The 62,126-nt window shown below is 48.9% G+C and overlaps 6 protein-coding genes across 16 annotated transcripts in view; 3 read left to right on the forward strand and 3 right to left on the reverse strand.

The window, feature by feature from the left end:
- The window catches only part of CELF1 (CUGBP Elav-like family member 1), a 67,879-nt gene extending 61,212 nt beyond the window's left edge, over nt 1-6,667 (reverse strand). For 3 of the 7 annotated variants that reach the window (XM_040259265.1, XM_040259260.1, XM_040259262.1), the window contains exon 1: nt 6,514-6,667. The gene's annotated coding sequence lies outside the window, so the exon portion shown is untranslated. The remainder of the gene's footprint in view (nt 1-6,513) is intronic. The other 4 variants (XM_040259261.1, XM_040259263.1, XM_040259264.1 and 1 more) reach the window with 3 other exon arrangements.
- Nucleotides 6,668-23,551: 16,884 nt separating this feature from the next.
- Nucleotides 23,552-29,781, forward strand: PTPMT1 (protein tyrosine phosphatase mitochondrial 1). The gene is made up of 4 exons (XM_040259272.1): nt 23,552-24,024; nt 24,124-24,204; nt 26,666-26,857; nt 28,932-29,781. Exons 1-4 carry the CDS (start codon nt 23,653-23,655, stop codon nt 29,088-29,090), a joined length of 804 nt encoding a protein of 267 aa, XP_040115206.1. The 5' UTR covers nt 23,552-23,652; the 3' UTR covers nt 29,091-29,781.
- On the reverse strand, nt 29,595-34,782 carry KBTBD4 (kelch repeat and BTB domain containing 4). Of its 3 annotated transcripts, none has more exons than XM_040259267.1 (4): nt 34,198-34,782; nt 32,665-33,285; nt 31,617-31,723; nt 29,595-31,194 (listed from the first exon to the last, which is right to left on the reverse strand). In XM_040259267.1, exons 1-4 carry the CDS (start codon nt 34,364-34,366, stop codon nt 30,334-30,336), a joined length of 1,758 nt encoding a protein of 585 aa, XP_040115201.1. In that variant the 5' UTR covers nt 34,367-34,782; the 3' UTR covers nt 29,595-30,333. The 3 variants fall into 3 exon arrangements, with proteins under 3 accessions (XP_040115201.1, XP_040115202.1, XP_040115204.1); XM_040259268.1 differs by having other exon boundaries at nt 34,232-34,291; XM_040259270.1 differs by having other exon boundaries at nt 34,068-34,233.
- NDUFS3 (NADH:ubiquinone oxidoreductase core subunit S3) lies at nt 34,284-39,070 on the forward strand. Its single transcript, XM_040259271.1, has 7 exons — nt 34,284-34,428; nt 34,539-34,604; nt 35,730-35,827; nt 36,033-36,182; nt 37,266-37,391; nt 37,509-37,628; nt 38,821-39,070. The coding sequence occupies exons 1-7, from the start codon at nt 34,365-34,367 to the stop codon at nt 38,986-38,988; spliced, it is 792 nt and encodes a 263-aa protein (XP_040115205.1). The 5' UTR covers nt 34,284-34,364; the 3' UTR covers nt 38,989-39,070.
- Nucleotides 39,071-39,171: 101 nt separating this feature from the next.
- FAM180B (family with sequence similarity 180 member B) lies at nt 39,172-42,874 on the forward strand. 3 transcript variants are annotated; one of them, XR_005724255.1, is made up of 4 exons: nt 39,172-40,311; nt 41,103-41,173; nt 41,382-42,110; nt 42,404-42,874. XR_005724255.1 is itself a non-coding variant. In XM_040259273.1 (3 exons), the coding sequence occupies exons 1-3, from the start codon at nt 40,227-40,229 to the stop codon at nt 41,775-41,777; spliced, it is 552 nt and encodes a 183-aa protein (XP_040115207.1). In that variant the 5' UTR covers nt 39,172-40,226; the 3' UTR covers nt 41,778-42,413. The 3 variants fall into 3 exon arrangements, 2 of the variants coding, with proteins under 2 accessions (XP_040115207.1, XP_040115208.1); XM_040259273.1 differs by having other exon boundaries at nt 41,382-42,413; XM_040259274.1 differs by lacking the exon at nt 41,103-41,173 and having other exon boundaries at nt 40,225-40,311; nt 41,382-42,413.
- A 155-nt stretch (nt 42,875-43,029) lies between these two features.
- C1QTNF4 (C1q and TNF related 4) lies at nt 43,030-47,426 on the reverse strand. The gene is made up of 3 exons (XM_040259275.1): nt 47,366-47,426; nt 47,066-47,128; nt 43,030-44,040 (listed from the first exon to the last, which is right to left on the reverse strand). Exon 3 carries the CDS (start codon nt 44,033-44,035, stop codon nt 43,043-43,045), a length of 993 nt encoding a protein of 330 aa, XP_040115209.1. The 5' UTR covers nt 44,036-44,040; nt 47,066-47,128; nt 47,366-47,426; the 3' UTR covers nt 43,030-43,042.
- Between the last annotated feature and the right edge of the window lie 14,700 nt (nt 47,427-62,126).

A 62,126-nucleotide genomic window follows, 5' to 3' on the forward strand; every position in this document is an offset into this window, starting at 1 on the left:
CAGATGAAGAAAGGAAACAGCATTATCAGCACTGAACCAGGCACGACAGCGCCCGGCTCAAGTTATCTCAACCAATCCTCACATCACCACTCCAGGTGATCTCCATTTTAAAGATAGGGGTGGCGGAGGGAGCCCAGAAACGTTACGGTCACACAGTGATATTACCAATTTAAGGCTCAGAGCTGGAGGTGTCAAACCTACCCCTGCCAGGCTCTGCTCATAAACCCTATTCAAGTCACATCATTCTTTCAAACCACAGATTTCAAACCAATTTTAAAAACTCAAAAATCCTAGAATCAACTTTCAATTAGGAGATTAATTCTCCACGTTTTGTTAAAAAGTTTCTTGTTTTGGAATACAGTCAATATTTGCTAACTATAAATGGGGTAAAACCTTTAGAAATTGTGAATCACTATGTCGTACGTCTGAAACATATAATTCTGTAAATCAACCATACCTCAATTAAAAAATTAGTATAAAAATTTTGTTTGTATTTTACTTGCTCTTTGAACATTTCAGCAGGCCATGGCACCTCTAGGAAGAGGTGTGCAGGTAAATACAAGATTATATTAATAGCAATCAATTAGCAGAATTTGTAAGTTCTGCTAAGAAGGCCTACATATAAAGTTAATTGTTATTTCAAACATATAGTGAAATACTTGAACTTCCATGATACAGTCTACTTTTAACTATTACCAAAAATAATCAAGAATCAAGGAATAGTTCTGAACAAAAAAATGGTTCATATTGTTTGAAAGAGAGGAATGTAAGGGGCTTTCCTGGTGGTTAAGTCATTAAGAATTCGCTTTGCAATGAATGGGACACCCGTTTGATCCCTAGACCAGGAAGATCCCACAGGCTTCAGAGCCAACTAAGCCCATGCACCACAATTACTGGGTGCCCTGGAGTTCGAGAGCCAAAACTATCAAAACCTGTGTGCCCAAGAGACCGTGCTCTGCCACTGGGAAAGCCACCGCAACAAGACGCCCACACACCAGAATTAAAGAGTAGCCCTTGCTCTCTCCAACTAGACAGCCTGAGCGCAGCAACTATGACCCTAAATAAATCATTAAAAAAAAAAAAGAGGTATATAAATTCCTCGGTAACACTACAGTAAAATCCCGTGCATCAAGTACTGGGAAGCCTGTAACACCTCTTTAGGACAAGAGAGTTAACCAAATAAAACTTCCAGTTCATCTCACGTCCCAAGAATTAATATTAATCACGCTCCTTTTGTTAGTGGAGAGGAAGAAAAAAGGAGTTGAAGGCTACGTCCAAAAAGCAGAGAGGAAAAGTAGACAGTCAAGCAGTTCAAAATCAGTTATGAGCCTCCAAATAAACAAGGAAAAGCTCACCGCAAGAAGCAAGCCTTTCACCATGAGAATACTCTGAATATACAGAAACAGACTCGGAGGCTTATGATAACCTTCAGAAGGCTGTTACCCTTAAAGTATTCATTATTAATTCTAAGTAGGCCATTAAATGCCAGGTTTATAGACTTTACCTCTATACAATATGGACTACCTGGATATCAGTCCACTCCTGAAACAAAAAGCACTCATGTAACGGTTACACAGTAATAGCAGAAATTTGCCTTTTCTTTCTCTTCATGCAGTACTTTTTCTGTACATATAAACCACAAATTAGAAATGATACTGATAACTGTGACCTGGGTTACTGTTACATACTTTTAAGCACACTGATATGCTTCAATTTTTTCAAAGATCTGAGGGAATCTGTGGACATCCCCCGGTAATTGGCAATTCCCATGAAGAGCAAGCATTCTAACCAATTCAAGAGCCTTTAGGGAGCACCAAGAGAGGGCAAGATACCAAGATGAAGATGTCCCTGACTTCAATCAGCAGAGGACTTCAACCACAGAAAGTCCTAATACCTGCTACACATGGACAAGTGATTTGAAAACTGTGCTACGTGAAATAAGCCAGACACAAAAGGATAAATACTGCACGATTCCAATTACATGAAATATCCAGAACAGGTAAATTCACAGGGACAGACAGTAGACCTGAGGTTACCAGGGGCTAGGAGGAGGGAGCAATGGATGGTTATTACTTAATGGTTACAGATTTTCTGCTTGGGTTGAAGAAAGCACTTTGGAAACAGGCAAAGAGGACGACTGCGCAACAAATGTGCTTCGTGTCGTTGCACTGCACTCCTGAGACGGGGAGAGCTCCCTAGCGGCCGAGTGCTGAGGATTTCGGGCCTGCACTGTGTGGCCCCTGTTCAACTCTCTTTAGGAAACTGAGATCCTGCAAGCCAAGTGGCATGGAGTAGCCAAAAAAAAAGGTGAAAATGACCTAAACCTACACCTATGAAACTTGTAGAAGAAAACAGGGGATAAGCTTCAGGGCACTGGACTGGGCAGTGGTTTCTTGGATGAGACACCAAAAGCACAGGCTACAAAAGCAAAAACAAAGGACACAACAGAGTGAAAAGGCGTGGGAGAAAGTACGTGTGAATCTCATGCATCTGTTAAGGGGCTAATACTCAGAGTAAATGAAGAACTTCACCTCAACACCACCAAAATGTTTTAATTTTTTTAAATGGGCGAAGGACTTCAACAGGCATTTCTGCAAAGCTGATATAGAAATGGTCAACAAGCATATGAAAAGATGTTGATCGTTAGTCAGAAATGCAAATCAAAACCACAGGGAGTCCTCACACCCGTTAGGATGACTCCAGTCAAAGAAGAACCCTGGCATCCAGTGGTGAGGACTCTGCGCTTCAGCCACGGGGCAGGGTTCACTCTCCGGGGAGGACTACGATCCTGCATGCCCCATGGTGTGGCCAAAAAAAGAAAACAAACGCTGGGGAGCCTGGGGAGATGCATGGACTCTTGTGCACTGCTTGTGGGATGGTGAGACAGTGCAATCATTGCAAAACAGTATGGAGGCTCCTCAAAGACTTCAGCAGAGAACCAGCGCATGCCCCAGCCAACCCACTCCTGGGCACCAGCCGGAAGAGGCTGCACAGCCTACTCACAGCAGCGCCGATCACAAGGGCCCAGAGGCCACTGTCCATCGACAAATATACGGGCAAAGTGTGGCATATTCACATAACAGGTTATCCAGCCTTTAAAAGCAAAGAAATCCTGCCACGTGCTACAACACAGATGAGCCTTAAAGATACTCTAGTAAGTGAAAGAACCCAGTCACAAATAGCCACTTATAAATAGAAAAGTCGTCAAATTCATAGAAGTAGTAAGCAGAATGGCAGTTATGAATGGCTTAGGTGAGGAGAAGAGGAAGAAAATGGGAGTTGCTTGATGGATATATAGTTTCAGATTTAGAACATGAAAAAGTTCTGGAGATCTATTTTCCATTAATATGAATGTACTTAATGCTAGGGGCTTCCCTGATGGCTCAGTGGTAAACAACTCTCCTCTCTGCAGAAGACATGGGTTCGATCCCTGGGTTGGGAAGATCCCCTAGAGGAGGAATCGGCAACAACCCACTCCAGTTTTCGTGCCTGGGAAATTTCATGGACAGAGGAGCCTAGCGGGCTATAGTCCATCTGGTTGCAAAAGAGTCAGACACCACTTGGCAATAACAAGTTAATGCTACAAAACTGTACGTTCAAAAATAATTAGGACGGTAATTTTCAGGTTAGGTGCTTTATGCCACATTAAAAAAATGATTAAAATGGCAAAACTGGGTTAGATTTTATCACAATTTTTAAAATAATGTAAAACTAGTTTTCTAAAACTAGAAAACTGTACAGTATGTGAATTACATCTCAATAAAGCTGTTAAAGAAAAAGCAGAGGAAACAGAGTTTAACCAAATTCTATCATTTGCTGGTTTAAGAAAAGAGAGCAATTTGTTGGAACTACCCCGATCTTGGAGCTCAGAAAGGATCCTATGCTTCTGCTTCCTCCAACTTCTTCACCCCAGCCTCCATATGACAGCCCTTTTCTTTCCCTCTCCAAGGCACATCACCACCACCTTTAACCTCCCAGTTCCTTATTATGTATTATGTCTGGCCTCATAGGAAAGTTAAGTTAAAGAAGCTACAATAGCAGTCACAGGAAAGGGCACAGAATTCAAGACCCAGATTCTACATTCAGCAGCAGAGCCAAAATATTTTTTAAAAGGAAAAAAAAAAAAAAATCACACAGTAGACATACAATAAATGTCAGCTCTCTGCCCCTCCTCTCCTCTCCTTCCAGCCCAGCATGTTCAGAAGAGCAAATTCTCAGCTCCCAGGCTGGGACAGCCTCTGGCCTAACTCACATGTGCTGGAGCTATGAACACAGCATCATTTAATGCGTGGTTGTTAATGCCTATCACCTATTATTAAATCCTAAAAACACATCACAAGACTATTAACTAGGATAAGCCTATTTTGATAAAATAATAAACTTTCCTACTACATATAAAAAAAGATAGTGACATAAAGACTAAACATTACCAATCACCTCTGAGCGGTGGAACTAAGGGTGAAGCTCTCCCTTTCTGGCATATCTGCATTTTTAATAATGCTTTTGTAACTTCTGTAATAAGAAATATAACTGTCAAAAGAATAAATCATTCTGGCTTAAAATTTCACTGTCTGCCTCTGATACCACACTACTGCACTGAAGCTGAACTGGTACCATGTGAAACAGTCATGATTCCCTCCATTTCACAGACGAGAATGAACTGAGGCACAAAGCAAGACACTTGGTCCAGGCTGTATGGCTAGTAACAGAGCAGGGATGACAATTAAGGCCTTCCAACTTCAAGTCCTTTCCGTTCCACCACATCTTAAAGAGCAATCTGCATTACTGCTCATTATATATATACTATATATATATTTTTAAAATCTATGTTGAAACTCTCCTAAGAGCAGGTGCTACAGAATCTTGGGCAAGTAACCTGGAAGCTGAGCCTCCGTTTCCTCATCTGAAAAGTGAAGTGATTGGAAAAGCTATTCTATCTCACCAGCTCATCTAGCCTGAGCAGCGAATGGATTTTAAGTCTAGATACGAACTGAGGAGGAAAAAAAACCCGTGGGCAAAAATGAATGAATAGTTGGAAAGAAGCTGAGGCCTGTGCTCTGGGTCAAGGGCCATTTTCAATGGAAAGAGGCTGTGGACAGTCGAGAGCAAAGAGCCCGCTGGGGAAACTCAACTTCCTGGTTGTAGCAATAACTGAAAGGTCCGGCTTTGCTTCCCTACCAGCGGTGCTTCAATCTTTGCTAACTTACGAGGAGAAACCGCAAACATGTAAGTAAAGTTAGAAGAATGCAGCAACACAGCCGTAGGGGAGGGAGCTGCAGCAATAGTTTATGCGCGCTATGGCAACTGGATTATTTTCCAAGTGGACTCGTGAATATTAAAGTGGAAAGAACCCTTGGTGGTTCTCAGAGACGACCCTTCCTCAGCGAGAATTTCAGGAGAAACTGAAACTTGGCAATACCCCTCCGAGAGATGTCACACTTGTGGAAAAGGCCAGAGAATCCAACTAAAGCCTCTTCAACCTACAGAGCATCAAAGAAAGCGAACAGACCTTTATTAAGGGTGAAGTTCTTGCAAAGGATTCATCGGGTGTCTGTAACCTCTTACACTGCAAGCATTATAAAGCACTCCACGCTGTCTGACACTACTAGGCAGCCTTCTCACTTGAAGGTAATAAAAGTACAGCATTAACTTTGCTGGCGAGAAAAAGAAAAAAAAAAAGGATTCCATTTTGCTAAAGCAGCCTCCTCCGACCAAAATCCTACCACCTGCCCCTCCACTACGGGGATGAGCCTAAACCAAAGAGAAGCTGCTTCGAGCCTAGACAACCGTCCTCGAGAATTAAAACAACATCCTGCCCGAGAACCGCAACAGAAGACGCCAGAAGCTTCAATTCCAAAAGCAGGTCCTTTAGCGAAGGAAGAAAGGTCCCGGCCGTGCTCTCGGCGCTCCCGGGTGCGAGAATCCAGCCCAGCTACTAGGCCATGACTGGGTGAGCACCTGACGTGGGGGGAGGGTGAGCCAAGGCCCTAGCGGATCTGGGGCGAGGAACTGGGGGGCTCCCGAAGCTCCAGAGAAGCAGCGCGGCCCTCCAGAGAAGACGGTCCTGGGGACACCCCACCCCTACCCCAAGGATAACGACCGAGAAGAACACGTGGGGCGACAGGCGCAGGGAAGGGGTGTCCCGGGCAGGCAGCCTCGGTCTGGCACGGCGGCCGGAAAAAAGGAGGACGGAGCTACCCCCGGGGCAGGGAACCGAGCCCTCGGAGCCCCGAGGGGGAAGGCAAAGGGCGCGGGCAAGGGGCAAGGCCACGAGGAGGGCGGGTCTCCCTGGGCGCCGGGGCACGCGCCGGGACCCGGGCAGCGGAGGACCCCGACACCCGGGGAGAGACCGCGGACCTGCCTCCGGGGGCCGCGGGGAAGCCGGCGCGGCCGCGCCCGGAGGGCCCTGGTGACCCCGCGGGGCCGCCCGGACCGGACCCGCCCCGCGGCGCCTCCCTCCTGCCCCTTCCCTCCCACCCGCGCGGCCCGTTATCCCGCGGCCGCCGCACTCACCAGCGGCTGCACCTCAGCCTGCCGCCGCCTCAGCTGCTGCCTGCGCCTCCGCAGCCGCCGCCGCCGCCGCCTCGCTGCTGAGGCCGAGTCCCGGGGGAGCCGCCGCGTCCCGCCGCCGCCGCTGCCGCCGCCGCCAGAGCAGAACACCCCAAAATGGCGGCACTTCCGGCGCCTACCACCGGCGGGGAGGGCCGACGCGGAGGGGGAGGGCGGCTCGGGGGAACGTACCACCGCGGCGCCGCCCGCAGCGCCGGCCCGAGCGCCCGGCGCTGCAGCGCCCCCTCGGGCGGGGGAGTGGAGAAGCAGCCGCGCGGGAGCCCTGGGGGCCGAGGGTTCCGGCGAGGGCAAGTCTCTTTGTCTCGTTACTCCGCTGGAGGGAAGACGGGGGGAAGACCCCCGGCGTGAAAACTTGGAAGTTCTCGGCTCTGCGCCCCTCACCCGCAAGAGTTCCGGATGAACTGGCGGGCGCCGACCTCTGCTTGGCGCTGAATATGCGCATAATAAAATACTTGCTGAATGAATGGGTGAGTGAATGGGATGGTGCTTGGCCAGCGCTGGGCACCGGACACACCCTCCTTTCTAACCCAGCCGATAAGCAGCGGCATCAGGGCCTTCCTTGTCTGCTGAGACGTGGACTGTAAGTGTATTGCAAGCTTTCAGAGTTAGACGAAAGCCCTCTGGCAGGATGATCAGCTGGGTGAACTCACAACCTTGCAAAAATCCTTGGAGCGCCAGGAAGCTCATAAGGGTTCTACTAAAAGACCTATTTTTCCAGCCCTAAGCTGCTTTTCCCAGTGGAAAAAAAAAAAATTTTTTTTTTTCTGTAACCAAGGCTAGGTTCCTGAAGACCTCCTTCAGAGTGACCCAGAAATCCCAGGATCTAGGTAGAATGCAAATAGTTCAATAGTTTGTTCCTTCTTTCGTTTGTTTGTTTAAAAGGTCAACGTCATTTATTCCCACAAGTTCTACATCTTGTGGGATAGTAAAATGCAGAGAAAGAAAGAAAACTTAGTTCTGAAACCTTCTGACCCCAACAACATGCAAATAACTCATGGGTTTGCAAATGATTTCTCCGAAACATTTGGCTTCTCACAGCAATAACTATTCTACCCACAAATACTGATTATACCTACCTTAACACACACACACAAAAATAAGTGGACTCCCAAGCACAGGCCTCAAGGGTTTTCCCATGTGTTGGAAGCACCTCTTTCCTCTCTTAGGAGGAAAAAAAAAATAGTCACAGTGTTTCTAGTACCATGTAGATCTAAACAATTAACCCTTAAATTGTACACTATCAGGTTTCCTAGTTATATTGTGTAGTTTATCATTTTATATACATTATAATTCAACCCCATGGACTGTAGCCTACCAGGCTCCTCCCTCCATGGGATTCTCCAGGCAAGAGTACTAGAGTGGGTTGCCATTTCCTTCTCCAGGGGAATCTTCCCAACCCAGGGATCAAACCCAGGTCTCCCACATTCCAGGCAGACGCTTTAACCTCTGAGCCACCAGGGAAGCCTGATACCCAGTCGATCATAAAGGACATCAACCCTGAATAGTCATTGGAAGGCCTGATGCTGAAGCAGAAGCTCCGGTACTTTGGCCACCTGATGCAAAGAGCTGACTCATTGGAAAAGACATGCTGGGAAGGACTGAAGGTGGGAGGAGAAGGCATAACAGAGGACGAGATGGTTGGATGGCATCACCGAGTCGACAGACGTGAGTTTGAGCAAACTCGGGGAGATAGTGAGATAGTGAGGGACGGGGCAGCCTGGCGTGCTGCAGTCCATGCGGTTGCAAAGAGTCGGACGGGACTTAGTGAAAAACAACAAATAATGCTGATATATGATCTTGTTCTTGTTAATAGTCTTATGTGTAATTTACTGAAAACCTCTTCCATTTATAGACCATTACAGCTTATAGAAGGTTGTCATACGTTGTTGTTCTTCAGTCGCTCAGCCATGTACACTACCACAATTATTTTTATATTTGTCTGCCAGCTGCTGTAGATTGTAGAAACCTTTTAAGCAGAGAATCTTTTCCATTCTTTTGTATACCATTGAATCATCCAGATATCCACGTGTTTCACCTCCTCACCTCCTTCGGGTCTTGATTTAAATGTCACCTTCTCAGTTGGGCCTTCCCTGACTACCCTATTTCGGAATATACACACATACACCCATGTTTCCAATCCCCCTGTCCTGCTTTGCTTCTATCTTCTATCCGAAGCAGTTATCACATCCAACATAGTATATTTTGTACTTCATATTTTACTTATTTGTACTCTTCCCACACCTATCTATGGGGATAGGAATTTTGTCTGTTTCACATCCTCAGGGCCTAAAATAATGCCATGTAGGTGATCAATAAATATTGTTTCTTTTTTTTAATTTCCATATATTGTGAAATGATTACCATAATAAGTTTAATTAACTTTATTATCTCATACAGATGAAGAAAAAGAAAAAATGTTTTTTTCTTGTGATAAGAACTCTCAAGATCTCTCTTAACTACTTTCAGATTTCAACTAACAATCGTCATGACCTTGTACATTATATTGCTAGTATTTATAACGACAAGTTTGTACCTTTGACCACCTTCATCCAGCTCCCCGATTCATCAATAAACATTGCTGAATTAACAAGAAGACATATCAAGGTACTGAGTATGAAGAAAAAAAGAATGAATTGTTTAGTCTTCAGAAACTTCCTGCAACCTCAGTTCAGTTCAGTTGCTCAGTCATGTCCAACTCTTTTCAACCCCATGAACTGCAGCGCACCAGGCCTCCGTGTCCATCACCAACTCCCAGAGTTCGCCCAAACTTAATGCTGGGAAAGAAGGAGGGCAGGAGTAGAAGGGGATGACAGAGGATAAGATGGTTGGATGGCATCACTGACTCAATGGACATGAGTCTGGGTAAACTACCTGAGTTGGTGATGGACAGGGAGGCCTGGTGTGCTGAGGTTCATGGGGTCACAAAAAGTGGGACACAACTAAGCAACTGAACTGAACTGAACTGAATGTCTATTGACTCGGTGATCCCATCCAACCATCTCATCCTCTGTCATCCCCTTCTCCTCCCGCCTTCAATCTTTCCCAGCATCAGGGTCTATTCAAATGAGTCAGCTCTTCGCATCAGGTGGCCAAAGTATTGGAGTTTCAGCTTCAACATCAGTCCTTCCAATAAACACTCAGGACTGATCTCCTTTTGGATGGACTGGTTGGATCTCCTTGCAGTCCAAGGGACTCTCAAGAGTCTTCTCCCAACACCACAGTTCAAAAGCATCAATTCTTCAGTGCTCAGCTTTCTTTATATTCCCACATCCATACATGATTACTGGAAAAACCATAACCTTAACTAGACAGATCTCTGTTGGCAAAGCAATGTCTCTGCTTTTTAATATGCTGTCTAGGTTGGTCATAACTTTTCTTCCAAGGAGTAAGCGCCTTTTAATTTCATGGTTGCAATCACCATCTGCAGTGATTTGGGAGCCCAAAAAAATAAAGTCTGCCACTGTTTCCACTGTTTCTCCATATATTTCCCATGAAGTGATGGGACCGGATGCCATGATCTTCGTTTTCTGAATGTTGAGCTTTAAGCCAACTTTTTCACTCTCCTCTTTCACTTTCATCAAGACGCTTTTTAGTTCTTCACTTTCTGCCATAAGGGTGGTGTCATCTGCATATCTAAGGTTATTGATATTTCTCCTGGCAATCTTGATTCCAGCTTGTGATTCATCCAGTCCAGCGTTTCTCATGATGTACTCTGCATATAAGTTAAATAAGCAGGGTGGCAATATACAGCCTTGATGTACTCCTTTTCCTATTTGGAACCAGTCTGTTGTTCCATGTCCATTTCTAACTGTTGCTTCCTGACCTGCATACAGATTTCTCAAGAGGCAGGTTAGGTGGTCTGGTATTCCCATCTCTTTCAGAATTTTCCATAGTTTATTGTGATCCATACAGTCAAAGGCTTTGGCATAGTCAATAAAGCAGAAATAGATGTTTTTCTGGAATTCTCTTGCTTTTTCGATGATCCAATGGATGTTGGCAATTTGATCTCTGGTTCCTCCTTCTTTTCTAAAACCAGCTTGAACATCTGAAAGTTCATGGTTCATGTATTATTGAAGCCTGGCTTGGAGAATTTTAAGTATCACTTTACTAGCGTGTGAGATGAGTGCAACTGTGTGGTAGTTTGAGCATTCTTTAGCATTGCCTTTCTTTGGGATTAGAATGAAAACTGACCTTTTCCAGTCCTGTGGCCACTGCTGAGTTTTCCAAATTTGCTGGCATATTGAGTGCAGCACTTTCATAGCCTCATCTTTTAGGACTTGAAATAGTTCAAATGGAATTCCATCACCTCCACTAGCTTTGTTTGTAGTGATGCTTCCCAAAGCCCGCTTGATCACATTCCAGGATGTCTGGCTCTAGTGAGTGATCACACCATCATGATTATCTGGGTCATGAAGATCATTTTTGTACAGTTCTTCTGTGTATTCTTGCCACCTTTTCTTAATATCTTCTACTTCTGTTAGGTCCATACCATTTCTGCCCTTTATTGAACCCATCATTGCATGAAATATTCCCATGATATCTCTAATTTTCTTGAAGAGATCTCTAGTCTTTCCCATTCTGTTGTTTTCCTCTATTTCTTTGCACTGATTACTGAGGAAGGCTTTCTTATCTCTCCTTGCTATTCTTTGGAACTCTGCATTCACATGGGTATATCTTTCCTTTTCTCCTTTGCCTTTCGCTTCTCTTCTTTTCACAGCTATTTGTAAGGCCTCTTCAGACAGCCATTTTGCTTTTTTGCATTTCTTTTTCTTGGGGATGGTCTTGATCCCTGTCTCCTGTACAGTGTCACGAACCTCAGTCCATAGTTCATCAGGCACTCTATCTATCAGATCTAGTCCCTTAAATCTATTTCTCACTTTCACTGTATAATTGTTAGGGATTTGATTTAGGTCATACCTGAGTGGTCTAGGGGTTTTCCCTACTTTCTTCAATTTAAGTCTGAATTTGGCAATAAGGAGTTCATGGTCTGAGCCACAGTCAGCTCCTGGTCTTGTTTTGCTGACTGTATAGACCTTCTCCATCTTTGGCTGCAAAGAATATAATCAATCTGATTTCGGTGTTGACCATCTGGTGATGTCCATGTGTAGAGTCTTCTCTTGTGTTGTTGGCAGAGGGTGTTTGCTATGACCAGTGTGTTCTCTTGGCAAAACTCTATTAGCCTTTGCCCTGCTTCATTCGGTACTCCAAGGCCAAATTTGCCTGTTGCTCCAGGTGTTTCTTGACTTCCTACTTTTGCATTCCAGTCCCTATAATGAAAAGGACATCTTTTTTGGGCTGTTCTAGAAGGTCTTGTAGGTCTTCAACTTCAGCTTCTTCAGCGTTACTGGTTGGGGCATAGACTTGGATTACCATGATATTGAATGGTTTGCCTTGGAAACAGAGATCATTCTGTCATTTTTTAGATCGCATCCAAGTACTGCGTTTTTAACTCTTTTGTTGACTATGATGGCTACTCCATTTCTTCTAAGGGATTCTTGCCCACAGTAGTAGATATAATGGTCATCTGAGTTAAATTCACCCATTCCAGTCCATTTTAGTTCACTGATTCCTAGAATATTGATGTTCACTCATGCCATCTCCTGTTTGACCACTTTCAATTTGCCTTGATTCATGGACCTGACATTCCAGGTTCCTATGCAATATTGCTCTTTACCGCATCGGACCTTGCTTCCATCAACAGTCACATCCACAATTGGGTGTTGTTTTTGCTTTGGCTCCATCCCTTCATTCTTTCTGGAGTTATTTCTCCACTGATCTCCAGCAGCATATTGGGCACCTGCTGACCTGGGGAGTTCATCTTTCAGTATTATCCTATCTTTTTGCCTTTTCATACTGTTCATGGGGTTCTCAAGGCAACAATACTGGAGTGGTTTGCTGTTCCCTTCCCCAGTGGACCACGTTTTGTCAGACCTCTCCACCATGATCCACCCGTGCTGGGTGGCCCCACAGGGCATGGCTCATAGTTTCACTGAGTTAGACAAAGCTGTGGTCCATGTGATTAGATTGGTTCCTTTTCTGTGATTGTGGTTTTCATTCTGTCTTCCCTATGATGGAGAAGGATAAGAGGCTTATGGAAGCTTCCTGAAGGGAGAGACTGACTGAGGGGGAAACTGGGTCTTGTTCTGATGGGTGGGGCCATGCTCAGTAAATCTTTAATCAATTTTCTGTTGGTGGGTGTAGCTGTGTTCCCTCCCTGCTATTTGTCTGGGCAAACTATGGTGGAGGTAATGAAGATAATGGGACCTCCTTGAGAAGGTCCCATGATGCACTGCTACACTCAGTGCCCCCAGCCCTGCAGCAGGCCCCGGCGGGAGCCTCGCGGACACCCACAGGCAAGTCCGGGGCAGTCTCCTGTGGGGTCACTCTCCTTTCTCCTGGGTCCTGGTGCACAAGCTTCTGTTTGTGCCCTCCAAGAGCCTATTTCCCAGTCCTGTGTACGTTCTGGCAGCTCTACCGTGGGGTTAATGGCAACCTCCTCTAAGAGGGCTTTTTCCATACCCAAGTCTGCTGCACCCAGAGCCCCAGTCCCTGCGGCAGACCGCGCTGGCCCGTACCTCCGCAGGAGATGCTCAGACACAGTTCTGTCTCAGCCTCTGTGCGCATGAGGTTTGTTTGAGCTCTCTGAGCATCTCAGGTGACGTCTGAGGTGGCGCTGCTCCACCATAGTTTGGCCCCAGGCAAATAGCAAGGAGGGAACACAGCTCCACCCATCAACAGAAAATTGGATTAAGGATTTACTGAGCATGGCCCTGCCCATCAGAACAAGACCTAGTTTCCCCCTCAGTCAGCCCTGCACCCTGCCATGAGCTAAACGGGAGAGGCGGCCACACTTGTCCTGCTAACCTCTTCTCTCTCTGGTTCTCACAGTGTCCAGCTCGATAGATAGTTCTGGACGGGCAACCAGGATCTTTCCCCATCTATCTGCCGCCGGATGTAGAGCCAGTCCTTTTAATTACCACTAAGCCCAGAGCTGGGCGGCAGAACAATTACGTGAAGACTACAGATTCTTTTAACTTCAAAGGGCTTCCCAATATAGACAAAAACACTCAACAGTCCAAATGCAAAAAAAGCCTGATGTGAGGTAAACAAGGATGAAAAGTTCCCATTTAATTTTTTGCCTTCCAAATTGAGGAAGATTTGTTTTAAAAAATGTTAATGAGGGTTCAGGGAAGCAAGCCTTTTTCCACGTGCTGGTGGGAGTAAAATTCAGATAGTTTGTCTGGAGGAATCTGAAAGTTTACATATCTTTCTAGGAGCATTTCTTGAGAAAATAATCAGGATAAGACTAGAGATGGATCATAACATTGTTGGAATTGCATAAAATTTGACACAAAAAGTGATAAAGTATGATATATCCATAGCCTAGAATATTATATATATATATACACACACACACACACATATATATGCTTTTTCGAATAATAATACAGAAAAAACGTTTAATTGTGGGCAAATGTTCATGACATATACTTAGTGAATGAAACAGGTGATAGGACTTCCCTGGTAGTCCAGTGGTTAAGAATCTGCCTTGCAATGCAGGGGACTTGGGTTCAATCCCTAGTCAGGGAACTAGGAATCCCACCTGCTGCTGAGCAACTAAGCCTGAGTGTGTATCACAACTAGGCCACTACTAGGGAGTCCATTCACGGCAATGAAAATTCTGGCATGATGCAATGAAGATCTTGGGTGCCACAGTGAAGATCCAATACAATCAAATAAATAAAACAGGTGACAAATAGGTACACTAAGATCCTATTTTTGTTGGAGAGTGGGCTTGTTGAGAGAAAGAGATAAAACCCAGAAAGAGGGCTTCTCTGGGGGTCTAATTATTAAGAAAGTGAAAGTGAAGTCGCTCAGTCGTGTCCGACTCTTTGTGACCCCATGGACTGTAGCCTACCAGGCTCCTCCATCCATGGGATTTTCCAGGCAAGAGTACTGGAGTGGGGTGCCATTTCCTTCTCCAGGGGGTCTTCCTGACCCAGGGATCGAACCCTGGTCTCCCGCATTGTAGATAGGCACTTTATCATCTGAGCTACCAGGGAAGTTATTAAGAACCATCTGCTAATGCAGGGAGCATAGGTTCGATCCCTGGTCCAGGAAGATCCCACATGCCTTGGAGCAGCTAAGCCTGTGAGCCGAAACTACTGAGCCTGAGTGTTCCAACTACTAACTTGAAGCCAAAAATAAATTTGTTTAAAAAAAGGATGATCATACCAAGTGAGGAGTAGGAGGCTCTATTAATATTTTAATAAATATTTTTTCTGTGTTTTCTAATTAAGATTTTTTTTTTTTTTTAATTATGCTGGGTCTCTGTTGTTGGCGAATGGGCTTTCTCTAGTTTCCTCGAGCGAGGGCTACTCATTGCAGTGGCTTCTCTTCTTGTGCAGCTCGGGCTCACCAGCACTCCGGCTCAGTTGCCCTGAGGCATGTGGAATCTTCCCAGACCAGGGATCAGACCAGCGTCCTCTCCATTGGCACGTGGATTTTTCAACCACTCTGCTACCAGGGAAGCCCCTTTCAAGTCCTTTAATTTTAGTCATTCTGGTGCAAGTGGAGTGATATTTTACTGTGGTTTAATTTTTTTTCCTCCTAATGCCTACTTTACATACATAATTCTTATTCACCATTTGGATATTTTTGTGTGTATGTGAATCGCCTGTTCAATCTTTTTTCTCTCTTTTCTCTCTCTGTCTTTTTGTTTGTTTGTTTTGGTTTGGAGGCGTTCTTTACATATTTTGAATACAAGTTTCTTATCAAATATATGGGCTTCCCAGGTGGCTCAGTGGTAAGGAATCGGCCTGTGATGTAGACGCAGGAGACCTGGGTTCGATCCCTGGGTTGGGAAGATCCCCTGGAGAAGGGAAAGGCTACCCACTCCAGTATTCTGGCCTGGAGAATTCCATGGACTGTATGGTCCATGGGGTCGCGAAGGACAGGACTGAGCGACTTTCACTTTCACTAAACTCAACGAGCTAAATGACCTTGTACCCCGTGACAAGGGCAGTTCTACTCCCAGTACAAGTGAATACTTATTCCCACCTCCCCCCCAAAAAATGGTTTGTAATGCCTTTATTAATAATAGCCCAAACTGGAAATGATAGATAAATAAATTATGGAATATACTTAAAACAGGCTACTTATATAGCAATGAAAAGGAACAAACTACAACTGTATATAACAATATGGATGAACTGCACAGACATAACATGGAGCAAAGCAAGTCACAAGCAAAGAGCACATGCTGTATAAATTCATTCAACTGAAATTTGAATATGGGCAGGAAAAAAGAGGACAAGTCAGAATAGAGGTTATCTTTGCTAGGGAGATCTAGATCTTCCTGGTGGCTCAGAAGGTAAAGCGTCTGCCTGCAATGCGGGAGACCTGGGTTCAATTCCTGGGTCGGGAAGATCTCCTGGAGAAGGAAACGGCAACCCACTCCAGCACTCTTGCCTGGAAAATCCCATGGACGGAGGAGCCTGATAGGCTACAGTCCATGGGGTCCCAAAGATTCGGACACGACTGAGGGACTTCACTTCCACTTTGCTAGGGAGATGGCATTGACTATTGATTGGAGGGAGCTCCAGGGAGTTTTCTGGAGTACTGGAATGTTTTATATCTTATTCTGGGTGGAGTTCACATGGGTGTGTAGATATGTAAAATTTATCAAGCCATACACTTAGAGTTTGTGCAGGTTCTATGGCCAGGGAGGGTAACAACAAGCAACCCATTAGCCAGACGGGCAAAAGAAATAAACACAGGAAGAAAAGGAATAGTGGCAAAGGTAAGATGGTCAAACCTACCTCATGAATATTAAGGTATTCTAATTAAAACAATGTGTACTGTTTTTTTACTGTCAGCATGGGAAACAAACTAAGTAATTTTTTTTTTTAGAAAACTTGTTGGCCACACCACAGGGCATGTAGGAATCTTAGTTTCCAAACAAGGACCAAAACCAAATCCCCTGCCATAGAAACTCAGAGTCTTAACTGCTGGCCTGCCAGGGAAGTCCTCTAAATTAAATAATTAAATTTAGAAGGTTGCTAGAATTGTGAAAAAACATACAACAAGCACTTAATGTATACAGATATAGAGATGTTAGAAGGAAATTTAACAGTAGTTACTAAAATTAAAAAGTCTCTCAGGCTTCCCTGGTGGCTCAGTGGTAAAGAATTCCCCTGCAGGGAAAACGGATTCAGTCCTTGATCCAGGAAGACCCCACAGAGTTCTAGAGCCTGTGAGTGGCAAGAAGAGAAAGCACTGCAATGAGAAGCCTGAGCACCGCGAAAAGGGAGTAGCCCCACTTGCTGCAACTGGGGACGGCCTGTGCACTGCAGTGAGGACCCATCAGTTCAGTTCAGTCGCTCAGTCGTGTCCGACTCTTTGCCAACTCCCGGAGCTTACTCAAACTCATGTCCACTGAGTCACTGATGCCATCCACCCATCTCATCCTCTCTCGTCCCCTTCTCCTCCTGCCTTCAATCTTTCCCAGCATCAGGGTCTTTTCCAATGAGTCAGTTCTGCGCATCAGGTGGCCAAAGTATTGGTGTTTCAGCTTCAGAATCAGTCCTTCCAATGAATATTCAGGACTCATTTCCTTTGGGATGGAATGGTTGGATCTCCTTGCAGTCCAAGGGACTCTCAAGAGTCTTCTCCAACACCACAGCCATAAATATTGAAAAAAAAAAAAGAAGAAGAAGAAGAAAATTCAATATAGCTTTTTGCCCAAGCTAATTAAGGGCTGGGATTCACAACCGAAGGGATGAATGGATAAACAAATGTGACCAGGCTCCTCTGTCCATGGGATTCTCCAGGCAAGAATACTGGAGTGGGTTGCTGTGCCCTCTTCCAGGGGATCTTCCCAACCCAGGGATCAAACCCAAACCTGTATTTAAGTCTCCTGCATTGGCAGGCAGGCTCTTTACCACCAGTGCCACCTGGGAAGCGTATATATATATATATATGTACTATTCAGCATTGAAAAGGAAGGAAATTTTGACACCTGCTGCAGCATAGGTGAAACTTGAGGGCATTATACTAAGTGAAATAAGCCTGTCACAAAAGGACAAATGCTATATGACTCTACTTATATGAGGTACCTAGAGTACTCAGGGTCATACATAGAGACAGAAGCTACAGTGATGGTTACCAAGAGCTGACGGGAGGGAGACATGGGGAGTTTGTTCAATGGGTGTGGAGTTTCAGTTTGGGAAGATGAGAAAAGTTCTGGAAATGGATGGTGGTGATGGCTTAACAACAATGTGAATATATTTAATGAACTGTACACTTAAAAATGGTTTAAATGGTGTATTTTATAGTACGTATATTTGGTGTAGTAAAAAGAAAAAAAAAAGTTGGACTTCACATTGCAACTGAGTAATGCACATACGTTAGGATAAGTTAAGCTGTTGCAACAGTTAGGCCTACAATAAATAGCTGAAACAAATTAGAAATTTATTTTTCTCTCCCTTAACAGATGAGAGCAGATATTCCCGGTTAGTGGGAGGATGAGATGGGTGGCTTCTACTCTAAGTAGTTCTTGGTGACCCAAATTAATGGGGACTCTGCCACCTGTAACTGGTTCCTGGCATGATGATTCTAGCCATCATCATTGCTATACATCTCACAAGAAGAGAAAAAGGGTATGGGAGAGATTTGTGGAGGATTTATGGGCCAGATCCGCTGGTCTGCGTCTTTGCAGACATTACTTGTGCTCACCTTCCATTGGAGATAGAACTGAGACCTGTATCACTGGAGGTTCAGTGGTTAAGACTCTGGGTTCCCAATGTAGTGGGCATGGGTTAATCCCTAGTTAGGTGAGATCTCAAATGCTACACCGATCAGCCAAAAAAAAAAAAAAGAATTTTGGTGGACAGTTCCTAAAAAGGAAAAAAAAAAAAAAATCCCTGGGGGAATATGCATATAAGAGTGGTTTTCTCTGGAGCTGAGATTGCAGCAGACATTTACTTTTTATATTTTGTAATTTTGAAGTGCTTGCATTTTTTATAATAAGCATGTGTTACTATTATAATCAGAAACTAAAAAGCAAATCCAGGGTGGAGAGAATAACAACAACAAAAAAAATTTGACTACGTAAAAGGTGAAACTACTTACTGATACATTCTTCATTAATAAAAATGGAAACCAATCTAAATTTCTTTCTTTCTTTTTTTTTTTTTTTTAGTTCTACTTGTTTATTGCTACCAACCCATCACCCTCCACCCTCATGCACACACGCTCAGTCATGGAACCCCATGGACTGCAGCCCTCCAGGCTCCTCTGTCCATGGACTTTTCCAGGCAAGAATACTGGAGTGGGTGGCCGTTACCTTCTCCACCAATCTAAATTTCCATCACAGGAGAATGGGGAGGTAAATGATGGTATAATCATATAATGGATTAGAGAGCAGGAAAATTTAATGAATAGTACCTACACACAACAATGTGGTGGAATCTTTAATGGAAAAAGTCACACAAGATTATCTGCTGTATCTATCATTTTCATTAAGCCACACTGATGTGCTAAAACCCCTATTTAAAATTTGTAGTTTGAAAATACTTTTTAAAAAAATAGGCAGGAGGGCATCATGAACCCCCAAAGAACATCATTCTGGGGCTTCCCTGGTGGCTCAGTGGTAAAGAATCCGCCTGCTGATGCAGGAGACGTGTGTTTGATCCCTGGTCAGGAAGAATCCCAGGTGCCTAGAAGCAAGTGGGCCCGTGTGTCCCAACTACTGAGGCTGTGCTCTAGGGCTAGGCAGCTGCGACTGCTGAAGCCTCTGGAGCGCAGGCTCTGCAGCAGGAGAAGCCCGTACACCCCAGCTAGAGAGCAACCCCACTCGGCACAGCCGGAGAGAAGCCCGGCAGCAGAGAAGACCCAGGACAGCCCCGACAAACAGAAACTAATAAAGTTCACAAGAACATTACTCTGACTCCACAATGATTCGTAGTTTGCCATATTTGTCTAATCCGTCTTTTTTCCTTGGTGCAGTATTTTGAGGCAAGTCCCACATATGTCATCTATTTCTACTTACTTTAGTAAGCATGTAGTCAATATATTCAGAGACATTTTCTTACATTGTAACAATGCCATGATGACATCAACAAGTTAGCAGTCATTCTTTGGTATTATTTCAGTCCGTGATCAATTGTCTCGTCATTTCCAAAAATGACTTTTAATAGCTGATTAATTTGAATTAGGATCTAAAAGGTTCAAGTGTTTACTTCTGGTTGTCTTGCCTCTAGGACTCCTAATCTGAGGTAGCTGCTCTCTCATTCTTTTTTTTTTTTTTAATTTTCATTGGAATATAGTTGATTTACAAACTTTTATCAGTTTCAGGTATACAGCAAAGTGAGTCAGTTATACTCCCCCCTGCCCCCCCTTTATTTCATGTTTTTGACTTGTTGCAGAAACTGAGTCAGCTGTTCCTGTCAGGTGTCCCAAATTCTGGATTTGTCTGTTGCTCCACTATGGTGACATTTCACTTACCCTTCTGTCACCTAAAGCTTCCCTGATAGCTCAGTTGGTCAAGAATCTGCCTTCAATACAGGAGACCCTGGTTCGATTCCGGCTGGGGAAGATCTGCTGGAGAAGGGATAGGCTACCTACTCCAGTACTCTTGGGCTTCACTTGTGGCTTAGCTGGTAAAGAATCTGCCTGCAATTCGGGAGACCTGGGTTAGATCCCTGAGCTGGGAAGATTCCCCTGGAGAAGGGAAAGGCTACTTAGTCCAGTATTCTGGCCTGGAGACTTCCATGGACTGTAGAGACCATGGGGTCAGAGTCAGACAGGACTGAGCAACTTTCACTTTCACTTTTCTATCACCTCTGTGCGTGTGTGTGTGTGTGCGTGTGTGTGTGCGTGTGCGTGTGAGTGTGTGTGTGTGTGTGTGTGCACTCAGTCATGTCTGACTCTTTGTGATCCCATGGACTATAGCCCACCAGGCTCCTCTGTCCATGGAATCTTCCAGGCAAGAACACTGGAGTCGAGGGGATCTTTCCGATCCTGGGATCAAAGGAGCATCTTTTGTGTCTTCACCACTGTGCAATCTGGGAAGGCCTTATCACCTATATCTCCTATAAATGAACTTTAGCCCTAGAGGCTTGGTAAAAGTCAGGCTTGACTTTTTTGAGGTTGGTGCTGTGAGCACCATGCTGCATTATATCTGGAAATGTGATGTTCAGGTAGGTTGTCCTGATTTCAGCAATGCAGAGATTTATCTGTGGTTTGGGTAAATCAGCCTGATCTGTCCATGGTAAAGTTTCCTATCATCACCTTATCTAATGCTTTTATACATTGATGACCATTGACAGTATCAATTATTTCACTAGAAATTGCAAAATGCTGTCTTTCTAATCCTATCTTTCCTTCCACATTTATTGGCTGAAATGCACAATCCTGAGTTTCTAATTTCATTATTCCTTCCATATGTATTTACAGGAAGTCTGCTGTAAATAACTTTCCCTCACCAACTGGAGGTATTTGGTTACCCCAAAATATAGTTCATACAGGAAAGGCAAGAGAGGACAAAAATCTTCATTGATATTGTCCACTGACATATCCTAAGTATTGGAATATTGTTTGGAATATATAGGACAGTCATATTTTTTAATTGAATGGGAATCCATATATTGGAATACGATGTGCATCTGAAAAGAATGAAGAAAATGTACATCTATCTGTATTGACATAATACTTACAAATAATGTTGAATGTAAAAAGCCAGAGATAGAACAATAGGTATAGGATGAGTCAATTTTTATAATATATATATATTTTCAATGTAGCAAAAATAGGATTAGTGGATGAATGTGATAAAACAAACAATAAAATGCTAATTGTCGAGTTTGGATAGTGATTATATGAATTTTCCCTGTTGAATCTATTTTTCATTATGAAAAGGTTCATCACAAAATGTTAGAAAAACATATGCATGTAAAAATCTGTATTTCTGAAGAGTGGGTTTGGGGGTAAGGATGAAACTTTTCAGGTTTATATACTTTATATAGAGCAAAACTTGTAAACTATCTTTTGACACAGTAATTCCACTTTTAGGAACATATCCTAATATAGTAATTCTAAATATTAAAAAAAGTAGAAAAAAATTTGATGTTGAAAATATTTTATAATACAAATGTGGAAATATCCTGCATGTCTAAGAATAGAATGATCACATTGTGGTATAGTAATTAGGTTCGTTATAAATGATAAAAATAATGCGGTAATATTGAAAGTGCTTATGGGGACTTCCCTGGCGGCCCAGGGCTTGACTCCGGGCTTCCACTGCAGTGAGGCGTGGGCTCCATCTCTGGTCAAGGAAATAAGACCCCACACACCCCACGGCAGCAGCCAAAACAAACGAACAAGCGAACAAACATGGTGGCACAAAATTTTACCAAAATGACCCCAGTGATTTTTTAAATGGTGTACATAAATCACACGGCACTATTATACGACTCCAAACTCCCATGCCTGGATAGGCATCCAAAAAATTGAGAACATAAGTCCGCAGAAAAACTTGTATACAGAAACAGAAAGTAAACTCAGGAGTACCAAGACCTGGCCGGTTGAGGGAAAGCAGGGCGTGATTATGCTAATGGGCGTAGGGTTTCTTTGGGGGATGATGAAAGTATTCTACATTTGATGGTGGTGATGGTTGTACAACTCTGCAAATATACTAAAAGCCATTGAACTGTACACTTTAAATGAATAAGTTGTATGGTATGTGAATTATATCTCAATAAAACTATTATAAAAAATTTTAATGATAACACATGAAAGTTGGAAGGAAAAAATGTGCTTGGGGTGGTAGGATTATGAGTGATTAAATTCTGCTTTCCTGTATGTTCCAGTTGTTATTCATATGTGTCATTTGTACAAGGAGATAAGCTGTTTTAAAAAGCACAAGATGTGGAGAAGGAAATGGCAACCCACTCCAGTATTCTCGCCTGGAGAATGCCATGGACGGAGGAGGGCTACAGTCCACGGGTCACAAAGAGTGGGACATGATTGAGCAAGAAAAAAAAAGCACAAGATGTACTTTTTCAGAGTGCTATTTAACTATAAATAATCAGTGTGACAACTATTCCTCTTGCTTATTTGCAGGTTGTAGGTTTTATGCTTATCATAATATATATATTTAAACCTTTATTTAATTTTTGGTCTAGCCTGTGCAAGGCTGTGGGATCTTATTTCCCTGACAGGGATGGAACTGGTGCTCCTTGCACTGGGAGTACAGAGTCTTAACCACTAGATCGCCAGAAAAGTACCTATGATAATATTTTTAATATTAATATATTTTCATAAATAGAACAGGTATCACATACCTATTTTTCATTTGAAAAGACCCTGATGCTGGGAATGATTGAAGGCAGGAGGACGACAGAGGATGAGATGGTTGGATGGCATCACCGACCCAATGGACAGGAGTTTGAGTAAACTCCGGGTAGTTGGGGATGGACAGGGAGGCCTGGCGGGCTGGAGTCCATGGGGTCGCAAAGAGGCGAACACGACTGAGCGACTGAACTCAACTGATACCTATTTTTCACTATGTACACACACACACACACACACACACACATACTTACTGCAGTTTAGTTAGGAGGCGGGAGCCAGGACTCCAGGCAGATGTGGGGATAGGGTGGGAAGGGCCGGACGAACCCAGGTCCCCTGTTTGTCCAGGATCAGGCCCCTCTCCTTACTATCCCTTCGGCTCTGAGCTCTGGACTCCCGGGCAGAGAGCCTCTTCCCGGTCCTGTCCCGCCCGCGCTTCGGTGGGGTCACCGTCCCCTCGCTCTGGCCGGTGGTTGGCGAAGGTGCCCCAGGCTCACTGGCCGGGTCACAGTTCCACCCGCAGGGGTCAGGGCCCCCCCACTGGAGTCACAGCCCCTCCCTCGGGAGGCGGGGGCTCACTAGCCACAGGCCGGGGTCGCAGTTTCCCACACGCGGTAGACTCAGAGCCTCGGGTCCTCGGGACGGGCCCTCCCCCGGCCCGGGGCCCCGTTTCCCGCCCGGGCAGCCCGGGTCCCGCCCCCCCCGGCGGCCGGCGGCCCCTCCTCCCGAGCCATGGTGTGGGGCCCCGGCGGCCCCGGCGAGTCCCCGGGGGCCGGGCCCGAGGTCGCGACGCTCGAGAGGCCCGCGCCGGCCGGGTCGTCCTCGCTGGGGGCCGCGGCCGCCTCGCCGCCCCTCTGGCCCGGCCCGCGGACGCCCGCCTCCTGCCCGGCGGTGGGCGGGTCGCCGCTGCGCCGCGCCGCCTGGGCCGGGATGGCGGCCGGCGCGTTGCTGGAGGCCGGCCTGGCCCGGGTGCTCTACTACCCGACGCTGCTCTACACGCTGTTCCGCGGGAAGATGCCGGGCCGGGCGCACCGCGACTGGTACCACCGCATCGACCCCACCGTGCTGCTGGGCGCGCTGCCGCTGCGGAGCATGACGCGCCGGGTGAGCCGGGCCGGGCCGCGGCGGGGCCTGCGAGCCCGGCGAGCACCGCCCGGGCCTCGGCCTCCCGCCGCTTTCTGAGCCCTCTCTTTGCCTTGGCAGCTGGTCCAGGACGAGAACGTGCGCGGGGTGATCACCATGAACGAGGAGTATGAGACGAGGTTCCTGTGCAACTCCTCCAAGGTGAGGCTCCGGGGGCCCGGCGCCCCGCCCGCCACCCCTCTACCACTCCGGAGTCTGGGCGAGCCCGGAGGGGGTTCCGGGGGAGGCTGTGCTGTAGGTGACCTTGCCCCAGACACAAGCGTCCCAGGCTTGGTTTTTTTTTTTTCTCTTTTTTGCCTCTGAGGAGCTGGTCCTGCGGCTAGAGGGGGGTAGAAACTAATTTGTGAATTAGAAATTGATGTGAAAGGTATTTCACAGTAGAGTTGCCCAACTTTGATTACTCCTTTTTGCACAGGTGTATTCTCGGTTTTGGTTACTCACATCAGTAACCAGAACTTGAAAGGCAACGTTTCTTTTTTGGCTACGCCTCGCAGCCTGTGGAATATTAGTTCCCCAATCAGGGATCAAACCTGCGACCCCAGCAGTTGGAAGAGCAGAGTCCTAACCATTGGGCCACGAGGGAAGTCCTGAAAGGCAACTTTTCTCTGCCTTCCTTTCATTCGAATATTCAACACTTAATGAGCACTAAGTATGGATCAGACACTGTTCAATATTCAAGATGAAGGCCCTATAAACTGTAAAAAAGAAAGCTACCCCCAATCCCTGATAACTGTTATCATGAAACTCTTTGTAAAAACTGCATAGAATTCATTTGGTTTTTATTTGAGGGAATTTCATTTATATGTTAGAGATGATAGTGGAACTCCAAAGGATGGTCATAAATGAAGTTCAAGCCTAAAACCTAGTTTTCATTAGATGTGAGTGGTTCTTTGGTGGAACTCTCCATGATGGTTATTAGGTGTTGCCCTGTCTTTCTAGTGTTTGACTTCTATTAGCACTGTACAATTATCTTCCCTGTTTACTGTACTGATAGAGTCTAATGAATATGCAGTTATTTCAAACCATAGATCTTTTTTGAAATCTAAAAAAATTAATTGTGACTCACATTTAAAATCTATTGATCAGTGATGGCATACATTTTTAAAGAATAAATAGCAGTTCCTTGGATTTCCCACAGAACCTCAGGAGTTATTAGCCAAAATGCATTGTTAGCCTCAGTGTGGTCGGTCCTGTGGAGCGAGCCACAGAAAGTGCTCGGTCTCTGGGTGTGAGGCATCGAGATCTGCTCTCTTATCTCACTAGCCTAGAGAAAAGAAATCTCCAAGGCAATGGTTCTGATATTTTAATACGGCTAAACAGTATCTAGTAGTAGTGGTGTTAGTCACTCAGTCACGCCCAACTCATTGCAATCCTGTGGACTATAGCCCACCGGGCTCCTCTGTCCATGGAGTTCTCCAGGCAAGAAGACTGGAGTGGTTTGCCGTTCCCTTCTCCAGGGCATTTTCCTGACTGGGGGATTGAACCCGGGTCTCCTGCATGGCCACTTGATGCGAAGAACTGACTCATTGGAAAAGACCTGATGCTGGGAAAGGTTGAAGGCGGGAGGAGAAGGGGCCACAGAGGGTGAGATGGTTGGACGGCATCACTGTCTCGATGGACATAAGTTTGGGAGTTGGTGATGGACAAGGAAGCCTGGCGTGCTGCAGACCATGGGGTCGCAGAGTTGGACACAACTGAGTGACTGAACTGAACTGACTGACTCCTGTTTTGCAGCAGATTCATTACCGTCTGAGCCCCAGGGAAGCCCCAGGGAAGCATTATCCAGCTGTCTGTTAAGACAGCACATTCCTAGGTACAACCCTCAGGAACTTTAAATCACGGCCTAAGAACGTGACTATGTAGCAGGCTCCCCAAGTGTTTGATGTAATTGATGTGTAAACACACACTGCCAGATTTTGCTGTTTTTGGTTAATTTCGTGAGCTGTGTAATATATTGACCTTCATTCAGAGTCATGTGTCTGATTTGCTAAAGAGATCAATGACAAAAAGTCTACCTGAAGTCTTAAGGCAAAAAATAAAAAAGTTGCCCCGTTTGCCAGAGGCCTTATTTCTTGTTGATTCTTTTCTTCCTTCTAAGCAGTAATATTGCACTAACAAAAGTAGGTGCGTTATTTTAAAATAACTCTTATTTTCTACCACATACCCCTCTCCAAAAAAGTGGTAAAAAAGAGAAGACTTATGGGCAGAGAAATAGAAGGCCTTGCAAAATGTAGTAGTCTAACCCTGCAGCTGGATCACTGCATAAGCGCCAAAGTCATGCAAAAAAACTTTACACAGCTTTTGTAGATGAATTTTATAGTTTGTGTTTTGTTGCTAAAGATTCAAATACAAAGAATGCTTTAAATCTTGGGCATAATTCTAACTCAGAAGCATTGCTATTGTTTGATGAAAGACCATGCAAGTCAGTCATTTTAAAGACATTTCTGAAAGAAGTTTCTTTTTAGGCAAGCACTATGCTGCATGTATTACCGTACACCATGAACCTTCCTTGTTGCTTTGCTGTCTCATGGGAGTCCCTCTTCCTGCCACTCACATCAGGCGCTTTTCATTTTCTTTTCTGTGCTGGCGGTCCTGGCCCCAGGAGTGGGAGGAAGCAGGAGTGGAGCAGTTGCGGCTCAGCACGGTAGACATGACAGGAGTCCCAACCCTGGCTAACCTCCAGAAAGGAGTCCAGTTCGCCATCAAGTACCACTCGCTAGGCCAGTCTGTCTACGTGCACTGTAAGGCTGGGCGCTCCAGGAGTGCCACCATGGTGGCTGCGTATCTCATTCAGGTAGGAAAGGGCTTTCTGGACTGGTGCCCCCCGCCCCCCCTTGTTTCTAAAAGCAATCTGATTTTTGTTTTACTTTACTACTTTTAAATTTTTATCTTTTGGTTGCACTGGGTCCTCGCTGCTGACTGCAGGCTTTCTCTAGTTGCTGTGCGTGGGGGGCTCCTCTTCATCGAGGCGCACACGTTTCTCACAGAGGTGGCCTCTTTTTTATTGCCGAGTACAGGCACTCTACTCTGTACGCTGTACTTGGGTTTCACAGGTGGCACTAGTGGTAAAGAACCCACCTGCCAGTGCAGGAGACATTAAGAGACCTGGGTTCGATCCCTGGGTCGGGAAGACCCCCTGGAGGAGGGCGTGGCAACCCACTCCAGTGTTCTTGCCTGGAGAATCCCATGGTCAGAGGAGCCTGGCGCGCTACAGTCCACGGGGCTGCAAAGAGTCGGACACGGCTGAGCGACTTGGCACGCACGGGCACCAGGGCCCAGGGGCCTCAGTAGTTGGAGCTCCCGGGCTCCCGAGCGCAGGCTCAATAGCTGTGGCTCTTGGGCTTAGCTGCTCTGCGTCATGTGGAATCTTCCCGAACTAGGGATCAGGCCCATGTCCCCAGCATTGTCGGGTGGGTTCTTAAACCACTGTACCCCCAAGGAAGTCCCTCTCTTTGGTTTTATTTTGGCTGTGCTGGGTCTACGTTGTAGCTCGTGAGCTTCTCTTGTTGCAGGGTGGGCTTAGTTGCCCTGCAGCATGTGGGATCTTAGTTCCCCAACTGGGAGCACATCCACATTGCCTACATTGGAAGGTGGACTCTTTACCACTGGGCCACCAGGGAGTGGACTGGTCCCCTATACAGCAGATCTCCAATCTACTGGCAGACCTTGCTAGAAGGAGCCGCGTTCCTAATTTTAGGCCTTTGGGAGGTGGAAAACACCTGAAATTTGCAGACAGGCTGCAACCTGCCACCTGTGTGACCTTAGGCAAAAGTGGGTTACCCTCTCCAATGCTCAATTTCCTCAAACTAAATGTGTTACAAAACTCAAAAAGAACTATGTCAAACACTGACCTAGAGCAGGCACTCAAAAAACGGAATTGCAAAGGATGTTAATACAAGCAAAAAGGCTAGAAACATTTGTTATAAACGGTATGTCAGGAAATATAATGCTGTAGGTAACAGTGCTGATCACAGCTCCTTTAGGACTCACATTTTGTTAAGTATTTCAGAGTATAGTCCTGGTTATTCGTTTCTAGAAACAGTGGCTCCAACACAATTTTGCCTATCAATTTGATGATTGGCAGCGGGGATGCTTTTAAAAACATTTAGAAGCCAGCACTCTCTAGTCCATCATTTCCTGTTACACACCCTCAGCTCATTTTTGTTACCTGTGAGGCCCCTGAAGAATACTGACCAAGTAATTTAAACAGTTTTTAAGGTAAAAGGAAATGTAAAGATAAACGGCCTGGCCTTGTGTTACTGTGGCCTGGTGAATATATGATTTAACAACACTAAAGCTTTGATCATTAGGAGTCTATTTTGCTGGAAACTGGGTGTCAGGAGATATTTTGGGCCAAGTGAGAATTGAACCAGCAGACTAAAAGTCTACTTTCTTCGTTCTGTTGAGTTCTAAACAAATAAGTATCTTGAGGACACGAAGATAGCCCTCCTCGAAAAATTTTAAAAGTACTCTTTTCTAGCCACAGTGACAAGTTATGACATCAATTGTGTACTTTTTCAGGAAACTCTTGTAACCAACAGCCTAGCTCAGAGAGGGTATCTAGTAGGCCTAGGCCTGCATGAATTTAGGACCTCAGCTTCTTGTGTTCAACCTATTTTTCCAGGGTTTGGCAGAACAAGAAATTAGGTAGAAAGACTGATTTGTGTCCCCCTCAACCCACCAGCCTGCTGCACAGAACTGTGGGACTGGCTGACTGAGGGGGCTAAAGTGTTCTCTCACTTATAATATGTGGGTCATGGTTTTTGTTTTTAAAGAAATACTGAGAGCCCTTGAGCACCGGTTATCAGGTCAAGGACCCCTTAACACCTGCTCCTTCCTTTCTCTGACTTCCCAACCCTGCGCTTCAGATGTACCACTGGACTCCAGAGGAGGCCGTAAGAGCCATCACCAAGATCCGGTCCCACGTCTACATCAGGCCTGGCCAGCTAGAAGTTCTCAAAGAGTTCCACAAGGTGACCACCGCAGGGGCAGCCAAGAACGAGATCCATCGCACACCACTGACATGACACAGGGGGTCAGGAAGAATGCAAACCAGTGCTGCTCCTGCAGAATGAAAACGCTTAACAGGACCAGAGGGGCACAAGCCCAGACTTGACCGAACAGAAAGGGGCCAAGTGGTGGTCAGGTTTGCTCCCTTGTCTTGTTTCATGTTGTCTGGCTGGCCTTAGTGTGGCTTCTGTTCACAGGGCATGGGGAAATGGGGCCGGGCTGAGGGTTTATAAGATCAAAGAAATCTGTCGTCCACCTGATGTTGTGCCTAGTATTTAGCCCCGAAACTCAAAGACGTTTAACACTAGGAGAAGGGCAGAGAAATATCCAGCCCCGGCTCTTTCCCACTGTCCGAATCCTAATCCACTGGCCTTATGTGGCTGTCCTCGCGTTTGGAGCAGTCATCCTGTACGTAGCAAAGGAAGCATGGGATTCAATCAGTATTGCGAATTAGAAGTGTGTGGGTATGTAGTCAGTTCCCCTTAGGAAGTCACCCCTTTAGAATTCAAAACACACACATATCCCTTCAAAAACTTTTATTTGTATGAACAGTTCCTAGCTCTTGATTTATCTTAGAGCTTTTAAAAGAGTAGTGACCTTATATATTTGAGTTTGAAAAGTTTCTGCTATTAACCAGAAATAATCCTTTCTACTTCTTTCTGGCTTACTCCTTGGAATTAGCCAAAAATAAAACCAAAGTGTACATTTTCTGACGGAGAGATGAAAAAGAATAGACGGACATCCTGAATTCTAGGGTAGCCTCTTGCTGGTGAAGGACACCTTCGGTTTAGTCCATTTTTTCCAAGCAACACCTGAAGGAGAACTCTAACACCTAATTCTTTGTGGGAAAATGACCAACAAGCCACTTTGCAGGCTACAGAAAAAACGGAGACCGGACATCTTTCCTTCTGTCCCGGGATCGGGGTGCTTCTATTAACATTGATCAGGTAGAGAGGGGAGGCTGTGCCTAAGGTTGGAGAAGAGGCTGGCTCTAAGCGATCTGTAGTGAGTGAGGCTCAAGATTACAAGGGGGTGGCGAACAGGCTGGCCTACTCTCAGTTCTAGCAGCCAGCTGAGCAGCATTAGTCTAAAAAGCCCCAGATAGAACACTCTTTTAGGAGTTCAGGGAAGGGCTGAGTCGCTATCAGAAAGTAACATAATACCCGAGTTGGGGGGGGCCTTGGGGGACTTTTTGGGTTTGGATAGGGAGGTGCTGGAGGGAGGGAGGGCAAATGCCAGCTGCTCCTGCCCTCAACAGCCTTAGGCCAACACGAACTGCAAATTGGTCAGCAGCACCTTAATGCCTCTGGTGACAGTTACAGCCGAAGTGGCAGGGTCAAGCTTGTAGGTGTTGGCGTCTCCCTTTTTATACCGGTCCCGGAAAACATAGATGCTCCCGTTACAGCTGGCGATCTTCCAGAGGGACGGGGCAGAGCTCCAGGCCTCGGGAAGGCAAAGCCGGGTGAAGCTGTCTAGCAGGGGGTTGTAGCACACCAGGGAGTCCCCCTCAGCCACGATGAACACCAGGTCCTTATGCACGGCCGCGTGCATGCGGCCCGCAAAGGGCAGCACGTAGGGCTTCACGTGGCACTTGTCCATCTCTGTGTCAAAGCACTGGATGAGTCGGGACGGTTTGGTGAAGAAGTCCAGGTCATTCTCCTCCCCCCCCAGTAAGTAGATGATCCCGTTGAGGTTGGCACCAGCGGCCCCTGACACCGCCACCTCTAGCTGGGTTGTCTCAGTCCAGACATTATCACCCACCCGATAATAGATCACTGCGTTGGAGAGGGTGTCCTGCAGTGTCTTGCCACCCAGTGAATATATGGCGTCCTTCCCAGGCACAGACACCAGGGTGTGCTGGAGGCGGTCTCGGGGCAAAGGGGCACACCACTCCCAGTCCACGGTGGCATTGTTGCACTTCCACATGCGCCGTGGAATGGACCCCCCCACCACGTACAGGTCCCCGCCGTGCTTGCAGGCTGCTGTGATCTGGTGGCACAGGCTGTTCTGGCCACTCACGCTGATGGAGTCGTCTTCCGCACAGTGCAAGGACACAGCCAACGAGTGCGTGCGAGAGGACTCCTTCCCGATCAGGTAGATGTGCACGTTCTCCCCAATCTCCTTAGGTCATAAACGGTACCTGTCAGCTCGAGGCCAAAGGCGCAGCTGAGACGCACACCCTGGCGTCTCGCTCTGACCCACTCCCTTCTAGTTACTGTGTGTCACCCCGACTCTCCTCTGATCACCGTCGTTCAGGTACCTTATGCTGGGACAGAAAACCTGTCACACTCATCCTTCCAGCTTTGTTTGTAACTATGATGAGTTGGTGCTTTGGTCATTAATGCAATGATGAAAGCAGTTCTCTCAAGGAGCTTTGGAGCCCAGAGGCTGCTGGCTTCTAGGCTCACATACATGTCCTCCACCCCAGCTCTTATCCGCTTTAAGCCAGAGACTTACTTGCCAGCCATCAAAGAGGGCAAGCTGACAGATAGCTGGAATGCATCTATAGTATGGTGTCCCAACCCTAAAGAAATCTGCCTTACCTTCAAGCTAGTCCTGAGTGACTCTGAAAAAGCCTCTCTTTCTTCTTTATTAAAATTAATCCAGGCTTCTATTGCCTCTGTTGGGTTCTGGGAACATGGAACTCCATCTGCAAGTCAGAGGAAAGGTATGGTCAATGGCAGTCTGAGGATCCACAAGGGAAATTTAGAGTCAGTTGCTTTAAAAATGTGAATCTCTTTGTTAGACTACCACCATGTATATATATATGTATGTGTGTGTATGAGAAATTAACCTAAAATTGCCCTTTTTTTCCCCTTAATCAAAATGGATGACTTGATATTCTCCTATTTGCCATGGAAGCAATGTACTAGGCTATAAAGCTCACATTTGAAGTACAGTTATCTCTCACTTGCAGGGTTAGCATTGTTACCTAAAAGTTGGCCAGTCACTTGAGAAGCTTCTTATTTAGATGTCTGACTCTTTACAACACTATGGACTGGAGTCTGCCAGGCTCCTCTGTCCACGGGGTTTTCCAGGCAGGAATATTGGAGTGGGTTGCCATGTCCTACTCCAGGGGATCTTCCCAGCCCAGGGATCAAACCCATGTCTCTTGTGTCTCCTGCATTGGTAGGTGGATTTGTTTTTTTACCACTGTGCCACCTGGGAAGCCCCTATCTTGACTCACTGTCAATTTACTCAGGTAACCAGTCCCACAAATACATGCGAAGTATAGAATGGGTGAGAACACTTATGCACAAGAGAGGTTAGAATATAAATGCAGGTAGCTCCTCACTACCTTTTGTGGCTAAAGGGCAGCTTTAAAAAAAAAAAAATTAGATATTTGCATATAATGTGAAATGCTGCTTTAGTTTCCTAATCTCTTCCTCTGGAAGGGCCTCTGTCTCTGACATTAACTACTAAATGTCAACTCAATCTCTCTCTCAGAAGGTATCTAAGTAAATTCTTATCAAGAATAATAATGGAAACTAACACCAGGAGCCTGAGGGTACCCTTGTCCTAAACGAGAACTTTCAGCGGCCGTCACACACGCTTGCAGCTGGGTATGGTGTTCCCCTTCTCTCTGCTTACCCGAGATGATATCAGTGAGTAGATGGTGGGGCAAGTGAAGAAATTCCTCTGTGCTCTGCAGCTGGGCCAGGTGGGCCTTGGCACAGTGCTTGGCAGCGGTGTAGAGCTCCGGATCACTGTGTCGGTCTGCCAGCCACATCACCTGCAGGCAGTTGCCCACCTGCACTGTGCGGGCCAGAAACCGAGAACATTCCTCAAAGAGAGCCGTCAGCTGATACATGTCTGACACCTCGTAAATCTCCTGCAGCTCCTCTGCGCGGAGCTTCACGGTCCCGTGGTAGATATAATCGACCAGGAGCTGGAAGACAGACTCGCTGACATCCTGCAGAACAATCACCCGGTTGTGGGCCTCCTTCAGGTTGGAAGTGAACATGGACCGGAAGAAGCAGCTCTGAGCCGAGAGGACCAATCGGTGGAGCTGAAACTCCCGGCCTTCCACGGAGATGGTGACATCAGCAAAGAGCTCTTCCTCCAAACACAGTTTCATGATGCCCTGAGCCACACGGCCTGAGTGTGACCTATCTTTGAAAGTGTAGTTCACAAAGTAGTTCTCATCCATGGATGCTCCAGGTTCCTCTGGTGATTCCATGGTGGTAGCCAACTTCTCTCTCTGCCAGCTGTCTGTAAAACACCACCACCTTGAGTAACTGAAGGAAGCCACAGTCTATGAATCTAACTGTCCAATTCAGGGAGAAAGAAGGGAAAAGGGAGGAGGGCACAGTCGACCCAGATTAGCCTTAGTCCTGGCCCTGCTAATGACAACTCTGATGATCTCCTTGAACCAAAGCTGGGCTCATTCGCTCACAGTGACATCACATACCTAATAAAATCAAGATTTCCTACGCGAGGGATTTCCTTGAGAAAACATGGAAAACTCCTTTTCCATGATGTAACAAAAGGCTTGGTATTTAGGTCAACATATGAGAGCAAGGGACTGGAGGAAGCCTGTGATTTTAAAAAGCCCAACCAAATAACCTCTGGACGTAAAACTTTTGGAGGCTCCGGGCAGCAGAACCCGACAAGAAGACCCCTACGTCCTTGCAGCCAGGCTCCTCTTCCCTGGCGCAGGGAATCCAGACCTTACAATATGAGATTCAGCCTGTGACATCTCTCAGCTCCCCATCTGCTCTTTTCTGAGCCTCTCCCTGGCACTTCCCTGCTCGCCCTAATGACTCCCCAAGACTTCGTCCCAGAACGCGAGACGGAGCTCGATCCGTCTCCGGCAAGGGGCCAGAGGCGGCCCATCGCCATGTGCAGTGTCCCCTCTCCACCTGGAGTCGCCCGGGAAACGGTCGCCAGGGAAACCGTTCCTGTCTTTCCCCTCCCCCTAGCCTGGCCCGCCGGCCCTCAGCAAAAGCTTAGCTCGGGGAGCGGGGGAGGGGTGTGGAATGTGGAACCCAGACCTCTCGTCCCTTCTTCTCCTCTCATCCGACTGGCTCTTTAGGATCTTTGCCTTCTCTCCAGCCTCTGTCACACCAAGCTAGGGCCACATTCGCCTCACGGTCTCCCCACCTGCCGGCTTCGCTTTCTCACCTGCCTTCCCTCCTTTCATTCCGAAGCCCGGAACCTGGAACCTCTGCTTCTGGCCCCGCGACCGCCCGGAAGAAGGTCCAATGCACACTTCCGCTTCCGGTCCGTGCCCTTGGGGGCTCCGTGTCCTACTGGCCAGGCCTCGGCTACCTTGTGTACAGCCGGTAAACATGGCGGCGGCGGCGGCTCGGAGCTGTTGGCAGAGGCTCGTGGGGTCCGCGGCGCCGGCCAGAGGTGACCAGTGGGCAGCCGGCTGAGGCCCGGGGCAGGAGCGGCGATGCGCCCAGCGGAGGGAGCCCCTCAGGCCCCATCCTGCGCCTCAGTGTCTCTGTCTTCCCATGCAGTGGCCGGGAGACCGTCGGTGCTGTTGCTGCCGGTGAGGCGGGAAAGCGCTGCGGCCGACACGCGCCGTGAGTATGTGCGAGACCGGCCCTTCTCGGGACTGCAGGCGGGGCCGCGTTCATTCCCTTTGTCAAATGTTTGCTTTGCCCTCGTCCTGGCCTGTCTTTCTCTGCGTCCTCCCGGCAAGCCTCTGCTTGTCCTTGGAGAGCACTGCACGCGTCCTCCTTGTGTCCTTGGGCTTGTTACGGCCCTGTTGCCGCTTGTCCATTTCTCTCTCTCTCTCTGATTAAACTGTAAGCTCTTTAAAATGAGAAGCATAGACTCTGGGCCTCTGAGCCCTATTATAATAGTAGCTCCCGTTAATTGAGTGCTTATTGTATGCCAGGCACCTCGCTAAGCGATTAATGAATGATCGTAGTTCCCACAACAAGCTTACGAGGTAGATAGTATTATGCTCTTCTACAGTAGAGTAGGAAACAGTTCAGAGAGGTTGACCAGGATCACAGCACTAGTAAGTGATAAAGCAAGGCTTGCCTGCTGCCAAAGGCGGAGAAAACAATTACTCTGCAGCCTATGGTTTGTAGTTGCTCCAGTGATTTAGTGTTACACGAATGAGCGTGTGGAGATAAGTTCCAGTCAACATAAGCCACCTGAGAATCAGGAGACCTGATATTTCCCCCTTTCTGGGCCTCAGTTTCCTGGTCTGTGCCAAAAAAAAAAAAAAAAAAAAGTTTCAACTACATAATCTGTGAAGACTTTTCAGCCCTGAAGTTCTTAGTTTGAGAACCTACTATGAGCCAGATGTTAAGGAGAATCGGAGAATCATAAAAGTCCTAGTTCTCACACTTAAAAGAGCTCCTGGTGTGGTAAGAGAACTGAGACCCATGCTGCTTTAGCAGAGTTGCAGGCATTGAGAAGGAAGAACCATGGAGTAGTTTTGAGAAGAAGCAAACACCCCAGTTGTAATAATAGGTGAGTCTTTGTGGATCATGTAGGTAGCATCTCCCCAATGTCTTCATCACTTCTGTTCCGTGGAAGAGGAACTTTCTATCTCCACCTTTCTCAGGATTCTGCAGGGAGTCCTGACTGGGGAACAGCATGCCTCACAAGCTCAAGAGATTAAGCAGGCCTCAGTCTGCAGGGCTGATTGCTGCCTTCTACTTTCCTTTTCAAAATATGCCTTCTCTTTCCAGCCACTGTCAGACCACGGAATGATGTGGCCCACAAGCAGCTCTCAGCTTTTGGAGAGTATGTGGCTGAAATCCTGCCCAAGTATGTCCAGCAAGTTCAGGTAATATTCACTACTGGTGTTTGGATTTAGATCAAGAAAGAGCCGTGTTCTCAGGGCATGTGGGAGTGGGCAGCCTGGAATCAAAGCACAGACTCCTCCATCCCAGCTTGGTCTTCTCTCTCTGCCGTAAACCCAGAGATTCCAGTTGAAGTTACCTGCTCCGTCTTAGCTTTGTCCCCTCTCCTCTCCTGTTCTGTGTCGCCAGGTGTCCTGCTTCAATGAGTTAGAGATCTGCATCCATCCTGATGGGGTCATCCCAGTGCTGACTTTCCTCAGGGATCACAGCAACGCACAGTTCAAATCCTTGGCTGACTTGACCGCGGTGGACATCCCCACGCGGCAGAACCGTTTTGAGGTCAGTCAGGAGATTGAGGTTTGGAGCGTGAAGGAGGGCAAAGGGACAGAACAGTTTCAGGGTGACAGCTGCCTGTGGGAACCGTGGCCGCCTTAGTTTCAGTTCAGGTCAAACAAATACAGCACAGCAGTTAACGCGGGGTCTCTGAATCAGGGAGACCTTGAGTTTTAGTTGTAGCTTTGCCATTAATAAGCCGTGTGACTTCAAACATTTTGTTTGGTCTTTCCAAGCTTTAGTTTTTCTTATGTGCAAAATAAGTATCTTTAAAAAGTGTGAAACACCCTACCTCACAGGGTGGTTGTGAGTATTCATGGAGATAGTTTAGGTAGGTTGCTAGCACGCAGTACGTTCTCAGTACATTTAGCTATTGTTGTTTACTCGTCACCTACTCTTTTTGCCAGATCCTGGGATCGAGAGAGAAGTAACACCCAATACCTGCCCTCCAGAAGTCCCCCACACTCTAGTGAGGGAGGACACAGAACAGTTTACTGTTGCGGGAGGCAATGGCACCCCACTCCAGTATTCTTGCCTGGGAAGTCCCATGGACAGAGGAGCCTGGGGAGCTGCAGTCCATGGGGTCTCGAGAGTTAGACACGACTGAGGGACTAAACCACCACCACAGAGCAGATACAGTGACTGTTAGTTACACTCAAGAAAAGCCTATAAAAACAAAGCAGATTCAACATATTGCTATATGTATTTTTTAAAGTTTACTCTAATCACATAATTCATGGGATGTTGTAAGAACACAGGAGGGGCACTTAGCCCAGTCTAGAAGGCTTTTATGAAGGGAGAGAGAAAGTTTGTGCTGACTCTTGATGAATAATTAGGAAACCAGGTATTAGTCCCATGGGGAGTGGGGTGTCGGGGAGGAGGAGTTGGGAGACATCCAGTAGTGTGAGCAAAGATAAGCATGCTGACAGGCTGAGCTATAGTGTTGCTTAGGCATTTGCAAGTAGTTGTGAGTATAAGGCAGGTTCACAGGATGGAACTTTATCCCCTCATGGTCCCACTCAAGGACTTCTGTCCCAGACCCCTCAGCCTGTGGTCATCTTGGTCCTCGGCTCCCTCCATTCTCCCTAGATTGTTTACAACCTGCTCTCTCTGCGCTTCAACTCTCGGATCCGTGTGAAGACCTATACAGATGAGCTAACGCCCATTGAGTCTTGTGTGTCTGTGTACAAGGCAGCCAACTGGTATGAGAGGGAGGTGAGTCTCTGCATGTGGTGGACCCTGCACCTGGGCCAGAGTTGCAAAACGCATTGGATTCAGTGGACGCAGTGCCGCGCCTCACCCCTGTGATAGCCAGTTGCCTCTTTTTTCTAGATCTGGGACATGTTTGGAGTCTTCTTTGCTAACCACCCTGATCTAAGAAGAATCCTGACAGACTATGGCTTTGAGGGACATCCTTTCCGGAAAGACTTCCCGCTGTCTGGCTATGTTGAGGTAGGAGCCTTGGAAGTAGGCCGCAGGCTTGAAGGGGAGGGACTGGTAGGGATGCTGGGCAGCAATTATGGGCAGTGGATCGTGGTGGGTTAAGAGCATCAATACTGCATTCTATCCGAGCTCCACTCTGACACAGTTTTCTTACATGCAAAATGGGAACAAGAGTAGTACTTAACAACAGTAGATTTGTAGTAAACTAATCGGTGTATGTTTAAAACTGGTGTATTGTAAATGCTCAGCTGTTGTCACCCATTATTTTAATGGTTTTAATGGTCATTTTAATGACCGAGGCAGATTTGAGGACAGTTTGTCACCAAGATCTGAAAGTGGAGTGTCTCTTCACCCTGCTTAGATCTCTTGAGAAGGCAAGACACTGAATGTTCAGCCCTCAGATTTCAGTGCTTCACTCACCGCTGCCTTCTGTGGCAGGTCACCAGCAGGAAGCTGGGTTACTGTATACATACCTCCGTGGTTTTGTAGCAAAGTAACTTTTTAGAAATGTTGAGATAGTGGCAGTCCAGCCCTTTGTCTTCAGTACCCAGATCTCTTCTGTTTTCTTAATACTTAGCATGGTCCCATTTGTAGCAGCTGATTGTCCTCACCTTATCCAACTGCTGATTTTCCAGGAACAAGAAAAGTCGTGCCAAGTCTACCACCTTGCATCTTGGCAGTGATAATGCCAAGGCCCCCAGGCCTGAACTTGAGTGCTTGTCAGCTTAGGTTTATTCTTTTCAGCCACTGACTTGCTCCCTCAGCCTGGGCAAAGGCTTACCATCAACTTATAGGGTGTGTGGAGGGAATTCCCTGGCTGTCCAGTGGTTAGGATTCCATGCTTTCACTGCCATACGCCCAGGTTTGATCCCTAGTCGGAGAACGAAGGTCCCACCAAAAGGAGTATGTGGATAGGTGGGCAAGGTCAGTTCTAGTGGAAGAGGAGCTCAGAGCACAGGATGTGGGGTAATGGGCTGGGAAGCCTGCCTGGGTGATGGCAGAGCTTGAGGTAGAGGCCATTTTAGACGGTGGTTGGGTTGGGACCTAATGGGTAACACAGATAAGGATGGAGACTAAAAGAGCCTGGGACAGGAGTCAAGGACGGAGGAGTGAAGGGGCTGAGGATAGGTTTGGGAAAGTGGGCCTTTCGTGGCTGTAACAGGCTTTCCTCAGTGCTCAAGCTTGCCTTTTTCTTCTCCAGTTACGCTATGACGATGAGGTGAAGCGGGTGGTGGCTGAGCCGGTGGAGTTGGCTCAAGAGTTCCGCAAGTTTGATCTGAACAGCCCGTGGGAGGCTTTCCCTGCCTATCGCCAGCCCCCCGAGAGTCTCAAGCTTGAAGCCGGAGACAAGAAACCTGAAGCCAAGTAGTTTCAGGGAAGGCATGTGTATCCTAGAAAGCGCCTTACCTATAATTGAGTGTCCCTGTAAATAAAATCCTACTGACTCACCACTTTCTGCATGCTTACCATAAGTAGAAGTGAAGCTTGGACTCAGGAGAGGAGGGAGGTGCAGGCAGGGGTTTTGCTGACTCCCTTAGAGAGACTCTTCCAAACCGGGACTCTGTTTCGATGGGGCTAAATACTGCAGTTGCAGACAGGGTAACTTGCACGCCTAGATATACTTCTGAGAGATCCTGGAACTGAAATGGAAAGTTCTCACAGTTCACAGGGCTTAGGACGGGTGTGGCATGGAGTCTCGGCCACTGCTGAAGAAAGCCCTTTGTCACAGCAGACTATCTCGTGGCAGCTCATGGGTCCAGGGGACCCATGAAAATAGGGCCCCACCCTGCCACCCTCATCCTGCTCACACCGCACGGTTCCAAGAGCTGGCAGCCAGGACCAGGGTGCGCTGTGGCCTGTTTCGAACCCTGTGTCCTGCGCCCTGACGGCACATCGGGCCTGGGCTGAGAGAACCTTCCTGGACTCTGGTCTGAGCTGAGAATGTTGTAAACACGCAAAGGAGGGTCCCAGTCTGGGGCCAGAGACAATCAGGAGCTGCTGACCTGTCGCCAGGAAACAGCACTCCCCATTCCAGCCAGTCTGGGGTCTGTTCAGCCAGTGGCTGAGTGCCTGAAGGGGAAGAGTTCTCTGCCTGTCCAAGGGCCATTCAGCCAGCCCACCAGGCAGCTGGAAGATAAGGCTTTGCGGCTGTTGTTCTTGGCTACTGAGGGGCTTCCTGGAGGCTGGGCCAGACTGAGTGTCAGAGGCTAGAGTCAGTTGCAGTGTTTTGGGGGTGAGGACAGATAGTAAGGCAGTCTTACTGCCTGGGGTCTCGCCTACCTCTTTGGGAGAGCCAAGCCTGAGCTGTTTGCTACCAAAAGCCTTTTTCCTATTAACTAAGCATCCCGCCCATCTGGGCAGGAATAGGCTTAGGGCCTGACAAGCTGGGAGCCAGGCTCCTACTGCCAACAACCAGATCTCACACTTCTCTGGGATGGAAAGAGCCCCTAGGAAGCCAGAGCCCGCCCCTCCCTGTTGAGCTCTGAAGAATGACACGCAGCACGGGGCAGCTGGAGCAGCCTGGTGGAAAGCTGGAGCCCCAGCGCGCCAGGCGGGTGGAGGTGCAGAGAGACACCGCGAGGAGCAGGACTCAGGGCCTGCTGGGGCATGGCCGGGACAGTGCAGTTCCTGGCTTGGCTGACAGTGGCCATTTGCCTCCTCCCCGGGGTGACAACAACCTACCACCATGCAGGTACCCGGGCCTTAGGGTGGGGTGGATGGGAGCTAAGGCAGGCTGCTGGCTGACAGGAGTCACACTTGGTCCTATCTGAGCCCAGCGGGGCTTAGGAACTGTGGGTGTGATAGCTGCCAGGCTGCCCTGTGCTGTGGAGTGGGGGACAGAATGATATGGGCCTCACTCACAGCCAGAAAGGTCCAGGTGAAGTGAGGGTGGTTCGCCCTTGGTGCTCTCAATGGGCCTCGGGCTTCTTCCAGCTGATGTGCAAAGCAGGACCTCCTGAACTGCCCTGGGCTTAGGGCAGACATTCCAAGGGTTAGGCAGCACCCCAGAGAGATGCGGAAGCTGTGGCAGACATCCTGCTTTGCCTGGCCTCCTGTCTTGCACACAGTCACTTACTGAGGAGCGGGAAAGGACTAGGTCCTTCTCAAAGGGGCCTTCACCTTTGGGGAGGGTCACTGGCACTGTTTCACGTCACGCTGTCCCCAGATGATGATAGGGAGGGGTAATGGGAAGTGAAGTGTCTTGTGACTCGTTGGCCTGGAGCTCTTGGCCAGGGGAACTGTAGAAGTTCAAGGAGGAGTCCTGGACATTTGCCGAGATGGTATCTGGGTTCGGAATGATGCCTGGGAGAGTGAATGTCTATGTGCGTGTGTGTAGGGGGAGGTGGACATGGGGTGGCATTCCTGTTATTTTGTAGATAGAACTTCTGGGCACCCCCACCAGGCAGCTCAGGGGCACTCTGGGGATGCTGGGGTGTTCAGGGTGGAGCTTGGCAGGGCCCTGACTCCTCTCTGCTGCCCCAGGGCAGCCCATGGACAGCACCAGCGTGGGAGGTGGCCCGAAGGAGCCAGAGGCCCCGGAAGTGATGTTCGAGGTCTTTCCTCCAGCCTGGGACGTGGGGGTGGGAGTATCCAGAGGTCCCCGAGCTCAGGGTCGGGAAGGGGAATGCCTCAAGCTGGGGCTGCTGGGGGAGGGGGCAACCCAGCATGGGTCCTACTGCCTGCTTGTGGCCCCCAGCACAATACTGCTCGCTGACCTGCTCCCTAGACCCCAGCCCGCCCCTTATGTGGTTCCCCTTGCAGCTGCTCTGGGCAGGGCTGGAGCTGGATATCGTGGGGCAGCTGCGCCTCCAGGACGAGGAACTGGCATCCACACGTCCAGGCCGCCGGCTCAGGCTCCTCCTGCAGCACCAGGTGCCCAGGGACTTGGAGGGCGCTGAGCAGCGGCTGCAGCAGCTCCAGGACCTGCGGAAGGGACCTCCTCTTAGCCCTTGGGACTTTGAACATCTGCTCCTCACAGGCGTGTCCTGTGTCTACCGGCTCCATGTGGCTGGCGAGGCAGAGGAGAGAGGCCGCTGGGCCCAGGTCTTCACCCTCCTGGCACAGGAAACACTCTGGGACCTGTGCAAGGGCTTCTGCCCCCAGGGCCAGCCCCCTTCTCTGGGGCCCTGGGCCTCCATCGTTGACTCCTTCCCCTAACCCTCCCCTTTTGCTTGCCATCCCTCCTTCCCTCTCTCCCCCCAGCCCCAACCTGAGCCAGACCCACCTTTGGCAGGGGCTTCCATCTGGCAGCCGGTTCTTGCCACTGTGTTCGGGTCTCTGGGCTTGCCTTGTATAACTGGACCCCAGTCTACCCCTCCCCCATCTTCTTCCTCGGCCCCGGTTCTGGGTCCCAGACCGGCAGGCACAGACCTAAAGGCAGGACTTGCAGGTAGTGTGTGTGTGTTTGAGAAGTGTGTTTAAGCGATGCTGAAAAGGAAGCTCCCAGGTAAGGCCAGGTCAGACCCTCCAACTCCTACCCTGCTAGCCCAGGTAACTTCTAAGTGCCCAGTGCCCAGTCTTATGTAGATACCTCTTTTAAATCCAACCGAGGCTCTGGGGGTCCCTAAGTTGCCCAAGTATCCCATCTAGGCTAGGAGAATAGACTGGAAGAATGAGGGGAAGCAGGTGGAGAAACATTATCTTTTGGGGGGCAGGGAAATGAGAAATGTTTTTTTTGGTCCATCTCACAAGGCTCAGAGAAGGGGGTGAGGATGGGAGGAGATTGAGGCTGGCTGGAGTGGTTCTGATCCTGTGTAGCTCATCCCATAAAATGTTCTGTTCAGGCCTCCTGGAGCCCTGTGTCGTTCTGTGTCAGGTTTTTTGGATCAAGTTTGTTAACCGTGACTCTGAGCAAACCCCCTACCCATCCTGGGAAGGCAGGAATCGGCAACCAGATACCAGCTGCCTTCGCCATTCACCACCGCCCTTACCGGGAGCCAGAAGGTACCGTTTCCTTGAATCCCATACACCCAGTGAGGCCGCGGAGTGTTGTCCCTTGTCATAGAAAAGGAACTAGATGGGCCCTAAAAATCACATCGGAGTTCAGCGGGGAAGAACTACAGGGACCGACTGGAAACGGACATGGAGGGGAGACCCACGCGGAGTTAGACCGGACAGGAAGGGTCCAATCAAATTCTCACCACCTCACCCGTCCAGGGAGAATCCTGCCCTCGGCCTGCCGACCCCCCACCGGGGTGGTCCCTCTTCTCCCGCCCCACCCCAAGCCAAAAGCGTCGCGGTGAGGACAAAGCGCAGGACCCCGGCAGACAGGCGCCGGCGCAGGCCCACTTTATTGGCAGAGTCCGCCACGCGCGGCGGGCCGTCATGCTCGCGCCGGCGGGGCGTTCGGGCCGCAGGTCCGGGCTCGGCATGCACGCCCCACCCCACCCCACCCCACCCCGAGCGGCTCTCCGGGTCGGGGTTCAGAGCTCGGGCGGCCCGAGGCCCGGCGGGCCGGCGGGCGGGAGGTCGGGGTACACCAGGAAGCCGGAGAAGGTGATGTACTTGCCGTGGTTGCTGTAGGCGCCGTAGCCGTCGCGGTCGTGGCTGAGCAGCCAGACGGCGTCGCCGCGCCGCAGCGCCAGCATCACGCTCTGGCTCTGCATCTCGCGGCGCCGCGACGCGCCGTCGTCGTAGATCATGGCCTGCACCTCGTCGCGGTTCTTCATCAGCTTCACCGACAGCGTCTTGCGCGGCAGCTTGCCCAGCGTGAAGGAGAAGAAGTAGGCGCCGGGCAGGCGGCAGCGGAACACGCCGGCCGCCGCGTCGAAGTCGCCGCCGATGTTGACCAGCTCGGTGTCGAAGGCCAGCGGCCGGTGGCGCGGCCCGGGGCCCGCGTCCGAGCCCACCAGGCTGCGCGTGCGCGCCGCCGAGAAGGCCGAGCGCGGCTCCGCGGGCGCGGGCGGGCCCCCGCGCGCGGGCGCGTCGGCGTCGGCGTACACCAGGTAGCCGCTGAAGGTGGCGCCCGGCGCGCCCAGCGCGTATCGCGGCGCGCCGTGCAGCCGCAGCCACACCGCGTCGCCGTAGTCGAGCTGCAGCATGGCGCTCTGGCTGGCGGCGCGGCGCGAGCCCGGCCGCCGCTGCTCGTCGAAGGCCAGCGCCTGCACCTCGTCGCGGTTGCGCACCAGCATCACCGACAGGCTCTTGTGCGGCGCCTTGCCCGCCGTGAAGGAGAAGAAGTAGGCGCCCGGCACGCGGCAGCGGAACTGGCCGGTGGCCGGGTCGAAGTCGCCCCCGACGTTCACGTACACCTTGTCGAAGGTCACCGCCATCTCCGACGTGCCCTCCAGCGGGGTGGTGCGCGCCGCCGAGAAGGCCGAGCGCAGCTCCGCGGACCCCGGGGCCGGGCCCGGAGCCCCGCAGGTCGCCGGGCTCAGCAGGCCCAGCAGCAGCAGCAGCAGCAGCAGCAGCAGCATGGCGCCTGGGACGGGGAGGCACGAGGGGGAGGGAGACAGGGTTGTGCAGGGGTGGCCGGGGGCCGGGTCCCCCTGCACAGCCCCGCCTTGACCCACAACTCGGACTTCTGGTTTTCTACACACCGAGACTGGCTCAGAGGTTCTCAAAACTTAAGTGGGCCTCGGTGTCACCTGGAGGGCCTGTTAAAACACACTTTGTTGGCCCGCGCCCCTGCCTCGTCTGGGATGTGCTGTGCTTAGTCACTCAGTCGTGTCCGACTCTTTGTGGCCCCATGAACAGTAGTAGCCCGCCAGGCTCCTCTGAATTCTCCAGGCAAGAACACTGGAGTGGGTTGCCATTTCCTTTTCCACTCGTCTAGGATGAGGCCTGAGAATTTCCATTGCTCACAGGTTCCGAGGTAATGCAGAGATGCTGCTCGTCCAGGGACCACAGTTTGTGAACAATTAGATCAGTGACCTATTTTTCCTTTTTGTTACCACCAACCCCTTTGTGTGAAATTTCGCAGATACCAGCGGAAATGCTCAGGTTCAAGGGTCCTGATGCCCTGTCTGCTGCACTTGCCACATGCCCTTCTCCTTGACACCCAGGAGCCCTGGAAACACAGAAGGTGGTCAGGACGTCCGGGGGTTATCTTCAGCTTCCCATTGGCTGCATTTTCCTGGTCTGTTCCATGGCCCTTAGCATGCCCCTCACTCAGGCACTGGCTGTCTGTACTGGAACCCTCCTTGATGGCTGCTTTTTAAGCCCCCATCTTGGCAGGAAATAGCTGCTCCCTGACCTGACTCATTGGAAAAGACCCTGATGCTGGGAAAGATTGAGGGCAGGAGGAGAAGGGGACCACAGAGGATGAGATGGTTGGATGGCATCACCGACTCAATGGACATGAGTTTGAGCAAGCTCCGGGAGTTGGTGATGGACAGGGAGGCCTGGCGTGCTGCAGCCCATGGGGTCGAAAAGAGTTGGACACGACTGAGTGACTGAACTGAACTGAACGGACCCATCTCCTGGCCTCTGACCCAGTGAAGGGTCAGCTCCCACACTGGACCTCCAGAATCACCAGGGGCTCTTCTTGCGCTGAAGAGGTCAGAACAGTTGGGTTTTGAGGTAGTTCCCTTCCCCCACAAAATCAGAGTAAGAAGAGAAAGGGACTCTTTCTTCTGGGCTTTGGGGTTGGTCCCTGATGGGAAAGAGAGAGCCAGGGGCTGCTGGGGGTACAGTGGCAGAGCGGTTCCAGCGGGCTTTGCCAGGTCCCTGAGGTCAGCAGCTTGGTTCCTCAGTAGGAGCGCTGGGGTGTACAAGACTGGCAGCTAAACCTGGGCTCACGTCCTGGCGCTACTCCTCTACATGCTGTGAAACCTTAGGCAAGTTCCCGGATGTCTCCGGGCACGGCCCTTCTGTATAAACTGGGGGAGGGTATCTGCCTAACAACCTTACTGAGGATGCTCTGAGATAGCAGGTGTGAGCACCTCTGTTGGATGGCAGTGCAGCCAATTTGGGGGGAAAACTGATCTGATCAAGTTTTTTTTTTTAATCTAATTTTAAAAAATTATATTGGAGTATAGTTGATGATCAAGTTCTTGACATAAGGGGTTAGGGTTCAGTAACCCTTACCCCTGGAAGCTTGGTGAAGGCACTACTTGACTCAGAGGATTGTCTCTCGGAAGATAGGGAGATGCTTTCTCCATAATGCTTCCTAGTAGGGCACAGGCTTTGGGGACTGAATTCCCTGAAGCCCTGAAGTGGAGGCAAAGCGGGAAAGAAAATGAGCTGGCAACAGCCTAGGATGTGGGCTTCTATAGGAAATGCCCTGGGAGTGTGTGTACCTTTGTGTCGCTTAGAGATGCTGGGGGCCTGCCAAGAACGAGTGCCAGGAGCAGGTGCACAGACGCGCTGTGCTCAACAAGGACATTCACCTGAAGGCAGGTGGGCACTGCAGTGCGGCCCGCATCCTATTTGCCCAACTGTGTGGAACTGCTGCAGCTGGGGAGTGTGCCTTTTTCTGCTTCTCATAAGACCCCCAAGTCCCTAGCCCAGCTGAACACTCTCCTTCCAGAGACAGTATCTTTCCTCATTCTTACACAGGTGCCCCTTGGGCTACCCAGTCGCTTATTGAGGGCAGCGGTCGGGGGAGTGGGGGTCCCTGCAGCAGTGACGATTGCACCTCCCAGTATTCATCGCAGTCCCTTTCCAGGGCACTTCTTTCACCCATCTGGGTGTCACAGCTAACCTGCAAGGCGGGTGGGCCCTCTCCCATTTTACGGGGAGAAGCTGAGGTCCAACCAAGGGAAGCGTTTTGGCCCACGGTCACCCCTGGGGCCCTGAGGCAAGCCTTGAATGGAGGCCTTTTGGCTCCAAGTTCAGTGTGCTTTCCTCTCCACCACCTTTCCCTTCTAAACGTAGACAGGTCCAACCAACCTGTTATCTGCCTCAGTTTCCCTTTTTGCAAAAATAGGAGGGGAGAGAAGTGGAATGAGTCTTGGGATCTAGGGCTACAGGGGAAGAAAGCAAAACCAACCTCCAAAAAACTAACGTTTTTGTCTCCTGGGAATATGGGAGCATCACAACTCTTCCTGACAGATCGGCTCTCCTAGCAGGTCTTGCCCGGGGAGCATCACCCCCTGGACCCTCGGTCATCTCCCTGCTGCGCCTGGTGTACCCTGCCAGTGCCAGAGGGTCCTCCTGTGTGGTCGGTACCCTGCCCTGCCCATTTCTCAGATCCCTAGGTCCCTATCCTTCCCTAAGCCCCTTTCCCGGAGCAGGTCAGAGGTGAGAGGGTGTCAGGTGGGCGTCACAGCTCCAGGGAAGGAAATGGCTGTTCCTGGCTTCGTGCAGGTGAGGCTCAAAACAATCATCTTCAAAGAGAAAAAAAAAAAACTAGGACACGGTGCGCTGGACAGAGCCCCGGAGCCGACCGTGGAGGTGCAGCCATGCCAGGCTAAGGGGATTCCGGAGACCCTCCCAGCGAACCCCACTCCACTCCCCAGTCACCCCCTCCCTCAAGCTCTGCCCAAAGCGCCCTCTCCACCTACCTTGAAAGCCCCTCGGGCTCCCAAGAAGATGAGTCCCCCTTTCACGGAAGAAGCCAATTAATCCTTTCTCATTAAAAAAAGAAAAAAAAATCCCTCAGAAAATGGTACCTTAGACCCTCTCTCCCCCAGACCTTCCTTCATCCATCCTTTCGAATGAAAAGCCCTTGAGCCTCTTTCATGGAAGAAGCTCCCAGATCCTCCTTTCAGGGGAAAAACAAACAAAAAAAAGGATTCAATTCCCGGTCCCCGCTTCCCGTCAAGGAGAAAGCCTGGCTCCTCGCGCCCCAGAGCAGCCCTCACCTGGCTGGGGGCGGCGGTCGGTCGGGTTCGCTCCGCGCCCGCGATCCGGCTCCGGGCTGCGGGCGGGCGCGGGGCTGCGCACTGGCCGCCCGCGCTGCGGCGGGGCCGGGCCTGGCGGGGGCGGCGGCGCCGGGGGCGGGCGGGGCGCGGGGACCCCGGGGTGGGTGGGCGCGGGGCGGCGAGGGAAAGCGGACAGCTGGAGAGCGAGCCGCCGGGCCCGCGCGGGGAGAGGCGGGCTGGGGGAGAGAGGGAGGGGCGCGCCGAGCGCCGGGGCCCAGGGGCACCGCACGGAGGCCCCCTGCGCGGGCCGCGCGAGCGCCGGCCTCGTCCTCCTCCGTGACCTCCCTCGGGCTTCAGCCTCTGGGTGTGCAGAGCAGGCATCAGGAATCCAAGTTAGCAGATGGGGAAACTGAGGCAGAGCCCCCCCCCCTCCCCACCCCGTCCCCAGCCCCGGGGTGGCTCGGGGCTGTCTAGAGACCCAGCCTCCTCCCTGCTTGGAGGAGAGCGGGCTGGAGCGGGGCGCGGAGACTGGACTAGCCTCGGGGCTGCAAGGGCAGCGGAAGGGGAGAGCGAGTTCGGTGGGGACAGGCTCAGGGCAGGGGAGGGGGTCTGTGGCAAGAGAAGGATAAATGGGTCAGTGCCGCCAGGAAAGGAGGGGCTTACAGTGACCGCGTTTTCTTCCTCCCCTCCAAATCGGAAAAGGCCATAGTTGGTTAGGAAGGAAGGGGGAAGACCAAACTCCCAGGCATCAGAGGGTCAGCCCGGTGGGGGTGGGGTGGGGCGTCCCCGGGGAGGGGGCGAGGAAGGAGAGGTGTCCTTGCAGAATTGCCTTGTGGCAGGAAGGCTGCCTTCACAGCATCTGCAAGAAGGGAGGGGGTTGAGAAAGGCGATGGGAGGCCTCAGTGGGCCTGTGTGCCAAGGGACACTGACACCCCGCCTAGCTGGGCCAGGGGCGGGGGTGGCAGGGGGCAGGCCCCAGCAGGACCCCCGGGCTGGGAGCAGCTGCCGTCCCACCGCGGCACTCTCCGGGGCCCTTCCACCGCTTCCACCCTGGACCCTGACCCCACCTTCGGGAGGCTTCAGTCCTCTCCTGAAGGCTGTGCTGGGCATGCACTGGCTGAATGGATGGTCGTGAAGAGCCCCACTCCCAGCTGCCAGAAGCAGGAGCCCTCGGACTCAGGAGGCCCAAGTTCTAGTCCTGGCTCTGCCCCAGCCCCTCTGTGACCCCCTGCACTCTGGAGCTCTCCTGCAACTCTCAGAACCTACACGACCCCAGTTAATCCAACATGGGTTAGTCCTCATGAAGGTGTTGACAGTGATGAACTCTAAATATTCTTCAGGTGTTGAGGGAAAGATGAGGTGAATGGATATGTACTTGAACAGAAAGGAATGGATGGAGGCATTTCTGGCTGGGCACAGGGTATTCGGGGGAACACAGGATGAAGCCCCTGTCTAGCCCTTCCGGACTATCCTTTGTCTCCTCACCAGCCTGTAAAGGTCTAGGAGGGGTGTGGGGAGAGGCTTAGGAGGGCTGGGGAAGACAGGAAGCCATTCTGGGGCAGCCACAACCCTTCTTAGGGCATCAGTGCCTCTTCTGAACCAGGAGGATGGGGTTGCCATCATGAAGGTGTGCTTTGAAGGTGTGATTCTGATGGTGGGAGGACTGGGAAGAAGGCAGGACTCTAGAGGCAGAACAGCTAAGCCCAGTGGGGCTCTGTCTCAGGCTGAAAGCTGTTTGACCCTCCCTGGGTCCACAAAATGTTTCACCAGAGGAGTCAGGGTGGGGGGTGGAGACAGGTGGCTGAGGCAGGGTTTGCGTCAAGGGATGGGACGAGGTGGCCACTGGCAAGGAGATATAGAGGAGGAGGATGCCATGTACTAGCGGGCATCTAGGGGGTGGGGCGCCCCGGAAGGGAAGTTAGGGGGCAGCAGGGTTCAGAGGAAACAGCCCCAGGGCTCAGTTGCAGTTCCTGCCTGCTCCAGCTCTGTCCTGAATAAGTTGGAGCAACAGTAATAATTTTCATAGCAAGTTCCTTTCACTGGGTGTTGCACATGCTACCAGGCCCCCTCTCAAGCCCCCAGGTCTATGTGGAGGCCACCTCCTGGCAGCTCCTGAGCTTGCTCCGTGTCTCTCCTGAGGCATTCCCAGCTATGGAGGCAAGGGTGGGGCAGGCTGGAAGTGGAAAATTAACACCCTCCAGGGTAATCCTCAACAAGGAGGTTCCAGAGTTAGTGGGTAAATCCTCTCGCTTTCAGTCCCCCTGAAAGCGGGACAATCCTCAATTCCCAGGTGTGTTCCATTCTCAGACTCCAGTAGAATGGACCAAAGTTGTCCGTGGGGACAGGGTAGGCTTTGCTTGCTTTCCTCTCTTGCCTCACTTCCCACCTGCTCACCCTGCTCTGGGATCACCTCCTAAATAAACTACTTGTATCCAAATCTCTCAGGGTCAACTTTTGGGGATCTCAAACTGAGACAATGAACCGTAACTATGTTAAGTGCTTTTTCATTTCACCCCTTATTTAATTCCTGTTTATTTATGGCAGTTCTGTGAGGGATGTGGGATCTTAGTTCCCCGACCAGGAATGAAACCCATCCCCTGCAATGGAAGCACAGAGTCTTAACCACTGGATTGCCAGGGAAGTCCCCTTATTTCTTAACATCCTCTGAAGTAGATGTCATGAACCCAGTTTTACAAAGGAGGAGTAAAGAAGTTAGCGTACAGAGAAGATTCAAAGTCAGGTCGATCTAGTTCCAAAACCCGGTTCTTGATCACTATCCTCTGCAGCCTTCCTAATTTTTTGATCCTCTCTGGGCCTTAGTTTGTTATCTATAAAATGAGGAATGAGCCCTTGAGTTTGAAGGGAGGCAATGTACCCAGTGCCTCCTGCAGCTAGGCCTTGTGAGATGTAAGCAGAAATTATTAGGAAGGCCTTCCCTGGTGGTCCAGTGGTTAAGACTGTAAGCTTCCATTGCAAGGGGGTATGGATTCGATACCCAGTGGGGGAACTAAGATCCCCCATGCCTTATGGCTTGGCAAATAAATAAATAAATAAATAAAATAACAACAACAAAAATTATTAGGAGAGAAAGTGGTTTAAAGGGACTGACTAGGCCCACTCTTTGCCCTCACTCTTCCCTTTCCTGGAATGTATGCATGAAGGCTGGAGCTCCAGTTGCCATATTGGGCCAGGAGACAACAATGAAATTTTCTGAAAGTGTTAAATAGGGTACTCAGGAGGAAGCTGAGATGAATAGGATGTAGAGATCCTACTCTCAAGGAGCTGATCATTTAGGGAAAGTGGCGGGATTTGGGTATAAAGAACCGAAATAGGTAAAAAGAGATCAGCTCCAGGAGAGGGGCACAGAAATTCCCCCTGGGGGAATCAGGGCGGTGCCACAGGAGTTATTTCTAAATGATGGTGAGGGTTGTACGTTGTGCTGGTAGAGAAGTAAGGGAGTGGGATCCAGTCTAAGTTAAAATTTTGAGCAAAGGCGTGGAGGCAGCATAGACGCGCCAGTGAGTGGCTAGTTGAAGAGGGAAGGGTTTGTGAAGAGACACGGCAGATAAGGTGTGTGGGGCTTAAATGCTGAGCTAGGGAGGTCGGTTTAACCTGCAGCAGAAGGGAGAATGCCGAGAGCAGTATTTTAAGATTGTTCCAGCCACAGAGTGAAAGGCAGGGGACAGAAGAGGCAGGGAGATCTATAAGAATCTACTCAAAGTGTCCAATCTAAACCACACAGGGTTGGTAAGAAAGGAAACGAAAGAGCAGAAACAGATGGAAGAGAGGCTGAGAAGAGTTGCAGAGACAGAGGGCACACACGCACACAAGCTCACAATTTAATTAGCTTCTTGGTTTGCCGATGGATTACAGGGGAATTAGCAGAGCTCAGAGTCGAGGGACCTTGCTGGGAGTTGAGGGGAAGCTAATGAGAAAGGCAACAACAAGCTCCAGGGAGAAACGAAAGGGGAGGGATCATTAGCCAAGCAGAGAAGCTGGCAGGAGAAACAGATGTCAGGGCACTGAGTCCCTGCCTCCCTGGGAGATTTCAGCCCTGGGGGGAGCAGACGTTCAGAGCTCAGAGCGCCTGGGCTGGGCTCCTGGCCCCACGGCGCCTGATTCCAATCCCTCTGAGCACTTGGTAAAGAGCCGGGAATGGGGGAAGTTGGGAGCGGCTGTGAGGAGCACGTTCTTAACTCTCTGTTGGCCCTTTTCCCAGAAGCAGATCCCTAGGTCCTTCTGCAGATGGGGAGGTCAAGGCCTGCTCCTGACTAGACGTGGCAAATTGCATTTTCCAAAGATAGCTGTGACGGCATCTCCCATCCCACCCCGCTCTTACACCGGGGCCACACCGCTACCCTCTAAGAGGACTTGGGTTCACCCGTAAAAGGTGATGCCGCTTCTGTCTGGTGCCCGCTCTCTTGAAAGTCACACTTGGAATCCAGCCGTCATGAGGCGAGAATGCCCAGGTCTTACGGAAAGGCTGTGTGTAGATGTGGTGGCCAACAGCCCGAGGCAGGACCAGGTATCTCATTTGCAGGGTCCAGGGCAAAATGGAAAGACAGGGCTTTCTGTTCAAAAATTAAGAATTTAGGTGGTGAGAACTGCCTTACACCAAGCATAGAGGCCACATGTGGGACTCTGTAGTCGTATAAGGCATCCTGTGAAGCTGGCCCTGACCCCAGCTGAGGTTCCAGCATCCACTGTTTGCGGTACGACTACGGAAGCCTTCAAGATGACTCAGGGCCCAGGCACTGTCTGATGGCAACGGCGAAAGAACTCCAAGGGGGACCCACCTGGCTGACCCAGTGCACTTCCAGATCCACTAGGGACAGAACTGACTGTTTTAAACCAGAAACTTTTGAGTTGCTGCACAGCCTTAGATAGTTGGAACGCTGGGGGAGCTAGAACGTGTCACAGTTGGACTGAAGAGGCAGCACAGTGACTGAGTTTCCCCGCGAACCCAGACTCATCTGAGCTGAGGTTTCAGGTCCTTCTTGGCCCACACTGGCAGAGGGGATTGGAGGCACAGGTAACTCCACACCCTCCTGAGGGCCCTCTCACTATGGAAGATGGTGGAGTCATTTTGAGTAAGTTCTCTGTTTCTTGAGGTTAAAAACACTCCAACTTTTACCAGTTATTTCCTCTCCCCGGGTCTTGGTTTCTGTGGATGTACACTGGGAAGACTTCATAACTTAGGGCTTGGGAGTCTCTGGAGGGAACACACGGAGGACCTGGTGACTAGCCGGTGAGGGGCAAGTAGAGAAACTGAAGGGTCAAGAGCGTTGACTCCGCCTCTTTTGCTGGCATCTGGGAGGACAGGAAGGGAAGAGTTCAGCCTGGGCCAGACATTGACAATGACTGGTTCCACTCTGGGCACTTAGATCACACCACCTTTGGCGGCTGGGAAATTGGGGGGGTGGGTACTTACATAGCGTCATCAGTTAGGTAGAGAATTTAACAATGCAACAATTGACAGGATGAACACCAAAACAGCTAGTTAGTTATGGTGGGTTCAGGGACATTTTACTCTGTAAAATGTTTTCTATCTCCCAAATTTTTCACAATGAATATTTAGTCCTTTCATTTGAAAAATGATTTAAAATATCAAGAAAAACTTTAATTTCTTTCGAATGTATCCAAATACACATTGGAATTGGAATATTATAAAAGTGGGAGCTTAGAGAAGACACGATTTAATAAACTGTACGGCAACGACTAGGTAGCCATCTAGAAAGCTCTAAGTTGGATCCATACATCATATATACATACACGTGTGCACGCTCAGTTACATCCGACTCTTTGAGACCCCACAGACTGTAGCCCACCAGGCTCCTCTGTCTGTGGGATTTCCCAGGCAAGAATACTGGAGTGGGTTGCCATTTCCTTCTCCAGGATATGTTCCGATATATCATACCTGATACCAAAACAAATTCCAAACGGATCACCTATTTAAATGTAAGAATGAAACCAAAAATGTACCAAAAAAAAAAAAAAAATCAAGTGATATTAAAAAAAATTTCAGAGTGAAGTTTGAAGTATGATATAAAATCCAGAATTCATTAAAAAAATTTTAAGCTTTTTACTACAGCTTAAAAGGAAAACATATTAACATAGCAAACTGCCAGAAGCAAAGTCAAGACAAACTACAAACTGGAAAATATATTTGTAATTCAGCACCAAGAGCAAATTTCTTTAATATATAAGAGCTCTGAGAAAAGAAGACTCAGGAGGAAAGTGGGTAAAGTGTACAAACAGTTAATAAAAAAGAAAATACAAGTAACTCAGAATAAGATGCCATCCCTTTTTCACCTCTCACGTTATCTAAGATCAATAGGTTTATAACATATTCTGTTGGTGAGGAGGTGGATAAACATTCATACTCTTTTAGTGAGACGGTCAACCGGTACCGCTGGATAATTTGACATTATCTACCAAATTTTAAAATATGCATCCCCTTCAACTCTTTGATTCTATTTCCTGAAAAGGTGTTCTGATATATACCCACATCTGCAATGACATGTTATTCACTGCAGCACTGTTTGCAATAACAAGAGGACCCATCCAATAAATTCTGAGACATAGAATACTAATAACTCTTTATAGAAGAATGAGGAGTCATTCTGCATATTGATATGAAATAATCTCCAAGATTTACTGTTAAGTGGAAAAAACAAGGTCTACACTTGTTTTGAGGCAATCGGTATGTAGCTGAAACACAGTCCGGCCAAGCTGTGGCCATCTGAAGTCTTCCAGAGCTGCTTCGCGCCTCCACAAGTCGTGGGTTAGAGCAGCTGCGTTCCGCACGTGCCGTTTCTCTTCTCCCTCACATTCGCTCCCATCTAAAACAGTATTATTCACCTCTTGGCTGGCTTTTTGTTTTTGGCTTTCTACATGAGAGTCTTTCATCTCCTTTCTGTCTTAGCTTGAATATCACCAAATGGGACGATATTTCCTAACAACTGTCTATAACCCAGTCCTATTCCCATCACCCCTAAAAAAAAAAAAAAAAGCAAACAACTTGGTATTTTCTGTTTACTCCTGGCATTTATCATTTCTAACATATCTTTCATCTATATACTCTAGAATATGACTTCCATATTAAAGATTTATTGAATGAATGCTGGTTACGTCTTTTGCTCTAAGATCCTCATGTGTATTGTTTGAAAATTATTTTGTGGCTGTCATGTAAAATCTGAACTCCAGTACAGGCTAGACTACTCATCAGGCTTCTTTTTCCATAAGTCTGCTCCGGCTGTACTTGGCCCTCAAAGTCATACCTTGTTATAAATGGAGAGAAGACAGTTTTATGGAAGGAAATAATTTTACCTCCTTTGCTTTCAATAAGATGACCTCTTTTCTCCTCTGACTCAAATTTCCTAAAAATTTTTTTTTTTTTAAACCAGAATTCCACTTTTCCACTGATGCTTCCCTGAAGGAGTTCCCATGAGTTTCCATTTAAAGAAGAAGAGGAGTTTAGGACCAACCCATTGTAATACATTGGAAAATCTGTTAAATGCTATGCATTCTGTATTCAAGACTTAGTTGAGAATTGCTTTAAGTTCAGGTCTCCATGCTGGAAGTGTTATAGCTATACTGTTAGTTATTATAATAACTTTTTTGTAATATAAAGTAATAGTTTGTTAGGTGAGAGAGATCCTCATGACCATTTCTGAATATACACTGGGTCTATATCTTTGAGTAATGAATCAAACAGGTTCATGAATTATGAAATAAACATTAAGGAAATAAAGTGCACAGTATGCTGCCAAGTCTATTTTTTTTTAAGTATTTGCTTTTTTTGTGCATAGATACTTCTGAGAGAATCTTCTAGAAACCAATAACAGCAGTTGCCTCCAGGCAAGAGGAATGGTTATGGGAGAAAGACATCCTTTTCACTGTCTCACCCTTTTGTACCTAAAATTTAAAAAGGCAGGGAGAATCACTATCTTTTTAAGCAGCTGCTGGGTTCCTGCTGGCTGCTATTCACCCTGAGGTCAGCTGAAAGCCCTCAGCCTTTTTCATATGCACCATCAAGCCAAACTGCCTTCATCTTGTGCTAACGCAGCTGATTTTTTAAAAATACATAAAAACACAGGTCTTTCCACTTCTTTCAAATTCACCCTGTTAGTTTCAGCCCACTGTTTTAAGATATTTTAGGGTCTTGATTCTGACATCCAAATATTAGCTTTTCCTCCCCATAGTGGTGCCATCCGCATTTCCAGTGTGATAGACACGATTAACCACTGAGTTGACCAAATGCAGAATCTAGAAGCATGAACTTTAAGGCTTTTCTTCTTATTTGCATCACTTGAATAAGCAACCTGAGGGGAGCAGCGCAGTGGTTAAATGGGCTAGAAGCCCACCAGACGGGCAATCTAGGAGTAGCCACTGTTTTCCTGGTTGTCTCGATTGAAAGACATATGACGTCTAACTGGAAGCAGGGTACCATATGTCCAAGGAAATGTTCCTAGGGGCTTTCTAAAGAAATAATAGCAAACTGGATTTCTGTTGGTATTATCTTGTTTTTAGTGAAGGTACCAGTTCATTTCTTGTTGTTCAGCTGCTAAGTCGTGTCCGACTCTTTGCGACCCCATGGACTATAGCAAGTCAGGCTTCTTTGTCCTCCACTATCTCCCAGAATTTGCTCTAACTCATGCCCATTGAGTCAGTGATGCCATCTAACCATGTCATCCTCTGCTACCGTCTTCTCCTTTTGCCTTCAGTCTTTCCCAGCACCAGGGTCTTTTCCAGTAAGTCAGCTCTTCACATCAGGAGGCCAAAGTATTGGAGCTTCAACTTCAGCATCAATCCTTCCAATGAATATTCAGGGTTGATTTCCTTTAGGATTGACTGGTTTGGTCTCCTTGCAGTCTAAGGGACTCTCGAGAGTCTTCTCCAGAACCATGACCCACAATTCAATTCTCTGGTGCTCAGTCTTCTTTATGGTCCAACTCTCACATCCATCCATGACTACTGGAAAAACCAGAGCTTTGACTCCAAGGACCTTTGTCAGCAAAGTGATGTCTCTGCTTTTTAATATATGTCTAGGTTTGTCATAGGTTTTCTTCCAAGGAGCGTCTTTTAATTTCATGGCTACAGTCACCGTCTGCAGTGATTTTGGAGCCCAAGGAAATAAAGTCTGTCACTGTTTCCATTTTTTCCCATTTGTCATGAAGTGATGGGACTGGATGCCATGATCTTAATTTTTTGAATGTTGAGTTTTAAGCCAGCTTTTTCACGCTCCTTTTCCAACTTCATCAAGAGGCTCTTTAGTTCCTCTTCACTTTCTGCCACTTTCTTTTTTTAGGTGTTCTCAAACCCAGTTTAATTATATAAACCCAGTTCATTATATTCTAGAATAAGTTTGGGGATTCCCTTGAAGTGCTCCCACCTAGAGTTTCCAGACTCTACCTTTTTCTCTTCTGTAACATCAGGACATTCACAGCCATCGGGCACTGGGGGCCCGTTCCTTTCTGCATGGCTTTCTCATGTACAAGGGCTCCAGGATCTTCTCTGCAAAGGTTTAACACCATTTCTTTTATTTTTGGCTGCACCACGCAGTATGTGGGATCTTAGTTCCCTCAACAGGGAATTGAACCTGTGCCCCATGCATTGGGAGTGCGAAGTCCAAGCCACTGGGCCACCAGGAAAGTCTTACAACTTGTTTAAATGGGTGTCTGGGCTTACTTACTGTCTTTTCTCTGGAGTTTCAGTTTCCTCTATCCCACATTTTCTTGCCTCACTCCAGTTTAGAAATGCTCTTTGATGAAGAGTGAAGAAAATCGGGGTTGAGTATCCTGCTTTCCAACAACTGCTGACCTGACATGTTCATCCCCATCCTCTCTTTATTCCTTCTCTGAATGTAACCAAGAACGTCTTTTACTGTCTGCACTCTCTCAAGTCTCAGCTTATCAAGAACTTCAACCTTCCTCCTCTTACACCTGCCTTTGGATTTGTGAGCCTGTCAGGGAGCTCTCTGCACAGCTGTGCTGGTTTCTTTGGGTTTCCCCCTTTTCCTGTCCGAGGATTTTCTGCAGATCAAAGTGTTAGTCATTCAGTCGTGTCCGACTCTTTTCAACTCCATGGACTGGAGCCCGCCAAGCTCCTCTGTCCATGGAATTTTCCAGGCAAGAATACTGGAGTGGGTGGTCATGCCCTCCTCCAGGGGATCTTCCCCCACCCCCCAGGGGATCTTCCCCACCCCGGACACTGAACCTGGGTCTCCTGCATCGCCAGCAGATTCTTTATCATCTGAGCCATCAGGGAAGACGGGCTGTCCTCATTTTCTATTTCAGAGCCTCCTCTCTCTCTGGTGCCACATTCCCATTTAAATCTCTGAACGTGAGATCATAAGTTTTTTCTCATTTCTTTATTTTCCTAGGACTCTATTATTTATTGTCTCGCCCACTCATCCCATGGCTGACATGCCCCTCCTTCTTCCTTCACCTATCCATGGACCCCGTGTCACCGACATCACCAGGCGCTTCTCTCCCACGGTCAGAGATCAGGCTGGCGGAGCCGCTGCCTGGTAGGAGCGTCCTCCCACTGGGAGGCACTGGTTGCGGATGCTCAGCAGGAAGCTGCGAGGGACTGCGGCTGCCAGCCCCCCCCAACCCCGGGGCTGGGCAGGCAGAAGTGGACTCCTGAGGGCTCGTAGCTGCCAAGCGCTCACCTGTCAGTCTCACCTAGAGGCTTCTCTGGGGATGCCATTCTGCTGCACGGAAAACACGCAGGATTCGGAGTCAAGCTTATCCAGATCTGAATTCTAGCCCTGTCCCTTCCCAGCAAATTTTCTCTGAGTTTCCATTTTTTCTCACTTGAAAAATGGGGATATTACGGAGTTGATGGGGTGACCGAGTAACTATACACTCACACACACCCTCGTGCATAGGTTTTCAGTACCCATCAACCCGTGCTGACCTCAGGCTCCTGGTTTTCACAGCGTCCGTTCTTGGTGGACTGTGCTGTTGCTTGTTTCCGCTTTCTGGCTGAGCTGGGTCTCCCGGACACCCTGCAGTGTATGTCTGTGCCTGGTGAACCTTCCTATGACGAACCACGCCCGTGACCCTTAGATCCTTGAATCTGCAGATAGAGGGCCGACTCTTTATGGATTCAGTGAGGCTGACTCAGCTCTGGCCAGTAGAGTACTCTATCCCCGAGACACAGAATGGAATGCTTTACAGACGGAACTTCCCTACAAGATCTTTACTCTGAAATTACAAGCTCTATGACCACGTGAATGAAGCTGCTATTTATCATCTAGTGGCCTAGTGGAGAGCGCCTGTCTGAGGGAAGCCAGGCTGAGGTGGGCCAGGGGGATGTGGCCTGTGGGAGTCCTGAGGCCTTTGTTTGCATCAACAGGTTAACCACTGGCCATTTTTGTTGCTTGAGCCAATAAATTCCTTTCCTTTTTTTGGCTCCACTGTGAGCTATGTGGGACCTTAGTTCCCTGACCAAAGCCTGAAACTGCACTCCTTGCATTGGACTCGAGGCCTCCTAACCACTGGACTGCCGGGAAGTATCTAAATCCCATCTCTTAATTAAGCCAGTCTGTTGGGCTTCTGAGTATGCAACCATGATATACAATGATATATATATATATATATATATATACCCACATGGTTACAAGATCACAAGTTCTCTCTCATCATATCATTTTTACCTCCTTGGTTAAATCGGTTTCCCTATTTTTATGTAGAAAAATAGAACTCAGTATATGCACATGCCATATTAGAAATTCCCCAGGTTTGCAGGTCCAGATCTGGATCCTGGTTTTGTCATTTATCAGTCTTGGGTAAATCAGTTAAACCTGAACTTCACTTTTCTATCAATAAAATGGGATTGTTTCTTGTTTATATGGCTGTTTTATGGGTTGAAGCTAATGGATATATGGGCAGATCGTGCAGCAGGCCACCAGTAAATGCTCTACCATTAGGTGGTAAGTAGGGCTTCCCTGACGGCTTCCCCCAGTGGTGAAGAACCTACCTGCCAACACAGGAGACACAGGTTCAATCCTTGTGTTGGGAAGATCCCCTGGAGGAGAAGATGGCAATCCACTCCAGTATTTTTGCCTGGAGAATCCCACAGACAGAGGAGCCTGGCGGTTACAGCCCACGGATTCACAGAAGAGTCGAACCCAACTTAGTGACTAAACCACCATCACCATCTTAACTACCTTGACAGCTTTACTCTGTATGGTTGTCTGCAGGGGCACCTCTTTGCAGGCGACACCTCTTCACCACCATGGTTTCCAAGTTGATCATGGCCTTGACCAAGGAGAGTGCAGAAACTTTGGGGAAAAGATGAAAGATGAGGAGGTGGACAGGAATTTGAAAGCTCAAATGGTGGAGGAGATGGAATTAGCCGTTTTAAAAAACATTTGCCACTGCAGAACTCTACACCCACTTTCTATTTATAAATATCCTTGTCTCCGGCTTTGCTCCTCCTGCACAAGATTCCAGCGGAAGAGAATAGATACAAAGAGCAGCTGCGAGCCAGGTACAGATGTGCAGAGCAGAAGAGGCTGGAGGAGGAGAACCGCCTGCCCGACGCCTGCCCGACGTGGGTCAGGTGCATGGATTTAAGGATTCTGGGGCAGGACATCTCAGGAAACTTTGTCCCTCGCCAAAAGCCTGTTCCGGCAGAGGAAAGGTGCAGCCTCCCTCCATAACCGGATCACGCCACAGAGCCCCAGCTTTACTGCCTACTGTCCTGCGCTGGTGGCGGGAAGACAAGATTGAAGGCTGCCGCGACAGCTGAGCAGGGATGACGCGCTGAGGCGGTGGGGACAAAGGGAGGATGACAAACTCAAGAGGCACTTCTGAGAATCCAGCCCTGACTTCTGAGAAGAGGGAGGGGCAGACAGGACTCGAGTCACCTCTGGGCTTTCAGCTTGGGAAACAGGGTGACCAGCAAGCACGGAGTCAAGCACGAGCGCAGGCTCGGGAGGTGGGCTGAGATGTCACCCAGTCTCAGGATCCTGAACAAACATGTATTGAGGACTGTGTGTTGGGGACTGTCCCGGGTGCTTGCGATAGCGCAGAAAAACAGCGCTGAAGAAACGTGAGGACTGTCAGTGGAGATGCAAGTCCACTTTCCCTCGCGGCCTTCCCTAGTTCTGTGACTGCCTGCGTTACCTGTACTGGTACAGTATCACCGTACCTTCTAGTCCTTAAATAATCACAACAGCTACCACATTCCAGATAGTTATTATGACATTGGACTCAAATTTATGCTCCAGTAAGAGGAGTATTACCCTCATTTCAGAGATGAGGAGCCTGAAGCTGAATACAATCAAATAACTAGTCCCAGGTCACAGGGCTGCCAAGTGACAGAGGTGGGAATTGCTACCCTCCCACCAACCTGCCCGTAGAACCAGCTCAAAGCCCACTCCTCCATGAAGTCTTCCTGGAGTCCCCCCAGCTGGATGTGAGCTTTCCCTCTTGTGGATCCCAGGGAGCTTGGTTTCAACTGGCATCACTGCAAGTATACCAGGCTTTGCTACTTTTCCTTTGGCCTCAAAGAAAAAAACTGCAGTGTGGGGCCTTAGTTCCCCGACCAGGGATCAAACCCACGCCCCCTGCACTGGCAGCGTTTTAACCACTGGACTGGCAGGGAACTCCAAGGCCCTGGTTTTTCACACGTGGTTCCATTTAATCCTCCCAACTTCCCTAGTTCTGATGCTCTCGTCAGACTCCGTCCTCTCCTCAGTACACAGGAAGGTCCAGGGGGCCGTGGAGATGTAGGACCTTCCCCACTGCCCCTGCGCAGGGCTTTGCGCACTGAGTGGCTCCGGGTTGTGTGTATAAACTCTCAGTGTGGTCCCCTCAGCAGCAAGGGTCTGTGATGCTGGACTGCAGGAGGTGGGGAGCTGACGTGAGGTGCGGCTCTGTCCTTTCGTTTTCGCCCTCCTTTTTCGCTTCCAGCCAGAGGACACAGTCACCAGTCTCTGGGGTGCCAGCAGGGCTGCAGACAGGATGGAAAGTCGGTAGGTACACGTCTGCTTCTTGTCCTTATCTTACCTTTGGCTCTTCACACTACTCAGTTTGGAAATAAAAACCGCAAAGCCTAATAGATTTTTCCGTGGAAATATGGCATTACCAGGGAACAGTCCATTCTTCTGGCTGCCTAAGGGAGGCAAAAATTAGTGCTAGAAAAGGTTCTCTCACCCCAGGTGGCTTCTTGGATTTGGGACGGGGCGGGTTTATTTCATTACTTACTCTCCCTCGGGTAGTTGGCGAGTCTTCAAAAACTCCTCCAGGTCACATTTTTGTTTCTCCCCCTTTTCCAAAGCACTGTTCTTCAGCCATTTTTGGTGTGTGGTACTAATCTGAATCTACTTGGAAACATTCTCTTTGGGGGTGGTAGTAGGTTGGTTCCAGAACAACTGTGGTTTTTAATACAAAATCTGACTAACTGATCCCAGACAGGAGACTGGGGCCCCAGCTGCAGAGGAATCCACTTATAAGAGCAAGGCAAATGGGCTTTTCAACATTTCCTCTCACGACAGTTTGTTTGGAAGACCTGCCTCCCCAAGACAGCGTGGGAAGGCAGCAAACAGAGGAGGAAGCTGACTCATATGGACAAAATTGGTTGGAAGGGAAACAGTTGCTTCAGAAAACTAATTGCTGCTACTAGCCAAGATATTCTTCTGCAATTGGGCGGGGGGGCGGGCATTGGTGGCAAAAGGACCTTTCATTTGCAACTTCCTCTCTAGGACAAAAATCAGAGTTCAAGATTCTGATTCTCTCAAGTCTGA

This window comes from Oryx dammah, unplaced genomic scaffold (assembly GCF_014754425.2).
Source record: "Oryx dammah isolate SB20612 unplaced genomic scaffold, SCBI_Odam_1.1 HiC_scaffold_17, whole genome shotgun sequence".
In the NCBI taxonomy this organism is placed as follows: Eukaryota; Metazoa; Chordata; class Mammalia; order Artiodactyla; family Bovidae; genus Oryx; species Oryx dammah.

Bases quoted from the DNA above. Each gene is read 5' to 3' on its own strand.
- PTPMT1 (XM_040259272.1), top strand. From the start codon at position 23,653: ATGGTGTGGGGCCCCGGCGGCCCCGGCGAGTCCCCGGGGGCCGGGCCC. The intron at 24,025-24,123 runs GTGAGCCGGGCC...TTGCCTTGGCAG, and splicing joins TGCGGAGCATGACGCGCCGG to CTGGTCCAGGACGAGAACGT. The intron at 24,205-26,665 runs GTGAGGCTCCGG...TCCTGGCCCCAG, and splicing joins TCCTGTGCAACTCCTCCAAG to GAGTGGGAGGAAGCAGGAGT.
- NDUFS3 (XM_040259271.1), top strand. From the start codon at position 34,365: ATGGCGGCGGCGGCGGCTCGGAGCTGTTGGCAGAGGCTCGTGGGGTCC. The intron at 35,828-36,032 runs GTAATATTCACT...CTGTGTCGCCAG, and splicing joins AGTATGTCCAGCAAGTTCAG to GTGTCCTGCTTCAATGAGTT. The intron at 37,629-38,820 runs GTAGGAGCCTTG...TTTCTTCTCCAG, and splicing joins CGCTGTCTGGCTATGTTGAG to TTACGCTATGACGATGAGGT.
- KBTBD4 (XM_040259267.1), bottom strand. From the start codon at position 34,366: ATGTTTACCGGCTGTACACAAGGTAGCCGAGGCCTGGCCAGTAGGACA. The intron at 33,286-34,197 runs GTGAGAAAGCGA...GGTGTTTTACAG, and splicing joins AATGAAAGGAGGGAAGGCAG to ACAGCTGGCAGAGAGAGAAG. The intron at 31,195-31,616 runs GTAAGGCAGATT...TTATGACCTAAG, and splicing joins CACTCAGGACTAGCTTGAAG to GAGATTGGGGAGAACGTGCA.
- FAM180B (XM_040259273.1), top strand. From the start codon at position 40,227: ATGGCCGGGACAGTGCAGTTCCTGGCTTGGCTGACAGTGGCCATTTGC. The intron at 40,312-41,102 runs GTACCCGGGCCT...CTGCTGCCCCAG, and splicing joins AACAACCTACCACCATGCAG to GGCAGCCCATGGACAGCACC. The intron at 41,174-41,381 runs GTCTTTCCTCCA...TTCCCCTTGCAG, and splicing joins CCCCGGAAGTGATGTTCGAG to CTGCTCTGGGCAGGGCTGGA.
- C1QTNF4 (XM_040259275.1), bottom strand. From the start codon at position 44,035: ATGCTGCTGCTGCTGCTGCTGCTGCTGCTGCTGGGCCTGCTGAGCCCG.